This window comes from Malania oleifera, chromosome 1 (assembly GCF_029873635.1).
Source record: "Malania oleifera isolate guangnan ecotype guangnan chromosome 1, ASM2987363v1, whole genome shotgun sequence".
NCBI lineage: Eukaryota > Viridiplantae > Streptophyta > Magnoliopsida > Santalales > Ximeniaceae > Malania > Malania oleifera.
The window spans coordinates 7,152,615-7,224,703 of NC_080417.1; the positions used below are offsets into that span (position 1 = coordinate 7,152,615).

Sequence of the window (72,089 nt, forward strand, 5' to 3'; positions counted from 1 at the left end):
TTGGCTTGGTCTAGGCTAGCACTTGCACGGTATCGTTGCTATGTGCCCATGGTCATCATGATCATGATATATGTGTTAACGCCGCTGTACGGAGTGGTATGAGATTGGATGGTCGATGTGGTTTTTAAGAAGTGTGTGAGCGCCCCTGGTGTATGGACCAGGTCTGACAGACCCATCAGACTTACAGACTGTACTTTTGACTTGGCAGTGGTCAGCCAACCATTGTCAGGTCCCCCCTTCGGGTCACACAATCCAATCATGTAGAGATAATACATAACAACAGCCAGCTAACCTACAAGGAATATTTTTTGTATTATTATTTATATGAGATGAATTATACTATGGAAACCATTATGTTCTGCCATGATTGATTATACATGTTTTCCCAGAAATGATGTATATATAGTTTTACTGGTTACGTTTATGATTATATGTATATCACAGAAATGTTCATGTTGTCACACACTAGTGTTAGTTTATTTCCCTTAATGAGAGGTGTCTCGCCCCAAAATTTTATAAACATTTCAGGAGCCCCTAATAGGAGAGCGAGTAAAGCCCCACTGATCTAGTACTATCGATCTGCCCTTCCAGAAGGGTAAGTGTTTTGATAGGGTCGGATGTATTTTATGGGATGACCCTAAGATATCTTTTGGGTTGTTGTACTGTGTGTATATAAATACAGTTGAAGTAGTAACTCTAGTATTATGATGGATGATTTTGTATTTACGTATATGATTTTATGTTTTCCTGCTGCTTAGGCTTCCGCATTGTGTTTCTCGAAGTGGATTTATCGTTGGAAGGTCGTAGGCACCACTCGAGGGCTAAGGTAAGGGGAATAGATTGTGTTAGTTATTTTCAGAAAAATTAACCGATTAAATTGTAATATTTGATTATTAAATAGTAGTATTTGATTATTAAATTGTAGTATTTAATTAAATTATTTTTTTGGGAATATTTTGGAATTAAGTTAAACTGTAGGAATTTAATTAAATTAAATTTTTGGAGAATATTTTGGAATTAAATGAAACTACAGGGATTTGACTTTATCATATTATCAGGAACAATATATACATTTTTATGAATATTCAAGCTTATGGAAATGGAAATTTTGAAATATAATTATTAGTATGTTTTTGGGAAATCGGGTATTTTGAGTTAAGAAAATCCTAGAAGATGTTGATATGTTTAATTCTCAACAAAATAAATATTTTTCAGATAGTATTATATTATAAACTATCACTCAAATTGTGTGGCATGAGTATGATTAATTTTACTGTATAAATAAGCTTGTGAGAATATTTAAAGTGAGAATATACACAACAAAGTATGATTTTATAATGATTCTAGGAAATGTTATGATTGTGTGGAAATATGATATGTTATAAAAGTTTTATACAAGGATATGATATGATATGATAGGATTTATATGGAATTATAAATATGATAGGTTTTGTTCTTGTTTGTGAAAATGATTATTAATAATTTTGTGTTGAGGAAAATGAAGTCCTACTGATGTCGATGGGGAGGTATGCTTAGTATGGAAGTTTGTGTTATAAAGTCCTACTGATACTAATAGGAATGTATGCTCAGTATGGAAATTGTGTTATGAAATCCTATTGATGCTGATGGGGAGGTATGCTCAGTATGAAAATTTTTGTTATGAAGTCCTACTGATGCCGATGGGGAGGTATGCTTAGTATGGAAATTGTGTTATGAAATCCTACTAATGCCGATGGGGAGGTATGCTCAGTATGGAAATTTTTGTTATGAAGTCCTACTAATATCGATGGGGAGGTATGCTCAGTATGGAAATTATGTTATGAAATTTATACTGATGCCGATGGGGAGGTATGCTTAGTATGAAATTTTTTTTGTGAAGTATGTGTTGAGATCATGGTATCTATAGTAATCTGGAGAATACGTAAATATAGATTTATATAGTTAAAGAAATTTATTGAGTCAAAGAATATGTGAAGAAAATATGTGTTTTCTAATATATATATATATATATATATATATATATATATATATATATATAAGGGTGAGAACAGTTTTGCATGGTTTCTCAGACAAAGTTAATAAATTAATCGATGTTATATGATTATCCATTCAGGAAAGTTCTTTTATACATATATGTGTATTTATGTATATAGAGAAATTTATATGCCAGAGTATGTTTTTGGAAAAAAAAAAGTAAGTATTTTTAAATATATAGGTGTGAGTACAGTTTTACATGATTTCTCAAGTTAAAGTTAATTATTTAATGGATGTGTTTTTGATACACTAAAACTCATGTTGCCACACACTGATAATAATTTATTCCGTCTTACTGAGAAGTGTCTCACCCCATCATTATCTAATATTTTTTTCAGATGTCATAAGGAGCAAAACAGTAATCAGAGTAGCGCAGTGGAAGTGTGGGTAGGATAGGAGGTTTTATTTAGAATAGATCTTTTATTAAATTATTTTTTTGATGTATTTAGAATTTTAGGGCTGTTAATTGTGGTATTGGAAACGATGTTGTTATATTGGGATAATTAGTACTCTGGTAATGTGTACTGGAGGTCTTCCGCTGTATGAAATATTCAGGTCACTACAGGTAATATCAGAGAAAGGTGGTATCAAAGAAATTGAACGAAATTTTTAGGATCATCACAGTTGGTATCAGATCTTAGGATATAGATTCTGTAGACTTTAGGGATGATTATTACCAAATGATAGGTATGAAGTTGGATAAAGATAGGAATGGGTAAGTTAGGTATGGTAAGAACGATTGGATAGAGGATGCTTAGCAGAGTAAAATATAACAAGTAAATTGGAATTTTAGAGTTTTGTCTCGTAGCTGAATGCAGAAATTCATCGAGAGTTTTCTAAGATTTTTCTGGAACCATTGGAAGTTCCGAGAAAGTCATGATGAACCATTGTCATTTTTCTCTTGGAATGCTACATTATGATCTTGTCTTGTGTAAGTAGTCACTACAAGAAATGAGCTACCATTTGCAATAATGGAATATTTGAAATAGAATTTTATGCATTTTTGGAATGAGCGCACCTTTGCACATTAGAGTATACTCCTAACTCTCTATGGTTCCTTTATGATTTAGTGTGCGTGGATCTGAGAACAACTGAAAGAATATTAGTGGTGATCCTCGGAGTTAGATGCTTAGAAATCCCAGGGGTTCTTTAATGGTGAAGTCCTTGGGGATACTAATTATTATAAGGTTTTATGAAAAGTTATAGTTCTTTGGTGTATGTTAATCTCTTTCGTATTTCTTGTGCTTAAAGAAGATATTCAATCTTTCCATAAGTCAGCCATGGGTCATTAGATCACTTTCTAAGGAGAGTAGAGGGTCAAATTCAATTCTGAACTACCATAAAAATGTCACAGAAGTAAATGTAGACTTTTTCGAGCAAAAGAGGAATAGAAGATATTCTTTTATAGCTCATGAGTCAAGTATCCAATGAATTAAGAATTTCAAAGAGTGAGGATCTTTTTAAATTGGTTAAAGAAAACGAGGCAATAATAATAGGATGAATTTAAATTAAATGGGGCCACACACACAAAGGATATGGAAATAATTAATTCAGGTAAGTGTGAGAAGATCGTGCAATAAGAAATCATATTACTAACCGATAGAAATGTACGCAACACCTAAGGGAATATCAACATGTAAAAGAGACTGTGATGCATAAGGTGTTTTAAGACTCATCCCATGATTAGTTGGGCCTGTCATGTCAGATTTGAAAGTTATAATTTTTGCATTTGTTTAGTAAGACAATCTAGTATATTAAGTTGATGAGCTAAGGAAAATTTTAGTTGGAAACCATTAAAGTTCTTTAAAGTATGGAATTAGAATTCAAATAAAAGAGTGCACATATATAGTATGGCAGCGAAACTTCCACAGAATAGTGTCAGATTGAAAGAGAGCCCTTCAATTTGCAAGTAGAAAAGTTTGGATAGGGTGTTTTGTTTTCTTGGAGGAGAAAACCCAGATTTGCAGCTAATGGAGTTAGATTCCCTTATTTTGTGGTTAGATGGATTTGGGAATGTTTGCCTTCGCTTTTGAAAATTGAAGAAAAGTACTCATTACAAAAAGTTAGCGAGATAAAGACTTGGATGGGGACAAAAGAAAATTAGAATGGTAAGCTTGTAGAATTGGGTTGATAAATGAATAGCAAAGGTTCTTGCAAGAGTTGCTGGCGATTGTGGATTTGGAGAAGACGAGCGTAGTTGTGGTCCAATTTGTAAACGGTCGTCTCGAGGATGGAAGGAGGTCATATTCGATTGTTCAGATTTGCGTGAACAGTGGGGGGTAATGTGGAAATTTTGGTGGTTCTGAATGGGTATCGTTATTTGTGTCGGTGCAATGTTAATTAGAAGAGAAGTCTTTGTTGGCCTAACATGGCTTTTCAATCTTGTTTTGATGATAACAAATGAAGGATAATTTAATATGTGTTGGTTAAGTGGTGATGCTTCAAGAATGCCAAAGTTCAAAAGAAAAGCAAATGGAAAGCTCAAGGATTCATAAAGTCTTATCCATATGTAGAGAGATTCAAGAGATAGCTCAAAGCAACTCCAACATGAGTAAAATATGCGGACATTTAAAGCTAACTCAAAGCTCAAGTCAAAAGGAACATAAAGCAAAATTTCATGGAAGGCTTCAAAAATAGAGTTTTAAGATTTAGCACCATGTTGTAAGTACTTCATGTTTGAATATCTCTTGAAATATTTTTGAAACTCTTCTAAAGTAAATTATGGACTTAGAGATCTTATTTTAAACTCCAGAAAAAGTTTTATAAGAAATAGAAATAAGATAGCAAAAAAAATTTTTGAAACCTAAAATGAAAATTCTAAAGTTGGTCTACCCAGATGACTGAGGTGTATCCTCAGAAGTCTGAAGATGTACCTCAGATGACTGAAGTTTTACTTCAAATGTTTGAAGAATTTCTTCAGAAGATTGAAGAAATAGTTCAGTCTACTTTAAATTTATTTGTTGAAACACAGAACAGGCAGAACACCCTCAGAAGACTAAACCCTCAGTTTAGTCGTTTGAACTATGACTTTAGAAGAATGAACCCTCAGTTTAGTCATTTGACCCTGTGTCCAATTCAAATTTTTCAAAGTATTAAGGAACATCAGAAGAATGAACTCGATAGTTTAGTCGTCTGAACACTATTAACAGTAAAAAAAAAAAATTAAATGTTTTAAAATTCAAATAATGGTTTCTTGTGCCTCAAATTTTCTAAAAACTTGGAAAACACTCCAAGTAACCTTGGGCAACACGAAATTACTTTCAGTAGCTTATAAATAAATGGTTTTACAAATCAAATCATACCCAATAATTAAAAAATCCGCAGAAAGCTATCTTGCAATCAAAGCTCTCTCTTGCTCTACTGCTTACTTAACTGAATTGCTGATATTCTGAATTGTTAATCACCACTCTCTGAGTTCCTATTGCTGATTTCTCATCTGGAGAAGGAAGTTGGTGAATTCTAACTTGAGCTTCAATTGTATTTCAATTTGATATTTGAATATTGAAGTATCTAATGTTTTGAATTGTACTAATCTGCTATTTGTGAGAGCATTCTTGTACGCAAAAATTACTTCTTGTTTCTTGTAGTTTCTTGGATGATTCCAGGTTGTTAGATCGTTGACCGAGTATGGGGAATCACTTGGAGAGGCATTGCTCTAGCCGAATAAAGGAGTGGCTGAGTGTGGTAATCGATTGTAACGGTTTACTCCACTTGGAAAGGAGTACGATAGTGGAATCCTTTGGTGATGTTGACCAAAGGCAAGGACATAGGCTGGGGATAAGCCAAACCTTGTAAAAATCTTGGTGTTGTTTCTCTACCCTTTCCCTTTATTTTTTAGCAAACATATATATTGTGGTGTATACAAAATTGTAGGTTGCTAAAAGTACAAAACCAAGATTAAAAGAAGACTCTTAATCAAAGAAAGTATATTTTGATTAAACGTTTGTGGAAACCTAAAAAGGGAGTGCGTTGTTTAATCATTTGTGGAAATATTTATTAAGAGATTGCAAAGATATTTCATTCAAATACAAGGTTTACACTTATTCATAGGGCTACAATCCAAAAGCTGAAATCATCAAAGGGCTACAAACTTCATATTGGTTTGGTTTCTTTAGTTGTTTACTTCAAAGGTGTTTGATTGGTTATTTTATTGATCAAGTTTTGATTGCTTGTGTTGTGTTTTGTGTTGTGGATTGATTAAGTGAATAAACTTTTGTTGTATGTTTAAGTAAGATAACAAGACGTTAAAATTATTGAAAAGAATTCATTAAAATTTTAATAACCTAATTCACCCCCTCTCTTGGGCTAATTCCTTAACTTTCAGCCTTCCTTTTGGGTTCATTCAAAAAAGGTCAACTAGTGAGAAAAGGTAGTTGAGGAAGTTGCTACTGAAATTGTTGAGCCACTTCATTTGGGGTTCAACCCACAATATGTTGAGTTCGTTAAAGAAGAGAAATAGTTGTGGTCTTTGTTATTCATCTTTTGCTTTTTTACAATTTGAGGTTGAATTCTTGCTAATAGTTACCAAGAAATTATTATTAACTTCCTAATGTCAATGGTATATTCGGTTATTTATTTATGGTGATTACATTGGGGGCAAATCTTTAGAAGTCTAAAATACTATTGGTTAGGAAGCAAGATTTTAGGTTATTTAGGAAATTCATATTATTGTTTCATTGAGTTTCTTAATTTAGTTTCCTCATCTTCTAAGTATAGGTCTATGAACGTACGCATACATTAGTTTGGAGGGATTGCAATTGAGAATCAAAGTTGTTGGATATTGATCCTGTATCATTGCATGTAGGTATATTTCTTTGTTTTACAATTATGTTTTCGTACCATGGATTTCCAAAATCTTTAGTGAGATGATGAATCTCTATATATTTTTCCAAATAGTTTATCGGGGTTTATCGGGGCTGCCTCCAAAAGGAGATTGAATTTAATATTGATTTGGTGCTAAGAACAGATCCTATATTGACTACTTTATGTAGAATGACATTAACTGAACTAAGGCAACCTAAGGTGCAACTAGAAGATTTCCTTGACAAGGAATTTATTCAATCTAGTGTATCACCATGGGTTGCACCCATGTTACTTGCTAAGAAATATAAGGGGTCCTTGAAACTATGCATTGATTATTAAAAGTTGAATCAGGTTACATTAAGAATTGATATTGACTTCTAGGATTTGGTGGATTATTTGATCAATTGGAAAAATGCCAAAATTTTGTAAGATTGATATGCAATCAAGTTACCACCAATTGAGATTTCGGAATTAAACATCCCAAAGATGAGCATTAGTACACAGTATGATCACTATAAGTTTCTTGTGTTACCATTTGAGGTTATATTCAAAAATTTGCAACGACAAAATTTTTATAAGGAGGGGAGAATGTAATGCCCCAAAAAATAATATGCATATAAGTATATATAAACATAATTAGTATACGTGAATGCCGAAAATTAACTAGACAATGTTTAAAAATTAATTTCTTTTAATGGAGAAGCATTATTGTATATTGCAGGAAAGGAAGACGGTAAGATGTAGTGATTCTAAAAAAATAAAATAAAATAAATAAACAAATAAATAATTCTAAAATAAAATATAATTTATTAATTAAATTATTATTATTAATTAAATAATATAATATAATAATATATTAGTATAATATGATATAATAAAATAATATTATAATCTTATATATATGTAAACTCTCCTGAAGCTTTAGAAGCTTCACGAGAAATCAATTGATTTCAATTGCACAAAGTGTCCCCCTCACGGCTCTCTCTCTCCTCAAACTCTCTCTCTCTCTCTTCAATTTCTCCCCGTCTCTCCTCCGAATCAAAAAACAAACACCATATTCGGGTCCTAACTCCGCTCTTCGTCGTTGAGACATCGTAAACACAACTCTAAGGCTAAGGTAAGGGAAATAAATTATATGAGTTATTTTCAAAAAAACTAACCGATTAAATTGTAATATTTAATTATTAAATTCTAATATTTTATTAAAATAGATTTTTTGGAATATTTTGGAATTAAGTTAAACTGTAAGGATTTGATTAAATTATATTTTTGGAGAATATTTTGGAATTAAATAAAACTGCAGGGATTTGATTTTATCAGATTATCAGGAATAATATATATATATATATATATATATATATATATATATGTGTGTGTGTGTGTGTGTGTGTGTGTGTGTTTTTCTGAATATTTAGACTTATGGAAATGGAAATTTTGAAATATTATTATTAGTATGTTTTTGGGAAACCAGGTATTTTGAGTTAAGAAAATCCTAGAAGATGTTGATATGTTTAAGTCTTAGCAAAATTAATATTTTCTAGGCAGTATTATATTATGAACTATCACTCAATATTTTGTGGCATGAGTATGATTAATTTTACTGTATAAATAAGCTTGTGAGAATATTTAAAGTGAGAATATTTAACGATGATACACAACAAAGTATGATTTTATAATGATTCCAAGAAATGTTATGATCATGTGGAAATATGATATGTTATAACAGTTTTATACGAGGATATGATATGATATGATAGGATTTATATGGAATTATAAATATGACAGGTTTTGTTCTTCTTTGTGAAAATGATTATTAAAATTCTGTGTTAAGGAAAATGAAGTCCTACTAATGTCAATGGGGAGATATGCTCAGTATCAAAATTTGTGTTATAAAGTCTTACTGATGCCGATGGGGAGGTATGCTCAGTATAGAAATTATGTTATGAAGTCCTACTGATTCCGATGGGGAGGTAAGCTCAGTATGAAAATTGTGTTATGAAGTCCTATTGATGCCGATGGGGAGGTATGCTCAATATGAAAATTTGTGTTATGAAGTCCTACTGATGCCGATAAGGAGGTATGCTCAGTATGAAAATTTTGTCGTAAGTATGTGTTGAGATCATGGTATCTATAGGTAATATGGAGAATACGCAAATATAGATTTATGTAATTAGAGAAATTTATTGAGTCAAAGCATATGTGGAGAAGAAAATATGTGTTTATATATATAAGGGTGAGAACAGTTTTGCTTGGTTTCTCAGACAAAGTTAATAAATTAATTGATGTTATATGATTATCCATTCAGGGAAGTTCTTTTATACATATATGTGTATTTACGTGTACAGAGAAATTTATATGCCAGAATATGTTTTGGGAAGAAAGTAAGTACATATATGTGTATTTACGTGTACAGAGAAATTTATATGCCAGAATATGTTTTGGGAAGAAAGTAAGTATTTTTAAATATATAGGCGTAAGTACAGTTTTACATGATTTCTCAAGTTAAAGTTAATTATTTAATGAATGTGTTTTTGATATACTAAAACTCATGTTGCCACACACTGATAATAATTTATTCTGTCTCACTGAGAGGTGTCTTACCCCATCATTATCTAATATTATTTTCAAATGCCATGAGGAGCAACACAGTAATCAGAGTAGTGCAGTGGAAGCGTGGGTGGGATAGAAGGTTTTATTTAGAATAGATCTTTATTAAATTATATTTTTAATGTATTTAGAATTTTAGGAGTGTTCATTGTGATATTGGAAACGATGTTGTAATGTGTACTAGAGGTCTTCCGCTGTATGAAATATTCAGGTCACTACAAGTGGTATCAGAGAAATTGAACGAAACTTTTCAGGTCGTCACAAAAAATATGTGATGAAGAAGAAGGACTTGTGGTGAAAGGTAATAATGAGTGTGGCATAAGAAAGTTTAAAAGTGGGTCAAGTCAGAAATCTTGTAATCTATCTAAGAAGAAAAAGGAAATTCGATGTTATAAATACGGTAAAAAGGGGCATGTTAAACCGGAGTGTCTGGATTGGAAGAAGGGAAATGTTGAAAAGCATAAAGGGATTTCGAAGTCAGCGAATGTGTTCAAGAAGGAGGTTCAGTTTGCAGCAATGGTGATGTTCTTTTAGTTTCATCGGGGTCTGATAATTTTACGGACTCTTGGATACTTGATTCGGCATGTTCTTACCACATGACTCCAAACAAGGAGTTGTTCAGCACTTACAGGTTAGTAAATTCAGGTTCAGTTCTTATGGGTAATGATGTTTCTTGCAAGATCATTGGCATATGAAGTTTTAGGATAAAAATATTTGATGGTGCTATGAGAACCTTGAGCATTATAAGACATATACCGGAGTTGAGGAAGAGTTTGATATCACTTGGTACTTTAGACTGTAATGGTTTCAATTACAATTCCAAAGGTGGATTTATGAAAGCATGGAAAGGAGATCTAATGGTGATGAAAGGGCAAAAGTTAGATGAGAATATCTACACATTGCAGAGAACTACTATTGTAGGTGAAGCTGCAGCCGTAGATGCTGAATCTGATAAGACCGTCTAGTGGCATATGCATCTTGAGCACATGGGGGAATATGGTATGAAAGAATTACACAAGAGGAAACTCTTGAAGGTTTGAAATCATCTCAGCTAGACTTTTGCATGATTTTTGTTCTTGGAAAACAAAACAGGGCAAAATTCAAGTCATTTGTTCACAAGATGAAAGGTATTCTTGATTATGTGCATTCCAATGTTTGGGGTCCGGTTAGAGTTGCATCAAAGGGTGAACATGTGTATTATGTATGTTTTATTGATGATTACTCATAGAAAGTCTGGGTATACTTCATGCGACATAAGTCTAATACATTTGCCAGGTTCAAGATTTGGAATGCTGAAGTGGAAAACCAAACAGGGAGGAGAATCAAATGCTTGAAGTCAAATAATGGAACCGAGTACGCTGATTCTCGATTTGTGGAGTTTTATGAGCATCAGGGCACTAGGAGACACTTTTCCGTTGGTCGAACACCTAAACAAAATGGTGTGGCAGAAAGGATGAGCCAGACTCTAGCTGAGAGAGCTCGGTGTCTCGGGCTTAATGCAGGGCTACCTAAGAACTTCTGGGCCGAGGCAGTTAGTATGGTTTGTTTTCTGATAAACTGATCACCAAGGGCATCACTAGAGGGTAAAGTGGTAGAAGATGTATGAATGGGAAATGCACTAGACCACTCCGGATTGAAAGTATTTGGGTGTCCAGCCTATGTTCACGTGTCTAATGAGGAGAGGTCTAAGCTTGACCCGAAGTCACGTCGTTGCATTTTTTTAGGATATGCTAAAGGTATAAAGGGGTACAAGCTGTGGGACCTAGTGGCAAACAAGGTGATAATCAATAGGGATGTAGTCTTTGATGAGAAGGCTATGGTGAAGTGTACTCAATATAGTGATGAACAGAAATAGGAGCTAGAAAACTGGGGCAGTGATAAACATGTTGTGTAGGTGGAGTTGGAAGCTCAAGGCAACTAAAATTATCATGGTCCTATGGTTGCAGGGAGCTCTAGCTCAGGAAACCAGCAAATTGACGATCTTCCTATATGGAGATCCAGATGCACTATCAGGTCTCCGCCAAGGTATGAGTTTGAAGAGTTAGTGTCTTATACTTTTGTTACCAGTTGCAATGATCCAGCTACATTTCAAGAGGTAGTGCCTGGCCAGGAGAAAGGTAGGTGGATGGGAGCAATGATTGAGGAGATGGAATCACTACATCAAAATCAAACTTGGGATTTGGTCGAGTTTCTTGATGGGAGGAGACCGATAGGTTGCAAATGGTTATATAGGAAGAAGGAGACAATTTTAGAAAAGGAAAGAGAAAAATTCAAGCCAAGATTGGTGGCAAAAGGATGCTCACAGAATAAGAGAATACATTATGATGAGATTTTTTCACTTGTGGTCTGACATACTTCTATCAGGATTGTGTTGGGGCTGGTAACCCATTATGATCTTTATTTGTAACAAATGGATGTGAAAACAGTGTTTCTTCACGGTGACTTGGAGGAACAAATTTACATGGTAAAACCGAAGGGATTCAATGAACCAAGGAAAGAAAACTTAGTTTGTAAGTTGAAGAAATCTCTCTAAGGGTTGAAACAGTCTCCAAGGCGATGGTATAAAAAATTTTATTCTTACATGATCAAGATTTGATACAAAAGGTGTGAGTATGACTGTTGCGAATATGTGAACAAACTAGATGATGGTTCTCTTATTTTCTTGTTATTGTACGTCGATGACATGTTAATAGCTGCAAAAGATTTAACTAAGGTGAATCAGTTAAAGGAACTGTTGCATAAGGAGTTTGACATAAAGGATCTTGGTTCAGCCAAGAAAGTACTTTGGATGGAGATTCATCAGGACAGAACTACAGGGAGGTTATGATTATCTTATAGCAGTTATGTATAGAAGGTGTTGGAGAGGTTTAACATTACTGATGCAAAACCAGTGTGTACACCTCTAGCGATTCATTTTAAGTTGTCTACTGTAGATTGCCCAAGTTCAAATGAGGAATTCCGGTACATGTCAAAGATCCCCTACGCTAGTGCGGTAAGGAGTTTAATGTATGTCATGGTGTGTACGAGGCCAAATTTGGCATATGCTGTGAGCGTGGTGAGTAAGTTTCTCTCTAATCCAGGAAGACAACATTTGGAAGCCGTCAAATGGATATTCAGATACTTACAGGGTAGGTCGGGATATGGCACTATGTTTGGCAAGCAACAGGGTTGTCCTTTAGTTATGGGGTTTGTTAATGTTGACTATGCAAAAGATATGGATGATAGAAGGTCTACAATGGGTTATGTCTTTACCCTTGTAGAAGTACTTATATGTTGAAGATCCATGGTTCAATCTTTGGTGGTGTTATCCACGACTAAGGCGGAATATATAGCAGTTGCTAAAACTGCAAAGGAAGTTTTATAGCTTACCGGTTTGGTCAAAGAGTTAGGATTACAACAAGATGAAGTGGTGCTACATTGTGACAAACAAAATGTCATTTTCTTGGTGAAGAATCAGGTATACCATGCTAGAACTAAACATATTGATGTGAGGTTCCACAGGGTTCGAGAGTTGATTACTTCAAGTGAACTTATATTGGAGAAGATTCGTACTTGTGAAAATGCAGCGAATATGTTGACGAAATTGGTTACTTCTGAGAAGTTCAAGCATTGCTTGGACTTACTCCATGCCTCAAAGTGATAGAAAGGAGACATACCCAACCAAGCATTTTTCACATTCAAGGTGAAGCAGTTAAACGTGTTTTTCTGGATTCTCTTAAGGGGCGTATAATCGCCAAGGTGGAGGTTGTTGTTTAAGGTGTGACTCTTATACTTGGAGTTTCTGTTAGCTTTACCGTGATCCCAAGAGGGGGGGTGAATTGATATTTTTAAATTTTACCTTCTGAGTATTCCTCCTAGCAGCAGTATGTTCACAAGCCTAAGGTCAATCTAGTGCAAATGATGTAAATGTGCCAGAGATCAGATGAAGCAGTTTAAACAATTACACAAGTATCAGAAAGCAGTAAAGAGAAGATGACACGCGGATATGTTATCGAGGTTCGACCAACCGCCTACGTCCCCGCCTTGGCTAACCAGCACAAGGATTATCACAATACCTTGCTCACTTAAACGGGTGGAGCGTCACCTATACAAATCAGGTCAAATTACCACAGGGCTGACCTCAACCTTAACCAGGTCAATTAGCGGGGCTGACCTCAACCTTTACACCAATCCTTACCGGGCTGGATTACCGCCCCCTCAGGCCACGCCTGGAATCTCTCAGATATACAATCAAAGGTACAATACAATTGTGCTTTCAAGTAAAGCAGATATGTACCACAAATGCGCACAAACACAAACACCACAAGTGATTTAAAATGTAAGCTCTGTGTGGTCTAAATATGTCAACCTCTCAACTATGTTTTCTATCAGTGTAACACGTACATGAGAGTGTCAATAATAATCTGTGCACTTCAAAATATTTAGTCAAGAGTGTTCACACAGAATACCAAGCAAGCCTCAATATTATCAATCAATAGAATGCGTATGTGCTTGTATTGCAAAGTAGATAATCTTTGTTTTCGGTAAATGATATATATTTATAAAATTTGTACAAACAATACCACAAAGATTTATATATCACACACACACGAATATCCTTTCCCAAATATATCAATATGAACACCACAAGATATTCAAATATGTTTGAAAGTATTTTTGCAATCTCCAAACAAAAATGGACTTCCTAAGATATTGCAACTGGAGTGCAATACTTGGGATGTCACAGAGAGTCTTTCTTAGGGCAGGCTTATTGGCAAAGCCTCCTAAGAAAACTTAGGTTATGCTCTCAAAAATCGATTCAAATACACAGCAATATGAAGAGCTAACCAAAAATAAGAGACTCAATACACTTACAAATGATTTGGATAGATGAAGAGTGTAAGCTTGAGTAGGTTTTTCAAAGTAATGTAAGTAGTAGGAGGCAAATATGAGTATTCGGCTTGAGAGAAAATTTTTCTTAATTTATTTGCTAATCCGTGCTTAATCCACCAAATGAAGGAGTATATATAGACATACCAAGAATTTTGACCGTTGGGGACTTATTAGGAATTTTCAGAAAAGATTAATGACACTTAAGAGAATTTAACCCTGTTTAAAAAAAATTTTATCGCGGTAAAAAAATAGGCAACCCGAGAGGTCCGGTCGACCAAAAGTAGCTCGGTCGACCGGGACTCAAGTGGCTCGGTCGACCGAGGGCATTTTGAACTAAGGGGTCGGTCGACCGGGATAAGGCGATTTTGAAATCTCCGAGTTTCGGTCGACCGAGGCCTTTTTGAACTGCACGGCTCAGTCGACCGAGTTGTTGGGAATTCTCCCGATGCGCTTCGGTCGACCGAGTTGTTGGAGTACAAAAAGTGGTCGGTCGACCGGGACCGGGTCAAATAGTTGACCCGGACCGGTTTCGGTCGACCGGGACAATTTGAACTGTTTGTCTCGGTCGACCGAAAGTGCACCAAGTGTGCATTTCGGTCCCGAATTGACCCAACTCAATCAATTTTAAGTGCCTAATAAACATATGTGCATATGTGTGTGTCCTAAGGCCACTTGGGGTCCAATTTTGAAGACACCGAAAAAGTCCGGTGTCGGTCGACCTTCGGTCGCCCGAAGGTACACTCTAAGGTCTTTCTATGGTTCGGTTTGAGCTTACAAAGTAAATCATTCATGTGATGTGTGTGAGCTTATTACAAACCAGTACCCGAATTACTATTACAGACAGCCTAATTACTATTACAGACAAAATTCACTTAGAGATATTACAATTGGGAATATGAAATTGTCTTCAAGCTTTCACGTGCCCTTGAATGTATGTTAGTATAAACCTGCACATGAACTGGATATTTATTAAATACAATCGAGTTTGTCATTATCAAAACCAGGGTGTGACCTATAAGGTCAACAGTTTCATAAGCAAAGGAAGGAAAGGGGGTTGCACAGCAGAGACTTGTCGACGAGTGCCCTATCATCGTCGACGTGTAGATCCCGAGAGCAAGAAAAACTCAAAGTTTCTGAGATACCAAGAGCATATTTAAAGGATCATCGACGAGTAGTTAGACTAGTCGACTAGTGTCCTTCTTTGTCACGTCAACGAATCCCCTGTTCTCCTCGACAAGTGTTTCTGGGCTGCGAGCAATTTTTTGAATTTTGAATTTGAATGTTGGGGTGGTGGACTGTTATATATGTAATGCCCCGACCCACCACATGGGGCCCGGGATGCTACTTTAGTAATATCTGTATTTCTGATACCATAATCATCATATAAAAGTAGCGGAAATAATTTAAACATCCTCAAATACATTACTAGAGTTCTAACCTACCATCATACATAGAGGTATCCAAATACCCATATTACAAACTAGAAAATGAAAGAAAACTATCTCAATCCTTAAACCACTTACTACTACTAGTAGATAATTTAAACTCAGCCCTCTTAGCTTGCTAAGCACGATCCCTGGAACCTCCTGAAAAGTCAAATGATCATTGGAGTGAGACACCTCTTAGTAAGATGGATTAAGTTAATATCATGGTGTGGCCAACATGAGTTTTAGTAGAATCAGAAAATATTCATTTCTCCATTTAATCAAAAATAGCATCTGGAGAATTGTACTCACACCTCTACAGTTGGAAATACACATTCATTCCAGCCGTATAAACCAGTTTGATTAGTAGATAACATTATTTACATAAATTCACATATATGTGTAGAAGACACCCCCTGGGACAAACGACATGATTAACCACCATGACGGGTTGTGCGGCCCGAAGACTGGACTTAGCCTGAGTGATTAACCCAAACAAAGTCAAAGTAATCATCTACAAGTATGTCTGCAGGCATCTGCAAGCCCAAATGCAGGTTCGATTGCCTTACCACTTCCTGGTCCGGACACCAGGGAAGGTGCTACAACACTTCGCAGGCTAGCTGGCTGAAACACCCTACATTTCCACTACAATGTGGTTGCACCTAGCCAAACAGCTCACTAGCAATGATATCGTGCTCTCTATACAACTGGTTTTCAGGGTTCTTAAACCATATCATGTAATTTAAGTAATAAAAATTGTAATTTAAGTCTCATTTTTATCACTCAGTACAAAATTTGTCACATCACAACTCAGCATACTGCCATCATATAAAAACTCGACATACCGCCATCATATCAAAACCCCGGCCTACAGCCGTCATATCACACTTCCAATACTTTTCATAACTAGTATAGATCCCAATTTTGTTGTAATAGCATACCAATACTCAGGTTCTATTACACAGTACAACAATGTAGATCATTCTCATGCCACACGATTTTAGTATTAAAACATAATCAGATACACAACCAGGAAATACCTTATAAATCGTATGACGAAAACCAGGGTATGGTCACCTCCCTATTCTAGTTATTCAAAACATGCTTATATACATATAGATTTTTTCATGAAAATATGAAGATGATCACCCCTCACCCTTTGATTCTTTCCCAAAACACGGATATGACCATAAAACCAAACTTTCCACCATTCATCTCATTCAGAATACCGTATGATATACCCATATTTATAAAGTTCATTTTTGAACGGTTAGCTTTCGAAATAACCATTGATACCATGAAAATACATACCTACAAATAGTTTAATCTGTTCAATCGTGATAAAAGACCTAACATAACTTAATCTCCTTACCTGTTCCTAAAAATAAGTCGATTACGTTCGGAAAACGGGAAATCCTAACTTTCGAACCCGCCGTCAGAAGTGAGCCGGCAAGCCGAGAGAGGAGAGAAAAATGATCGGGGACCGATGACAAACTCCGAGTGATCTTAGAGAGAGATAGCCACGTGAAAGAGTGAGAGTAAAGAGAGAGAGTCCAAAAACCTAATTTAGAGAGAGAGAGAGAGAGAGAGGGGAATGAAAATTATGAAATAAACATACATTGCTTACTACTTAAGTAAGCTTGCCCAGAGGAAAACCGTCAATGGTTTTCTTGGGCAGTTCACTGCTCTCGATTGTTTATAGTCGTCGATGGTTTTTCTTAAGCTTAGTGAAACTGTCAACGGTTTGGGGTCCTGCCAAACTAATTTTCCTCTTTTTCATTTCTTTTTCCTTATTTCTCTTTTCTTTTATTTATTATTTTTTTTTTTTTGGGTTTGGGTCCCTACAATATATGTCATTCCAGGCGTGTATTGACAATGAGTGTGATCATTTGTGAAGTGCATTGTATACTTTGTTATTTCCTTAGTGAAATTCTTGTGTCATTACTTCCGTGGATGTAGGTTTTGTCGAACCACGTAAATTTCATTGTTGTGCTTGTTGTTTCTTATTTTCTGGTTGAGTTTAATTTGCTTGTTGCGTTTTTATTCCTCTATGCACTCTATATCTGATCCTTATTTACATTAGACTCTGAACTACCCCTCAAGTCTAACCAACAAATTCTAATTTCTAGGTGTGTCTAGATTTCCTTGCCTTCAATTTCTCTCATTTCACGCATTCCAATAGTTAAAATTTTAACGTTTTGACCATTTATGTTATATCTTTCAAGTTTAAATTTTAGAACAAGTGGAATAGAGTATATAAGATGAGAAATGTCCGTCACCAATTGACCAAACCTAGGCCCAATTTTGGTCTCCCATCAAATGGGAAAAAAAAAAATGTTAGTCTTATTCTACGATGCTTAGTCTTATTCTATGATGTTGTTCAAGATCTTACTAACGTTATAATATTCCTTCTGTCACTCTACAATTATTAAAGGTTCATTTGAATAAAAAATTTTACTTAAAAAAGGAAATAGAAGGAAAACGAGGAGAAAACTCATTTTTATTGCACTTTTTTTCTATGTTAAAAATTCTCTTAAAATTAAAAGTTTGTTTTATATAGTATGATTAAAAATTAAGAACAATCAAATATAATGATGTATAAAATTGAAACTTCATTCATGAATTCGATTTTTTTTTAAAATTTCTTTCTCGCCTTTTTTGTTAACTAAACATGAAAATATAGATTTCTTCTTTCTCTTTTTTTTTTCTCTTTTTTTAATATTTTTAAATTTTGAAATCGGGCCCAAGAGTCTACCTTGCAAGAACTCATGTGTGAATCATTTGCTAGGTAAGTACTTACTCGTACTGTTTAGTATTAATTTTCTTCCTCTTTTTCTTGTCATATGAATTTATGCTATTCAGTATTTTCCTATAAATGAACTATTTACCAAAGTAAACATACACAATTTTATATATATATATATATATATTATTCTTCTTTACAAAATATCAAAAAAATTTCCCAATTAAGAAGTCGTAAATCTCAAACCTTCTCGTTTAGAGACTAAGGATATAAGTGAGTCAAGTTTACTCGCAAGCTACTCGAATTCGATGAATCACCTAACTCAACTCTACTCAACTCGATTCTACTCGAATTCGAGTTACTTGAGTATTTTAAAGAGTCGAGCTCGAGATTAGTAATACTACTCAAGTTGAGTTTTGAGCTTACTCTAGTTCAAGTTACTTGAATATTTTAAATAGTCAACCTTAAGATTAGTAATAATACTCGAGTCGAGTTTTGAGCTTAATCAAGTTTTCAAATTTTATTATTTTATATTATATATGTTACATAATACAAATTTTATAAATATATTTAACATTATTTATGTATTATATATATTCACATATGTATTTAATATTAATTTATAATAAAGTCAAGTTTAATCTAATCTAGTTCGAATTTTATGAATTTGTAGCCTAGTTGAATTCAAGTTTAATAATCATAAAATTAATTGAGATCCAGTCGAATTTTAAAGTTAACATCTTTTAGTCAAGTCAAATTCCAACATTTTATTATATCGACTCAATTGGAATACACCCCAACTAGAGTTACCAAACTTGAACAAGAGCTAGTAGTTTTCTCTTTTTGAGTTTTTAGGTTTTCGTTGGTGATCTTAGCATGGGCTAAACCCCTCAGTTAAGCACCTCTGGTCTCACTGGGCCGGGCCGGTTCTGGGCCGACCTGGTAACTTTTCAATGGACGCTGGATAGGGCTCCGTCCGGCCGGCCCCGCGAGCCCACTAAGAGCAAAGAACATTAACATCATTTCTTCAGCTCCGTCGTTACCTTCGCTTTAGGGTTTCCGGGTTCGCGCATCTCTAAAATTGGGAGCACTCTGGCGGCGTACGTTTTCATACTCCTTCCTCTTAAGCCATCGTCGATCTGTTTTCTTGCAGTGTTGTTTTTTTAATTCTTTTTTTGTCTTTGAATGTTTGATTTTATCATTTACGAATAAGTATTGAGTTTTTTTTTTTATACATTACGAGGCTGTGATGAGCAAAATCATTTCTCTATTCTGATTTATGTTTTCTTATTCAAGACCATACGCTAATTTTGCGTTTATTGCGTCGTGATGACGGCATTTGTGCGTGTCTGAGCCTTGATTCTTGAACAAGCTTCATCCTTTTTTTCCCTTTTCTTCATGAAATTGAATCATTTCATTTTCATCGTGAATTGCAAAATTCTGAGAATTTGGAAAGTTGAGAAGGTGGGGGATGTTGGCGATGATTAGAATCTGAGCTCCTCCCACCTCCTGCACTTTTATTTTTCATTTTTTTTCTTTTAATTTTAAGGATTTTAAATTTCCTGTTCTTGACCTCTGTTCTGTTGCTGCGGAGGCACTGTGTAGTCTTGTTTTGGTTCCTATTATTCATCTGTGCTTTATTTTTTTCTTCCTTCTCTTTTCTGCTTGGCAGCCCAGAAAATCAGTCCTGAAGTCTGGGTTTTTTTTTTGGTTTTTTAAATCATTTATTTTTGTTGAAATTGTTTTTGACCTCTGTTTATTTCTTTTTTAAATTCTTTGAAATATATTTCTTTTTTGTCGTTATTGCACACTATATTTTTTCTGCAACAGAGTGTTTTGTTTTTTTTCTTATATGTTTTTTTGAATGGAAAGATCTTTAAATATTTTTTTTTTTAAATTACGACTGAGAAAATTAGTTTTCATTCGTTTTTTAATTTTAAAACATTAGAATTAACATGTTGAAATAGCTGAGAAATCAAAAATTTTGGAAATAATATTGTCTTAATTATGCATTCTATAATTTGTTTGGTATGTAAAAGGACAATGAATGAAGTAAAATCGATCTCTATAATATTGTATTGTTATATAATTTTTTAGTACATCTAATTCCATTCTACTAGAGAATTTATAATCACTATAGGTGTAAATCATGGATTTTCTTTGAGTCTTTATCTTTTTATTTTAGCGATGAATTAATTGATTAAGAGTATTCAAAAGGAGGTTTTATGGTGCATGTTGTTTGCAAATGTTATTGTATTAATTGATTAAACTAGGCACGGAGTAGAAACTAAGTTAGAATTATGGAGAGAAGCTTTGAAATCTATAGGCTTTAGGATAAGTAGAAATATGATAGAATTTAAGAAATGTAATTTTAGTAATGAGAGGAGGAATATTGGAAACAAAGTTAAACTTGATGATGAAGAAATAAATATCACTTGTAGATTTCGATACCTTAGATTTATTATGGAAGCTGAAGAAGAAATTGAAGACAATGTAATGCATAGAGTTAAAGTAGATGGGGTAAAATAAAAAAGTGTTTCAAGGGTGCTCTGTGATCGTAGAATACAATCAAAATTGAAAGGGAAGTTTTATACGACAGTTATAAGACTGACTATGCTATATGATCAAAATCTTGGGCGACAAAGAAACATACTATCAAAAAAATAAAAATTGTCGAGATGAGAATGTTTAGATGGATGAGTGGTATAATATTGAAAGATAAATTAAAGAATAAACATATTTGCGATAAGGCAAGTGTAACTCCTATAAAGGATAAAATAAAGGAGGGATGACTCAGATGATATGGACACTTGCAATGTAAGTCACATAGTACACTAGTGATGAATAGTGAGTTAGTTATTGTGGGGGGACAGTAGAAGGAGTAGGGGCAGATCTAAAATAACTTGGAAGACGATAATGAGTAAGGATTTAATATTCCTGAATCTGTCAAAAGAAATGGTCCATAATCGCATAAATTGGCAGAAAATGATTCATATAACCGACTTCACCTAGTGGGACTTAAGGCTTGGTTTTGTTGTTGTATCTTGTTCCATTCTACTACATTGCACTGAAGTAGTTTATGCATTTCAAGTCTTTGTTTTAGAAAGAAATAAAATTAAAACGAGAATTTTTTTTTATTTTTTTAAATTTAGATATTATTAAAATTAGATTTCATTTTAAAACATAAATATTAGTGAGTTGTAAAGTTAAATTTTATTTATTAAATTTTAATGTATTTACATTTTTTTTAATTTTTAAATGTGGAGAGATTGAAAAAAAAAAAGATGATATTGTTGGAATATTTTAACAAATTTTAAAGAACAAAATTATTTTTCTCCATTAAATGAGTTCTAAGCCTTTGTTGGCAAATTGAATATTAATAGAATTTTATATGATGTAGATGAAGGGGAAAAAAGTTGTGTCTGAAATGATAACTGATAAATAAGCACTCTTTAATTTTTATTATGTAGTTTGTTATAATTTATTTTATAAATTACTAAAAACTATTCTTAATAGGTTTTTTATTTGATTATATAATTAGGTTTGTGTAAAAGTATCAACAATCTAAAAAACTATTATTTGTTTATAATAATAGACATGATGGTTGTTGGGTGGTCAATAATTTGTTCGGTATGCATGTTATAGAGTAGAATTGGTCTTTTTTATTTTATATTTTTATTAGATAATTTTTATTATATTGTGCTCATAGTTCATTTTCTTTTAGTGTACGACATATTAGGTTAGGTTTTCACTGGTTTAGCATAAATTTGTTAGTCCTAATTTCAAAAGAGATGAACCCAAAACTTATTAGCTAGTTCTATTCAATTAATCTCTACAATGTGGTTTATAAGAGTTGGTCAAGTATATAAGTTCTCTACAAGATAACATTATTGGCCCTCTTTAGGCTATTTTCATCTTGGGCCTTCATGCTTCAAATAGTTTCATATTACAGAAAAGCTATTGCACTTCATAAAGATAAAGTTTATGGTAAAATTCATCTCTTTAATAGGATTTGCAAGGTCATTCTAGTATAAGTCAAAGTCACTATTAGTGACAATTGTTTCCTACTTATGATTTAACAAAGACATAATCAACTAAGCAACGTCTTCTAGGATATACACAACTTAAGAAGGTTTTTGTTTTGTTTATGACCATTTTGACGTCAACAATCAGGATTTTCATGAACCTAGTTTTGGAAACTAGATACCTTTCAAATTGAAATTCTTTATTTTGGTTCATGCTTAAGCAAAGGTTGCTCACTATTAAAGTTAGAGCAAAACATAACCTTATAATGTCTAGAGTTTGTTTTCATTGTGGTCTTGTCATGGAAACATGTATCCATGCTATTTTGAAGGCCAAATGAGTGCAGAACAAGTTCCTTTGATAAGGATTTAGTTAGATTGTTTAAGATAATCTCAAGTAATTAACAAATTTTGAAATGGCATCAAGTATTTATATTCATTTGCTATACTATTTGGACATCTTAAAACAAAGGATCATTGAAGAGAATTGTGTCAACATCAACCACCAAATCCATTTCCTTTTCAAACTACAAAAGGAAGACTTTTATTGTTTTGGATGTTAATATGGTTGTAAGTAGTTCACCTATTCTAGTTAGTCGTTATAGTCTAAATGAAGGATTTGTTGAAGTTAACACTAAATGGGTAAGTGGCTCTTCAATTATTTTTATTTATGTTGGGATTGCTATTGATTGTGTTGAGCATAGGGCATGTTTGTATTAGGCTAGATCTTACTTGTGGTTTTTGCAAACTTACACCAAAATTTGATTCCCAAAAAACATCTTAATTTATCCAAAAAGTGGATAAAATTCGTCATTCTTACTCGATCTCAGTTTCAATTTCAAAAATCTTTTATTCAACGAGAATGAAAGTAACATCTTGACCATATTTATGAAAAGGGTAATAACTGTACATGAAAGTCTTCTCTCTCAAGCCTTAGCAATCTAATTTGGGTGAATGTGCATGCTGATACCACTTGTTAGAAATAATTTTAATTCATTAGACCTAATAACTCAAGATCATCATACTATTCAATTAAGAAAACTAAATGCAGAATAAATACCTGGATCTATAAATATGTCTGATTTGATTGTCCAACAACCTTTAGTGTAGAGTTTTGATCTTCTACGGTCAAATTCTTAAAGGTCTCAAGAAAGAACGTGAAACTGTGTCTAATTTTACTTAGAGAACATAACCCTAGTAGGTTTTTCTTATATACTAGGTTATTTTAGAAGTCCAACAGTCCTAAATTAACTTAGTATTGGGTTTCTAAACATTGCAAAGTCCATACCCAATAGATGTTAAAATAACTCAAATAACATAATTGCATTTAAATATGTGAGCCCATAATAGAAAATTAAAATTTTCTAACAATCTCTCACTTGGCGATACATAAATATTGAAAATAATTACATTACCCAAATCTTAAGTGTGCACAATATAACTATTATTCTTATAACATTTCCTTAATTCAATCTTGTTTATCTCATATACTAGCATAAGATCAAAGCGGCATTCGTTACACTCATATTCGTAACTAAACTCATCAATGGTCACCACACTAATACACTCAATGGCATAGATCGAGTATGGATGTGTAGCATGGTAATATGCATGCTCCTCAACCTTAATATGCATATCCTAATTGGTTCTACCTTATTCCTTATGAGATCAACCTTAGTTCCTTAGTCCTTAGCTCTTCCAAAAGGAAAATAACATTTAGAGTCACAAATATATAAAAATGCATTCATTTATTACTTTATTTTTGCAGAAAATAAAATCAAACACAAACTCCCACTAAACCGCAACGTCGCCAAACAAGACGACACTCATACGAATAGTGTGCTCATGAAACACCTTGGGCGGTAAACCCTTGGTGAGTGGATTTGCAAATATGGAGGTTGTCCCAATATGTTCAATTAACACTTGAGGACTCTGAGCCCTTTCCTTAACCACCAAAAACTTGTTGTCAATATGCTTTGACTTGGTGGAACTTCTGTTGTTGTTTGAATACAACACCACACACTTATTGTCACAAATAGATCTTGAGCGTTTTTTCAACCCCATCCAAGATATGCAGTCTCGTGACAAAATTTCGCAGCTAAATTCCTTGATTAGATGCCTCGTAGCATGCTATAAATTCAGCTGCAATAGTTGAAGGAGCTATGAGAGTCTACTTAACACTCTTTTAGGAAATAGCCAGCAGATGGATATAACCCGAAGTGGATCTCTTGCTATCTTGGCATCTAGGGAAATTAGAATTAGAATACCCAATGATCTTAAGTTGATTTGATTTCCTATAGGTGAGCATGTAGTTTTTTGTTCTTTGAAGATACCACATAACCCTCTTGGCTATCTTCAAATGATCCAATCCTGGGTTACTCAAATATATACCTAAAATTCCAACTATGTACACCAAATCCGAACGTGTACATACCTGAGGATACATAAGACTCCCTACAGCTGACGCGTGAGGAATCGTCTGCATTTCCTTCTTTTCAACCTCGGTCTTGGGGCATTGACTTACATTGAACCTTTCTCCTTTAACTGTGGGTGTATCTCTTGGGTGACAGTCTTTCGTGTCAAATCTAGCAAGTACGCTTTTGATATAGTTTTTTTGTGATAACCCAAGTATACCTCAAGAGCAATATCAATGTATCTAAATTCCTAATACAAAAGAGGCGTCCCCAAGATCTTTCATCTCAAAATTTTTGGTCAAAAATATCTTGGTTTCGTGCAATAAGCCTATATCACTACTCCCTAGCAATATGTCATTGACATACAAAATCAAGAATATAACCTTACTCTCACTAACCTTATGGTATATACAATCATCAATCGAATTTACCTTAAAATCATACGAGATGATTACTTGATGAAACTTGCGATACCATTGACGGGAAGCTTGCTTGAGCCCCATAGATGGATTTCTTTGAGACGCGAAACGCCAGGTTTCTTGAGAAGTTAAGTTTGTGGGGGGAGATAAGGTTAGGGATATTGTCTTTGAGGAGGAATTTATTTCTCTTCCTAGTTTTGTTGTTGAACCTGTTCAAGAAACAATACAAGACAATATCATTGTACTCCTTACACAAAATGAGGATATTGCTCTAGAAGAGCAAACTCAACAACCTCAAGAAGTGATATCATTAAGGAGCCACTAAAGAAAGGAGAAGTGTGATTTCGGATGATTATATTGTCTTTCTCCAAAAACATGAGTTTGACATAGGTGTGGTGGAAGATGATCCAATTAACTTTCATCAAGTCAAACAAAGTTCTTATTCTCAAAAATGGATTGATGTCATGAATGATGAGATTAATTCCATGAAAGCAAATGACGTTTGGGATCTCGTCAAATTAGCCAAAGGTGTGAAGCTCATTGGTTGCAAATGGATATTTAAGACCAAGAGGGATTCAAGGGGTAATATTGAGAGATATAAGGCACGCCCAGTTGCTAACGGATTCACTCAGAAGGAAGACATTGATTATAAAGAGACGTTCTCTACGGTTTCATCGAAAAACTCTTTCAGGATTATAATGGCATTAGTGGGTCATTTAGACTTAGAGTTTCATCAGATGGATGTAAAAACAATGTTTCTTAATGGTGACATTGATTAAACGATTTATATGGTGCAGCCTAAAAATTTTATTTCTGGAAATCCAAAAAATATAGTCTGCAAATTAAAGGAATCTATTTATAGGCTCAAGCAAGCTTCCCGCCAATGGTATCACAAGTTTCATCAAGTAATCATCTCGTATTATTTTAAGGTAAATTCAGTTGATGATTGTGTATACCATAAGGTCAATTAGAATAAGGTTATATTCCTAGTTTTGTATGTCGATGACATATTGTTTGCGAGTAGTGATATAGGCTTATTGCATGAAACCAAGAGATTTCTGAGCACAAATTTTGAGATGAAAAATCTTGGGGAGGCCTCTTTTGTATTAGGAATTCAGATACATCGAAATCGCTCTCGAGGTATACTTAGGTTATCACATAAGAGCTATATCGAAAGGGTACTTGTTAGATTTGTCATGAAAGATTATCACCCATGAGATGCACCCATAGCTAAGGGAGAAAGGTTCACTCTCAGTCAATGCCCTAAGACTGAGGTTGAAAGTAAGGAAATGCAGAAGATTCCTTATTCGTCAGCTATAGGGAGTCTTATGTATGCTTAGGTATGTACGCATCCAAATTTAGTGTACATAGTTGGAATTTTTGGCAGATATTTGAGTAACCCGAGATTGGATTATTGGAAGGCAATCAAGAGAGTTATGAGGTATCTTCAGAGAACAATACACTACATGCTCACCTACAGGAAATCAGATCAACTTGAGATCATTGGGTATTTTGATTTTGATTTCACTAGATGTCACGACAGTAAGAGATCCACTTCGAGCTATATCTATCTGCTGGTTGGAGGTATTATTTCCTGGAAGAGTGTTAAGCAGACTCTCATAGCTCCTTCAACCATGGTAGCAGAATTTATAGCATGCTACGAGGCATATAATCAAGGAAGCCACTAGTGGCTTGGAAGGAGGTATGCTTATCGAAAGATGAAGGTGGCTTAGGGTTCTTTGATCTAAAAACATGGAACATGACACTTCTTACAAAAGCCTTGAGGTATGTTCAAGCGAAAAAGGACTCCCTATGGTCTTGATGGGTTCATCATGTGTATTTGAGAGGTGCTAATTTGTGGGAATCTACTGCTAAGCATGAAGATTTTCCACTGTTTAAGAAAACGATAATTATCAAGAACCAGATTTTGATGAGAAGTGGCAATCAACCTATTACAGGTGAAAGGCTGGTAGAAGAGTAGGAACTTGAGCACAAAAGCTCTGCGCAATGCTATAGATTCTGGAGACACAAAAAATAAGGTGCCTTGGTACAATGTGGTTTGGAAGAGTGGGAGTACACCCAAACATGCCTTCACCTTGTGGCGCGGGATTAAATGCAAGCTCCCTACACATGATAACTTAGTTTGGTTTGAGGGTGACTTAAAATGTGTTTTTTGCAAGGAGATGAATGAGGAAATTGATCATATATTTTTCAAATGTAAATACTCCTCTCGGGTATAGGATTATATCAAGAGCTAGCTAGGATTATCAAGGACTATGTCTTCCTTAAAAGCAATTGTAAAGTGGCTACATAAGGAGGCAAAGGGCAATGGAATTAAGTCAATTGGGAGAAGGATTGGATTGGCTATAAATGTTTACTTCCTTTGGCACTTCAAAAATAGAAAGAGGTTTGAAGACAAATCTATTACTACAAAGGAGCTAATTGGAGTAATACAGAGACATACCTACAGAGTGATGAATGATAGATTTGGAATGTATTATATGTAACCTTCTATGTAGTAGGTTATTTTGAATTGATGTTTTTATAGTATTAGACTATGGAGTTTTGCTATGATGTAATTTCTTTCTTGAGGTAATGCCATGCATTTGGGATGGGGTTTAATTGGCCCCTCTATCTGGGTATGCCTAGTGTAGTAAATGTACACTTTGATCTATACATTTACCTTTACGATAAAAAAAAAAAAAAAAAGAATTTAGTCTCGTAATTTTTTCACGGGGCTGCATACCTTGGACGGGGTTGAAAACCCGTTCAAGATCTATTATGACAATAAGTCCGCGGTGTTGTATTCAAACAACAACAGAAGCTTCACCAAGTCAAAGCATATTGATATCAAGTTTCTGGTGGTTAAGGAAAGGGTTTAGAGTTGTCAAGTGTCGATAGAACATATTGGGACAAATTCTATGGTTGAAGACCCATTCATCAGGGTTTAGCGCCCAAGGTCTTTCATGAGCACACTGCTCCTTTGGGTGTTGTCTTGTTTGACAATGTTGCAGTTTAGTGTGAGTTTGTATTTGATTTTATTTTCTGCAGAAATAAAGTAATAAAGAAATGCATTTTTATGTTTTTATGACTCTGAATATTATCTTCTTTTTGGAAGAGGTAAGGGCTAAGGAACTAAGGTTGATCTCATAAGAAATAAGTTAAGATCAGTTGGGATATGCATGTTATGGTTAAGGAGCATGCATATTACCATGCTACACATCCATACTTGATCTATGTCATTGAATGTATTAGTGTGGTGACCATTGATGAGTTTAGTTACAAATATGAGTGTAACGAATGCCGCTTTAATCTCATGTTATAAGGATAATAGTCATATTGTATGCACTTAAGGTTTTGGTAATATATTTGTTTCCAATATATATGTATCGCCCAAGTGGGAAATTGTTAGTAAATTTTAATTTCCTATTGTAGGCTCACATATTTTTTTAAAAAAAAAATTGTTACTAGACTATTTTAACATCTATTGGGTATAAGCTTTGCAATATGTAGAAACTCAATACTAAGTTAATTTAGGACTAATGGATTTTTAAAATTACCTAATATATAAGAAAAACCTAACAGAGCTATGGTCTCCAAGTAAAATTAGAAACAATTTCACGTTCTTTCTTTTCCTCATTAAAGAGAAGAACATAAGGCAACTTAAATATTTGACTGTGAATATCAAAACTCCCCGCTAAAAGTTGTTGAACAATCAAATCAGCACATTTATGAATCTAGATATTTATTTCGCATTTAGTTTTCTTAATTGAATAACATAATGATCTTGGATTATTATGTTTTATGGATTAAAGTTATTTCTAACAGCTAATTTGTGAATTCTTAATTTCTTTTTCTTTTCTCATTTGTACCTGAATTTTTTATTGAAAAAAAAAAAAAAAAAGCCAATTCAAGGGAATCTTGACTTAAGAATATTATGTTGTAAACTCATTCAGCAGTCGGTCCAAAACTATTTGGAAATTATTGCGAACAACTGTTTGGCCCATCTAGTTAATATACCTGCACTAGGTTTTGGTGGCTGAAACTGCCCTTTAAAAACAATTTGGTTCATTTTTTTACCACCATATGATGATTTTTAGGGATGAAAAAACGGGTTAGCAGGTTGGTTTTGGACGGGTTGTAAAAGGGAAGGGATTAAATGAGTTTGGGTTCGAGTTGACCCATTTATTAACGGGTGACTAACGTATAAATTTAAATCCGTCCATTTAATAAAAGGGTATCCATTAAGAATCTATTTAAAAATATTATTTATTTATTTAAAAAAATTTTAAAAATATTTCATATAAAGTGATATATTTTCTAAAAAAAATGGCACTCTTTTATTTTATTTATTAATCTTAACAAAAGAAACATAAAATGTAGAAATTAGTACATCTCTTTACTTAATATTTTTAAAATGCAATATATATATATAAAATTAAACTGGTCATTCGATGGGTACCTAATCTAAACCCTCCTAATCCATTTATTAAACGAGTTAGGTTTAGGTTGATCTATTTATAAATGGGTCACCTTTTAGTAAATTTGAATCTAATTTAAACGGACGGATCATAGGTCACTCATTGGGTTTCGACCTATTTTACTACACCTAATGATTACACTTTACATCAAAAAAATAAAAAAGTAAAAATTAAAAAAGAAAGAATAAAGAAGAAGAAAAGGATTTTGATTGAGAAAATGTTAGATATCAAGCAGGTACCACATCCACGTCTTGGTTGGTACCTAATAAAGCAGTGACTATGAGACATCTATATATTGCACACTTCTTTCCTTCCTAAAATTTTGAAAGTTGTTTCTTTCCTTTATAAATTGTTAGTGATGTGTAAAGTCAATTCTTGTTTATTAATATGGTGCATATTTTTTTTTATTTTCTTTTTTATTTTGCTAGATAACAAAGCATAGAAAAAATAATTATTTTGAAATTTATTTTCCTTCTCCTAATATTTTCTAAGTTGCAATTGGGGTCTTAGTGCTTGGGTTTTTGAGGTTTCACAAGTTTATTAAAGCTTGAGAATTTATAAAATATTTGAATTGTAAAATTAATAAGATTTTTTAAGATACTCAACTGAGTTGGCTTAAGAGGTAAGGACGACTTGTGACTTTGGTAACTCTAAGGTCATGAGTTGGATTCTCCCTTAAAAGTTTATCCTAATGAATTACAAGGGGTACGTATAGAATTTTCATTTTTAACTCTATTTGGTATAGAAAGAAAATATAGTGAAAAATAAGTTTTCTTCTTATTTTCTTTATCTTTTCTTTTTCTAACTAAAAATTCTTGATCAAATGGAAGTCAAGAAAGAAAATCTTTTGCCTTTTTTTATTCCTTTTCTTCTCCCCTCTTTTTCACACCAATTGAAAAAGTAATGAACATCAAACCACCCCTCAAGTCTAGCCAGCAAATTCTAATTTCTAGGTGTATTTGGATTTCCTTGCCTTCAGTTTCTCTCATTTCAGACATTCCAAAAGTTAAAATTTTAAAGTTAGTATTGTTTATGTTATATATTTCAAGTTTAAATTTTAGAACAAGCAGAAATAGAGAATATAAGATGAGAAATGTCCATCACCGATCGACTAAACCTAGGCCCAATTTTGGTCTTCCATCAAATGAAAAAAAAAAATCAATCTTATTCTACGACGATGTTCAGATTCTTACTATGGTAATAGTATTTATTCTGTCACTCTATAATCATTAAGGGTTCATGTGAAGCAAAACTTTTACTTAAAAAAAGAAATAGAAGGAAAATGAGGAACTCATTTCTATTGCACTATTTGTCTATGTTAAAAATTCTCCTGAAAATAAAAGTTTGATTTAGTATGATTAAAAATTAAGAACAACCAAATATAATGATGTATAAAATTGAAGTTTTATTCATGAATTTGATTTTTTTTTTTTTTCCTTTCTCACATTCTTTGATAACTAAGCATGAAAATATATAATTTTTTAATTTTTTAATTTTTTACCTTTTTTTAAAAATATTTTAAAATTTAAAATCGTGTCCAAGAGTCTACCTTGCAAGAACCCATGTGTGAATCATTTGCTAGGTAACTTACTCGTACTGATTAGTATTAATTTTTTTCCTCTTTTCTTGTCATATGAATTTGTGCTATTAAGTATTTTCCTATAAATGAACTATTTACCAAAGTAAACAGACTCAATTCTATATTCTTCTCTAAAAAATATCAAAATTTTTTCCCAATGAAGAAGTCGTAAATCTCAGACCTTCTCGTTCAGAGACTAAGGATATAAGTGAGTCAAACTTACTTGCAAGTTACTCGAACTTGATACATCCCCTAACTGGATTATACTCAACTCGATTCTATTTGAGTTCAAGTTACTTAGTATTTTAAACAGTCGAGCTCAAAATTAGTAATAGTACTCAAGTCGAATTTTGAGTTTAATAAAGTTTTTTTAATTTTATTATTTGTATATTATAAATGTTATATAATATATATTTTATAAATTGTTATAAAATAATACATGAATAAATAAACGTGGATAATCATAAAGTAATGAACACAAGCAAAATAAATAATAAATAAAAGTGAGACTAGATTTACATGGTTTGGTTTATACCTACTCCACAAACGGATGGGATCTGAAATCCACCATTTTAAGAGGAATTACATAATATACCTGACTTTTGTACAAATATCTCACCTTCTTACCTTACAAAATATCTCACTCTCTCTTTTCTTTCCTTCTTCTTTCTTCTCTATTTTTTGCACGCTCAATATTCTGTACTCTATATTTTGCACTCTGCACTCTTCGTTTTTTCTCACATTATCTCAATCAGGTGATTCCCTTTATATAGTCATGGGAGGAGCAAGTGGGTTTGTCTGATAATAATAATAATAGATTCACATGCATGGGAAACATAAGGGAGGTGGGGTAAGTATGATGAAGACATGGATGGTGACATCCACCATTCATTTCACAACACTCCCCCTTGGATGTCACCCATATATTAACTTATCTAACTAAGATCTTTAAGATGTTTCATTCCAATAAGATGAACCAGTCTCTTAAATGTTGTAGTTGGCAAAGCCTTGGTGAATAAATTTGCTAGATTATCACTTGATTGGATCTGTTGTACATCTATATCACCATTCTTCTGGAGGTTATGCGTATAAAAAAATTTTGGAGAGATATGCTTTGTCCTATCACCCTTTATGTATTCTTCTCTCAGTTGAGCTATACATACGGTGTTATCTTCATACAAAACTATTGGAATATCCTTGATTGATTGAAGGCTATAATTTTCTTGGATATGAGAAATCATTGATCTAAGATTGGAGGATGTTGTGGTAATCATCTGCTTCACTGATTTCCAAGATATAGTAGTTTTTTCATAAAGAAACACATATCCGGTTTGAGATTTAGCATTGTGAGGATCGAATAGATATCCAGCATTTGCATATCCTACTAGTTGAGATTTGGAATTAAACGAGTAAAATAGACCCAAATCAAATGTACCTCTCAAATAATATAGAATGTATTTAATTTCATTCCAGTGTCGCCGAGTAGGAGTAAAGCTATATCTTGCTAATAGATTCACAGTAAATGCAATGTTAGGTCTGGTACAATTTGTTAGATACATCAAAGAATCGATAGCACTTAAATATGGTATTTTTAGGATCAAGTATTTCCTCCCCCTCATCACGAAGTCAAAATGGATCTTTCTTAACATCAAGTGATTGCACCATCATTGGAGATCCCAGAGGATGAACTTTATCCATATAGAATTGTTTCAATACCTTTTCAGTATATTTAGATTGATGAATAAAAATTCCTCCATTTAAATGTTCAATCTGTAGGCCAAGATAATATTTTGTCTTTCTTAAATCTTTCATCTCAAATTCTGTCATTAAATAATTAGCAGCTTTAGTGAGCTCTTCAGGAATCCCAACTAAATTCAAATGATCAACATAAACAACAATTATAGCAAATCCGGATTTTAATCTTTTCATAAAAATGCATGGACAAATTGGATTGTTTATGAATCCTTCTTTTACTAGGTACTCACTTAATCAATTGTACCATATGCGCCCAGATTGCTTTAATCCATATAAAGAACGTTGGAGTTTGACTGAATATAAATTACTAGGTTTTGCTTCAGGAAACTCAAAACTTTCAGGGATTTTCATATAAATTTCTATCCAACGATCTATATAGGTATGTTGTTACTACGTCCATAAGACGTATGCTCAGTCGTTTAGCGACTACTAGCCCAATTTGGAATCTAAAAGTGATTGCATCCATTACAAAATAATGTCTCTTTATAATCAATTTCGGGTTTCTGCAAGAAACCTTGTGCCACAAGCCTTACTTTATATCGAGTAATTTCATTATTTTCATTTCGCTTGCGCACAAATACCCATTTGTATCCAACGGGTTGGACATCTTCTAGTGTCTAGACTACATGTCCAAAAACTTTTCCTTTTAAAAGAGAGTTTATTTTTTATGTGATAGTCTCTTTCCATTTTGGTCAATCACTTCTATATCGACATTCATCCATAAATTTTGGTTCAGGATCCACATTACTTCTGGTAATGTCAGTAGCCACTGCATATACAAATGTATTATTGACAACAACTTTATTTCTATCCCAAATTTATCATGTGTAATGTATTGAGATCTCATTATTATTTCTAGGTACCTGTCCCTTTTCAAGAGATGTCTCTTTAGGAGTTTTCTCTTCAGGAGATTCCTCTTCAAGAGGAGATTTCTCTTCAAGAATTTCTATAATAGGGATTTCGTTTTTAGGAGAAATAGGTTTGTGAATGTCGATTGGATTACTTACCTCTGTAACCTCTTCTCGAGCATTTACAGATTTCAATTTTCTCCTTCTAGGAGTTTCATCTTTTGCACCAACAGGTCTTTCATGTTTAACTTACGGCTTAGATTTATTAGCTGGCTCTTATCCTTGAGGGACATCAATACGTGCTGGAGTATTTGCAGTAGGTATATGAGATTTTAGTACTGCCTTGATATATGCAAAAGAATTAGGTAACTAATTTGCAATCCCTTGCAAATGTATAATCTTTTGAACTTCAAGTTCACATTGATTTATATGAGAATCTAAATGAGATAAACTCATTGCATTTCATGTGATTTCATGTTGTGCTTTAGGCACTAATTTTGCTCCCCATAATGCAGGGAATACCGTTTCATCAAAATGACAATCTTGAAACCGTGCTTTAAACAAATCACCCATTAAAGGTTCAAGATATCTAATAATAGAAGAAGAATCAAAACCAACATAGATACCAAGTTTACATTGAGGACTTTAGTTCTTTGAGAAAGGGCAATAGGAACATATACTGTACAACTAAAAGTTCTTAAATAAGAAATATCAGGTTGTTGCCCAGAGACTAATTGTATGGGTGAAAGATTATTATAAGCAGTTGGTCTTATACGAAACTAAACATACAGCATGAAGAATAGCATGTCCCCAAACATATATGGGCAATTTGATTCTCATAATCATAAGCTTAGCAATAAGTTGAACCCTCTTAATAAAAGATTCGGTTAAACCATTTTGTGTATGGGTATGAGCAACAAGATGTTCAATATCTATTCCAAGTAACATGCAATAGTTATCAAAAGTTTGGGATGTAAACTCACCAGCATTATCCATACAAATTGGTTTAATTGGATAATCGGGAAAATGAACTCGTAATCTAATCATTTGAGAAAGAAGTCTAACAAAGGCAACATTTTGAGTAGAAAGCAGAGAAACATGTGACCATCTAGTAGATGCATCAATTAAAACCATAAAGTATCTAAATGGTCCAGATGGTGGATGTATTAGTCTGCATATATCACCATGAATTCTTTGTAAGAAACTGGGTGACTCAAAATTTACTTTCGAAACAGATGGTTTGATAATGAATTCCCCTTAAGAGCAAGCAATACACATGAAATCTCTAGACAAAAGAATCTTCTAGTTCTTTAGTGGATGACCATATGAGTTTTCAATGATTCTTCGCATCATTACAGCTCCAAGATTTCCAAGACGATTATGCCAAAGTGTAAATAACTTTAGGTCATTGCACTTCTGGTGCAAGACATTATATGATTCAACTGTTTTAATTTTTGTATAATATAGTCCAGAAGATAAGGTTGGCAACTTTTCTAAAATTTGTTTTTTCCCAGAAATAATGGAAATAATGTAAAGAAATTCTTTAGTGCCTTCATTTGTGATTTCAATATAATACCCATTGAGTCTTAAATCTTTAAAACTTAACAGATTTCTTTTAGATCTGCTAGAGTATAAAGCTTCATCGATTTGTAATAAAGTACCATTAGGTAACTTTATATTAACTTTTCCGGATCCTTCAATCAAATTTGTAGACTTGGATATTGTATTAACATTTGTTGATGATATTTTCAAATAATAAAAATATTTTCTATTTCGAAAACTGTGTGTGTTGTAGCGCTGTCAGCTAAACAAACTTCTTCCATAGATATCTTAGACTCGTTCAAAGCTTTAAGATAATTTTCACTACAGCAAATATTTTAAAAACTCATTACTATAATAATAGCAACAATTTATCAAAATACAGTATCACTTACTATATATATGTCCTAAAATATTACATTATTATTTTCATCTGAATTTACAAGGAAATCAACAACATCAAGATACACAGAGTTAGACTATTTAGTATCAAGGTCCATTGGAACAATATTATTGGAAAAATTTATTTCAATTTCTTTACTCTTTTCCAGACTAAAAATATAAGATTTATTCGCAAAATTAAAGTTAACAAAGTTAAGTTTGCACTAAAAAATATGAAAAATGGGAAAGCTATGGATAACATCCAAATTGAAGTTTGGAAATGTTTGGGTGATAATGGAATTATATGGTTAACTAATTTATTTAATACAATTGTAAAAACTAAGAAAATACTAGATGAATGGAGGAAAAACACTTTAATACCTATATACAAAAATAAATGAGATATTCAAAATTGTAATAACTATCGTGGAATTCAACTTATGAGTTATACGATGAAACTATGAGAAAGGGTAGTTGAACAAAGATTAAGGTTAGAAACGAAGATCTTAGAAAATCAATTTGTTTTTATGCTTGGGAGATCTACCATAGAAGCTATTTCTTTTTTAAAAAGATTAATGGAAATTTTTAGGAAAAAGAAGAGGGACTTGCATATGATATTTATTGACCTTGAAAAAGCATATGATAGGATACTTAGGAAAGTTCTATGGTGGGTTTTAGAAAAAAGGGTGTATGTTGTAGGTATACCGATGTCATTAAGGATATGTACAATGGAGTAATGACTAGTGTAAGGACTATAGATGGAGAAACTAGAGAATTTTCAATTACCATAGGTGTACATTAAGGATCTGCTTTGAGTCCTTATCTTTTTGCTTTAGTGATGGATCAATTGACTAAGAGTATTCAAAAGGAGGTTTCATGGTGTATGTTGTTTACAGATGATATTGTATTAATTGACGAAACTAGGGACGGAGTAGAGACTGAGTTAGAATTATGGAGAGAAACTTTATAATCTAAAGGCTTTAGGATAAATAGAAATAAAACATAATATATGAAATGTAATTTTAATAATAATAGGAGGAATATTGGAAACAAAGTTAAAATTGATGATGAAGAAATAAATAGCACTTGTAGATTTCGATACCTTGGATCTATTATGCAAACTAAAGAAGAAATTGAAGATGATGTAATGCATAGAGTTAAAACAGGTTAGGTAAAATGGAGAAGTGCTTCAAGTGTGTTATGTGATCATAAAATACCCTTAAAATTGAAAGGGAAGTTTTATAGGACAACTATAAGACCAGCTATGCTATATGGATCGGAATGTTGGGCGACGAAGAAACATAATATCCAAAAAGTAAAAGTTGCCGAGATGAGAATGCTTAGATGGATGAGTGGTATAACATTGAAAGATAAATTAAGGAATAAACATATTCGTGGTAAGTTAGGTGTAGCTCCTATAGAAGATAAGATAAGGGAGGGACGACTCAAATGGTATGGACACTTGCAATGTAGACCTTATAGTGCACCTGTGAGGAAGAGTGACTTAGTTACGATGGGGGGTAGTAGAAGGAGTAGGGTTAGACCTAAAATAACTTGGGAGGAGATAGTGAGTAAGGATTTAATATCCTTGAATCTATCAAAAGAAATGGTTCATGATCGCATAAATTGGCGGAAAAGGATTCATATAGTCGACTCCACTTAGTGGGACTAAGGCTTGGTTTTGTTGTTGTTGTTGTTGTTGTTGTTGTTGTTGTTGTTGTTTTTTTACTCTTTTCCTTTTCTTTTATGGATGCTTGGTATAAATCTACCAAGTGTCTGGGTGTACGATAGGTTTGCGATCAAAGACCTTTTTCTCCGCATTTGTGACATTTAGTTTCATAGTGTTTGGGTTGCTGATTTTGATTATTTGCCCTCTCTGGGGCTCATCCCTCTTCTGGGGGTTTGTTACCTCACGTCAATGCTAGTAATTATTTTGACCACGGTCGCGACCATACCCACGACCATTCCTGCGGCGTTGCCTCGACCACGAGATGTGTTTACATTCACTTCAGGGAATGGGGTCGAACCAGTTGGATAAGTTTGGTGATTTCTCATCAAAAGCTCGTTATTTTGTTCAGCAACAAGAAGCCATGATATAAGTTCGAAAAATTTAGTAAATTTCCTTTCCCTATATTGTTGTCGCAGAAGCACATTAGTGGGATGGGAAGTAGTTAAAAAAATTTCTAACATGTCTTCATCAGTAATATTTTCTCCGCATAACTTCAGCTTCGAGCTAATTTTATGTAGAGCTGAGTTATATTCACTGACAATTTTAAAATCTTGCAACCTTAGGTGCAACCATTCATATCGAGCTTTTGATAAAATCACTGTTTTTTGATGGTCAAACCTATCCTTTAAATTTCTCCATAGGACAAGTGGGTCTTTAACAGTGAGGTATTCCGTTTTTAATTCTTCTTCTAAATGATGTCAGATAAAGATCATGACTTTAGCGCGATCTTGCTGGGATGCGATATTTCCATCTAATATTGTATTTCCTAAGTTCATTGCATTCAAATGGATTTCCATATCAAGAATCCATGAGAGATAGTTATTGCCTTTGATGTTAAGGGGAACAAACTCAACTTTGCTTAAGCTCGACATCTGAATAAATTAACAATAATAAAGCGATTTAGAAAAGTGAAACATACTAACTGAAATAATACAAAAATAGTAATATAATATTTTTTTCGGGAGATTAAAAATATATCCTCTTTAAGAGGTAAACAATTATTATCTCTTCTGGAGATTAAACATATTATCTCTTCAGGAGACTTATCCCTTCGGGAGATTAAATATATAGCCTCTTCAAGAGGACTATTTTACCATCTCTTCTGAAGATTGGTAATATATAGGCAGTATAGAAATAAAACCAGTCATTGAGGCGGTATTAATAAACAAAAATAAAACTGTCCATTAAGACGGTATATATATAAATATATCATTTCCGTAGAGTATCGTGCTGATAACGTGTTATAAAATAATACAGGAATAAATAAACGTGGATAATTAGAAAGTAATGAAAACCAGTAAAATAAAAATAATAATAAATAATAAATAAAAGTGAGACCGGATTTTTGTGATTCGGTTTATACCTACTCCATGGACGAATGAGATCTGAAATCCACTATTTTAAAAGAAATTACAAAATATACCTGACATTTATACAAATATCTCATTTTCTTACCTTACAAAATATCTCACTTTCTCTTTTCTCTCCTGCTTCTTTCTTCTCTATTTTCTACACACTCAATATTCTGCACTTTGTATTTTGCACTCTGCATTCTTTGTTTTTTCTCACATTATCTCAATCAGGTGATTCCCTTTATATAGTCGTGAGAAGAGCAAGTGAGTTTGTCTGATAATAATAATGGATTCACATGCATGGGAAACATTAGGGAGATGAGGCAGGTATGATGAAAACATGGATGGTGATATCCGCAATTCATTTCACAACATAAATATATTTAATATTATATGTATATTATATATATTTATATATGTATTTAATATTAATTTATAATAAAGTCAAGTTTAATCAAATCAAGTTCGATTTTTATGAACTTGTAACCTAGTCAAATTCAAGTTTAATAATTATAAAGTCAATCTAGTTGAATTTTGAAGTTAATATTTTTTAGTCAAGTAAAATTCGAATATTTTATTATCCCAACTTGAATACAACCCTACTATTTATTAAGCTTGAACAAGTCAAAGTAATTTTTATCTTTTTGAGTTTGTTGGTTTTCGTTGATCTTAGCATGGGCTAAACCCCTCAGTTATTAAGCACCCCTGGTCAGACTGGGCCGGGCCGGGCGGGGCCGGTTCTGGGCCGACCTGGTAACTTTTCATTGGACGCTGGATAGGGCTCCGTCCAGCCGGCCCCGCAAGCCCACTTTTAAGAGAAAAGAACGTTAACATCATTTGTTCAGCTCCGTCCTCACCTTCGCTTTAGGGTTTCCGGGTTCGCGCATATCTAAAATTGGGAGCATTCTAGCAGCGTACGTTTTCATACTCCTTCCTCTTAAGCCACCGTCGATCTGTTTTCTTGCAGTGTTTTTTTTTTTTTCTTTTTTTTTTCTTTTTTTTTTCTTTGAATGTTTGATTTTATCATTTACGAACTCATTACTGAGTTTTTTTTTTTTTTTTGATACATTACGAGGCTGTGATGAGAAAATTCGTTTCTCGATTCTGATTTATTCAAGACCATACGCTAGTTTTGCGTTTATTGCGTCGTGATGACGGCATTTGTGCGTGTCTGAGCCTTGATTCTTGAACAAGCTTCATCCTTTTTGCCCTTTTCTTCATGAAATTGAATCATTTCATTTTCATCATGAATTGCAAAATTCCGAGAATTTGGAAAGTTGAGAAGGTGGGGGATGTTGGCGATGATTAGAATCTGAGCTCCTCCCACCTCCTGCACTTCTATTTTTCATTTTTTTTTTCATTTTAAGGATTTTTAATTTCCTGTTCTTGACCTCTGTTCTGTTGCTGCGGAGGCACTATGTAGTCTTGTTTTGGTTCCTATTATTCATCTGTTATTTAATTTTTTTCAACCCTCTCTTTTCTGCTTGGCAACCCAGAAAATCAGACTTGAAGTCTGCGTTTCTCTTTTTTTTTGTTGAAATTGTTTTTGACCTCTGTTTATTTCTTTTTTAAACTCTTTGAAATATATTTCTTTTTTTTTTTTTCATTATTGCACACTAGTTTTTCTGCAACTTAGTGTTTTTTTTTTTTCTTTTAATGGAAAGAAGAAGAGAAAAAGAAGAAGAGATTTACCCACTCTTTAAATATATCTTTTAAAAAAAATTTACGACTCTGAAAATTAGTTTTCATTCGTTCTATAATTTTAAAACATTATAATTAACGTGCTGAAATAGCTGAGAAATAAAAAATTTTGGAAATAATATTATGTCTCACTTATGCATTCTATAATTTTTCAGTGCATCTTATTCCATTCTACTACATTGCACCGAAGGAGTTTATGCATTTCAGGTATCTGTTATAGTAAGAAATAAAATTAAAACGAGGAATTTAAATATTAGTGAGCTGTGAAGTTAAATTTTATTTATTAATTTTTTACATATTTACATATTTTTAATTTTTAAATGTTGAGAGATTGAAAACAAAATAGATGATACGGTTGGAATTTTTTTAACAAATTTTAAAGAACAAAATTAATTTTCTCCATTAAATGAGCTCCAAGCCTTTGTTGGCGAATTGAATATTAATAGAATTTTACATAATGTAGATGAAGGGGAAAGAAGTTGTGACAGAAATGATAAGTTATAAGCACTCTTTAATTTTTATTATGTAGTTTATTAAAATATATTTTATAAATTACTAAAAAACTATTCTTCATAAGTTCCTACAAATTAAAATTCTTTATTTTGGTTCATGCTTAAGCAAAGGTTGCTCACTAATGAAGTTAGAACAAAACATAACCTTATAATGTCTGGAGTTTGTTTTCATTATGGTCTTGTCATGGAAACAGGTATTCATGGTATTTGGGATTGTTTGAAGGCCAAATGAGTGCAAAACAAGTTCCTTTGATAAGGATTTAGTTGGATTGCTTTAGATAATCTCAAGCAATTAACAAATTTTGAAATGGCATCAAGTATTTATATTCATTTGTTGTACTATTTGGACGTCTTAAAACAAGAGATCATTGAAGAGAATTGTGTCAACATCAACCACCAAATCCATTTCCTTTTCAAACTACAATAAAATTGGCACAAGACTTTTATTGTTTTTATGTTAATATGCTTGTAAGTAGTTCACCTATTATGGTTAGTCAGGATGGTCCAAGTGAAGGTTTTGTTGAAGTCAACATTAAATGGGTAAGTGGCTCTTCAATTTTTATTTTTTTTTTAAATTTATGTTGGGATTTCTATTGATAGTGTTGAGCATAGGGAGCGCTTGTATTAGGCTAGATCTTACTTGTGGTTTTCGCAAACTTCACCAAAATTTGATTCCCAAAAAACATCTTTAACTTATCCAAAAAGTGGATAAAATTTGAAAAATCTTTTATTCAACTAGAATGAAGTACCATCTTGACCATATTTATGAAAAGGATAACAATTGTACATGAAAGCCTTCTCTCTCAAGCCTTCGCAATCTAATATGGGTGAATGTTTTTGTTGATACCACTTGTTAGAAATAACTTTATTCCATAAAATCTAATAACCCAAGATCATCATGTTATTCAATTAAGAAAGCTAAATGCATAATAAATACCTAGATTCATAGATGTGTCTGATTTGATTGTTCAACAACCTTAAGTAGCAAAGAGTTTTGATCTTTCACAGTTAAATCCTTAAGCGTCTCACTTGTATTCTTTTCTTTAGATGGAGAAAAGAATGTGAAATTATTTCTGATTTGACTTGAGAACCACAACCATATTAGGTTGTCCTTATATACTAGGATATTTTAGAAGTCTATCAGTCCTAAATTAACTTAGTATTAAGTTTCTACACATTGTGAAGCTCATACCCAATAGATGTTAAAATAGACCATTAACATAATTGCTTTTAAATATGTGAATCAACAATATGAAATTAATATTTCCTAACAATCTCTCACTTAGGCGATACATAAACATCGAAAACAATTATATTACCCAAACCTTAAGTGTACACAATATAACTATTATCTTTATAACATCTCCTTAATTTAATTTTGTTCATCTCGTATACTAGTATGAGATCAAAGCGGTATTCGTTACACTCATATTCATAACTAAACTTATCAATGGTCACCACACTAATACACTCAATGGCATAGATCAAGTATGAATGTGTAGCATGGTAATATGCATGCTCCTTAATCTTAACATGCATATTCCAATTGGTTCTACCTTATTCCTTATGAGATCAACCTTAATTCCTTAGTCCTTAGCTCTTCCAAAAGGAATATGACAACATTCAGTGTCTACTTTATTTTTGCAGAAAATAAAACCAAATACAAACTCCAACTAAACGGCAACATCATCAAACAAGACGACACCTATATAAGCAGTGTGCTTATGAAACACCTTGGGCGGTTATCCCTTGGTGAGTGGATCTACAATCATGGAGTTTGTCCTAATATGTTCTATCGACACTCGATGACTTTGAACCCTTTCCTTAACCACTAGAAACTTGATGTCAATATGCTTTGACTTGGTGGAGCTTTCGTTGTTTTTGGAATAGCAGACTTATTGTCACAATAGATCTTGAGCGTTTTTCAACCCCGTCCAAGATATGCAGCCCCATGACAAAATTTCGCAACCAAATTACTTAATTAGATGTCTCGTAGCATGATATAAATTCTACTACCATGGTCAAAGGAGTTATGAGAGTCTGGTTAACACTCTTCCAGGAAATAGCACCTCCAGTTAGTAGATAGATATAGCCCGAAGTGGATCTTTTGCTGTCTTGACATCCAGCGAAAATAGAATTAGAATACCCAATGATCTCAAGTTGATCAGATTTCCTGTAGGTGAGCAAGTAGTATTTTGTTCTCTAAACATACCTCATAACCGTCTTGGCTGCCTTCCAATGATCAAATCCTGGGTTACTCAAATTCTGCATAAAATTCTAACTATGTATGCTAAATCTGGACACATACATACCTGAGCATATATAAGACTCCCTACAACTGACGCATAAGGAATATTATGCATTTCCTTCTTTTCAACCTCAGTCTTGGGCCATTGATTGAGACTGAACCTTTCTCCCTTAGTTGTGGGTGTATCTCTTGGGTGATAATCTTTCATGCCAAATCTAACAAGTACCCTTTTGATATAGCTCTTTTGTGATAACCCTAGTATGTCTCAAGAGCGATCTCAATGTATCTGAATTCCGAATACAAAAGATGCGTCCCTAAGATCTTTCATCTCAAAATTTTTGGTCAAAAATCTCTTGGTTTCATGCAATAAGCCTATATCACTACTCACTAGCAATATGTCATTGACATACAAAACCAAGAATATAACCTAGCTTCCACTGACCTTATGGTATACACAATCATCAATTGAATTTACCTTAAAATCATACGAGATGATTACTTGATAAAACTTGTGATACCATTGACGGGAAGCTTGCTTGAGCTGATAGATGAATTTCTTTAATTTGCAGACTATATTTTTCGAATTTTCAAAAAAAATTTTCGAGCTGCACCATATAAATCGTTTCATCAATTTCACCATTGAGAAATGCTGTCTTTACATCCATCTAATAAAGCTCCAAGTCCAAATGAGCCACCAATGTCATTATAATGTTGAAAGTGTCTTTCAATGAAACTAGAGAGAAAGTCTCTTTATAATCAATGTCTTCCTTCTAAGTGAATCCCTTAGCAACTAGACGTGCCTTATATCTCTCAATATTACCCCTTGAATCCCTCTTGGTCTTAAATATCCATTTTCAACCAATGGGCTTCACACCTTCGGGTAATTTGACGAGATCTCAAACGTCATTTGCTTTCATAGAATTCATCTCATCATTCATGGCATCAATCCACTTCTAAAAATGAGAACTTTGTTTGACTTGATGGAAGTTGATTGGATCATATTCCACCACACCTATGTCAAACTCATGTTCTTAGAGAAAGATAATATAATAATCCAAAATCGCACTTATCCTTTCTTTAGTGGATCTCCTTAATGACATCACTTCTTGAGGTTGTTGAGTTTGCTTTTCTATAGCAATATCCTCATTTTGTGTAGAGAGTACAATAATATTGTCTTGTATTGTTTCTTGAATAGGTTCAATAGCAATACTAGGAAGAGAACTTAACTCCTCCTCAAAGACAATATTCTTAACCTTATCTCCCCACCCCCACAAACTCAACTTCATAAAGAAACCTAGCGTTTGTCTCAAAGAAGGTCCTTGTCGAGGAATCATAAAACTTATAACCCTTTGACCTTTCAGTGTACCCAACAAAGTAGCAGCTAATTGTCTTTATTGTTAACCTTGCTTCGGATTGATCGATGCTCTTGGGTTGCCCTATTATTTTTACTGTGGTTAAAATATTTAAACTGGGTTAATTGTGTTAAAATTTTTTAAAATATTTATAATAATTCTTTATGTGTCCTGAATGATTATATTTTTGGGAAACTCTATATATACTCCCTCTTTGGAATGATTAGCATCGGATTAACAATCTTAATTAAGAAAAATCCTCTAAAATTCGAAAATCTCTCGTACTTATTTTTTAGCCTACTACACTCATTCTAACCAGATTTTTGTGTTTAAATCTCTTTGTAAGTGTGATTGAGTGTTGTTCTCATTAGGCTTAAGTTTTCTCTTATTCTTGTTGATTGAGATTATTTTATTAGAGAGTTAAGCTTGAAGTTTCCCTATGAGACTTAGCAATAAGTCTTCCCTAGGAATACTTCATTGAGTTTTTGAGTTTTGCATTGTCATTGCAATACTCAAGGAGTTCACTTTGGATTTTGATTGCTAAAATATTTTACAAATCATTCTCAAAGTATCTCTTATGCTTATATTTGATAAATATATATTTTGAGATATTGCTAATATTTTCGAAGTTGCAATTGGGGTCTTAGTGCTTGCGTTCTTGAGGCTTCACAAGTTCAATAAAAGCTTTAAGAATTTATAAAATATTTGAATTGTAAAATTAATAAGATATCTAAAATTATCATGAATAAATTCTTCTCATTTTGATTTGTTTCATTTACTTAATAAGATTTTATTTCCATCATTAACTTATGAATATATCATATTTATTGCTACATGTTTTTTTATTTAAAAATATATTTAAATTTAGTATAGATTTTTCACACCAACCTATACTATATTGCAAGACATCCAATATATTTTTCATGTCATCCATTCCCTTACTATATTTTTGAGACATACAAGTAAACTAGCAAACCTTATTCAGACTTACTTATTTACTCTCTCCTCTCATTCCTTTATCACAATATATATATATATATATATATATATATATATATATATATATATATATATATATTTTTAAATAAAGTTTGTAACCTAAAATTCATCAACATGCTTATCATCAAAGTTATCTTTCTTCGACAATTAAAAAAAAATTCAATAACAGACTAATTTCATAATTTGAAATATAATCTAGTCTGCATTTTGCATTAATTGATCTAATGACATAATATAGTTGAGATTCAAATCTCTCCAATAACAATTTTTTAGTTAAAATTAAACTTTTATCATAAATTATTAATAAAGTTGAATGGTGGAGAGTAATGGACTAGTTATCTAAATGACGTAGTTGAGTACTTGAAAAATAACAATTATTAATAATTGCCTTTCAAACAAGTAATGTAATTTTTATTAATAAAAAATATATCATACACAATATACCATAATATATAATATTTTAAAATATATATTATAATATAATTATTTAAATATTGTGCATTGGATATATACTTGGCAAAATAGATCAGGTCTAGACCTAACAAAATGGATAAAAATCCGTTAATCCAAACTGAGTCGGTTGGTAGATTTAAGATTTTATTTGATGAATATCTACTTATCCACTAACAACTAATGTTTAAATTCATCGATAATTCGATATGTTCATGCTTATTAGGCATAAAATCAATTAACATAAGTTCTATTGGCCAATGCCTAGTCCCATATTCTTAAGTCGTACACAGCAATATGTGTCTCTAAGTCTACCCTATGCACACATTCAAACTTAAACTCAAATACTCAATTTATTTTTTTATCAAAATAAAAGTCTCTAAAAAATTTAAAAAAAATTAACAAAAAAAAAATCAATCTTATTCTATGATGGTGTTCAGAATCATACTAAGGTGATGGTATTTATTTTATCACTCTAAAATCATTAACAATTCATCTGAATCAAGAATTTTACTTAAGAAACGAAATGGAAGGACAACGAGGAGAAAACTCTTTTCTATTACACTTTTTTCTAAGTTAAAAATTCTCTTATAAATAAAAGTTTGCTTTAGTAGGATTAAAATTGAAGAACAACCAAATATAATGATGTATAAAATTTAAATTTTATTCATAAATTTGTTTTTTTTTTTTTTTTACTACTACCTATGATTTAACAATGACAGAATCAATTGAACAATTCTTCTAGGGTATACACAACTTAAGAAGGCTTTGGTTTTATTTATGACCATTTTGATGTCGATAATCAGGGTTTTCATGAACCTAGTTTTAGAAACTAGATTATTTACAAATTGAAATTCTTTATTTTGGTTCATGCTTAAGCAAAGGTTGTTCATTAAGGAAGTTAGAGCAAAACATAACTTTTTTATGTCTGGAATTTGTTTTCATTGTGTGGTCTTGTCATGGAAATAGTCATCCATGCTATTTTGGATTGTTTGAAGGCCAAATGAGTAGAGAACAAGTTGCTTTGATAAGGATATAGTTGGACGTGCCTAAAATAATCTCAAGTAATTGCCAAATTTTGAAATGACGTCAAGTATTTATTTTCATTTGCTGTACTATTTGGACATCTTAAAACAAGCGACCATTGAAGAGAATTGTGTCAACATCGACCACCAAATCCATTTCCTTTTCAAACTACAAAAAGATTGGCGGAAGACTTCTATTGTTTTGGATGTTAATATAGTTGTAAGTAGTTCACCTATTTGAGTTTCAACTTTTTTATTTATGTTGGGATTGCTTTTGATAGTATTGAGCATAGGGAATGTTTGTATTCGGCTAGATCTTGCTTGTGGTTTTCGCAACTTACACCAAAATTTGATTCCCAAAAAACTTCTTTAACTTATTCGAAAATTCGATAAAATTCATCATTCTTACTCAGTCTCAGTTTCAATTTCAAAAATATTTTATTCAATGAGAATGAAAATACCATCTTAACCATATTTATAGAAAGGATACCAATTGTACATTAAAGCCTTCTCTCTCAAGCTTTTGACAATTGAATGCTTCCCTGGTGGGCTCCTTGAGGCTTAAGGTAGTCGGTCCAAACCTATTTGGAAATTATTGCCAGTACCGTTACGCCCATTTAGTTAATATACCTGCACTAGGTTTTGGTGGCTAAAACAGCCCCTTAAAACAATTTGGTTCATTCTCATACCTCCATATGATTATTACTAGGGGTGCCAAAATGGGTTCCCAGGTCGGATTTGGACGGATTGTAAATGAATAAGAATTAAACAAGTTTGAGTTTGGATTCGAGTTGATTCATTTATTAATAGGTGGCTAACATATAAATTCAAAAATGTACGTTTAATAAACGGGTACTTGTTAAGAATCCATTTAAAAATATAATTTATTTATTTTTAATTTTTTTTTAAATATTTTGTACAAAGTGACATATTCTTTAAAAAAAAAAACAGCACTCTTTTATTTTATTTATTAATGTCTTAACAAAAAAAATATAAAATATAGAAAATAGTATATCCATTTAATTAATATTTTTTTAATGCAATACACACACACAATATATATATATATATATTAAATTAAATGGGTCACCCGGTGGGTACCTAACCCACACCTGCTTAATATGTTTTATTAAACGGGTCGGGTTCAGGTTGATCAGTTTATAAATGAATCACCTTCTATTAAACTCGAACCTTATTTAAACGAGCAGGTCACAAATCACTCGTCGGGTTCCGACTTGTTTTACCACATCTAATGACTATGCTTACACTAAAAAATAAAAAAATAAAAATTTAAAAAGAAAGAAAGAAGAAGAAGAAGGATAAGAAGAAGAATTAGATTGAGAAAATATTGGGTATCAAGCAAATACCACATCAGCTTCTTAGTAGGTACCTAATAAAGCAATGACTATGAGATATATATATATATATATATATATATATCAAGCTTTAAGAAATTATAAAATATTTGAATTATAAAATTAATAAGATTTTCTAAGATTATCATGAATAAATTCTTCTCATTTTGTATTATTTCATTTATTTACGTCATTAACTTACAAATATGTCATATTTATTGCTACATGTTTTTATATTTAAAAATATATTTAAATTTAGTAGATATTTTTCACACCAATGCTATATTGCAAGACATCCACTATATTTTTCATGTCCTCCATTCCCTTACTATATTTTTGAGAAATACAAACTTTATTCTAACTTACTTTATTCTCTTCTCTAATTCCTTTATCCCAATATTTTTTTAAAAAAAAAATTAAAGATTGCAACCTAAAATTCATCAACAATATATATATTTTTTTTTACTTAAAAGACGGTGGCACCTCCATTTATTTATTAATATATCTTTACTTTTGTCGGAAGAATAGCATGGTTACAAGATAAAATAAAAGGGAGAGTACAGAAAAATTCTCTCAAAACTAGCAACCAACCAAATTAGGACAACAAAACTAAACAACATGCTTCTCATCAAAGTTATCTTTCTTCAACATTTAAAAAAAAGAAATTCAATAACAAGCTAATTTCATAATTTGAAACATGATCTAGTCTACATTTGCGTTAATTGATCTAATGACAAAAATTAGTTGGATTCAAGTCTCTCCACTAACAAATTTTTAGTTAAAATTAAACTTTGATAATAAATTATTAATTAAGTTGAATGATGGTGAGTAATGGACTAGTTATCTAAATGACGCAATTGAGTACCCGAAAGACCTTGAACACTAATATATTATATTTAAAAAATAAATATAATATAATGATAATTACCTTTCAAATAAATAATTTAATTATTATTAATTAACAATATATGATACACAATGTACGATAGTATATAATATTTTAAAATATATATTATAATATAATTATTTAAATATTGTGCATTGGATATAGGCTTAGCAAAATAAATCGGGTCAAATAATTCGTGGTGGATTAGGCGGGTTATCAGGTAAGGAAATTGTAATACATATCCAACTCAATTAAGAGTCAGATTTATGACGGTTCGGATCAGATAATCCATGGTGGATGACAGATAATTTGTCATTCTCTTCCCAAATATAATTTTTTTACCATCCGAACAATTTATTTCATAAAATAATAACTAACATTATTTTTAAAATTATAATTTGGTAAATTGTTAAACATTTAATAACCAATCATTAAATTATAATTTTTATTTTTTAAGATCATGAATTTTAGGATTTTATTTTGATAATGAGAATTAGATATTTAGGCTTGAGTTTAGGTGGGGACATTGGATAGACTTAGAAGCACATATAATAGCGTTAGTGGGAGAGTTAAAAGTATAGAATTGGGTCTTGGCCAATTGAGCTTATATTGACTTGGTTAATGCATATTAAATTATCTATGACTTTATACATTAATTATTAATGGATTAAACGATATCTATCCATCGAATAAAACTTGCAATCTATCAATCAACTCGTTTAAGGGCAGATAAAAAAATTTTAAAATCATATCCAACTCATTTAATGAATGGATCAATTATGGGTTAGTTTAAGTAGGTCAAATTCAATTTAAATGTAACAATGTAATAGTATACTATAGTTAGCTGAGTAATCATTTAAAGTATATATATAAATATATATATATAAGAGATAACTTTCAAAATTTTACGGAGAAAAGAAGTACAAAATATATATGTCACATAATTATGAATTTATTAAATACTATCGTATTAACTAGAATGCTGATATGATATCTGCTCGACACATAATAAACACAAGAATGAAATTGATGCAGGAATTAAAATTTAGATGGGTAGGTAGTTGATTAATAATGTGAATATGTTGTTGCATTTCAATGTGCTTGAGAAGTGGCTGCCAAAATGGAATGGAAATAAATGATATTATAGGAATATCCAAGAATTTAAAACTTAACTTTTACATTTTCTTATTTTTGCATTTCCAAATTGTTATCATATAAATACCAGTTATTGTCATATTTTAAATTTCAACCCACCTTTGGTATCATTATCAAAAATTATTAGGACAAAAATTAGAAATAAAAGCTAAAAATTAAAAATTAAAATTAAAAAACTAGAAACCAAAAATTCGTTTGGTTAACATTTATATAATTAGTATAGCTTTAAATCAAATAATACTATAAAAATATGATTAAAAATAATAATATTACAAATAACATACATTAAAAAATACCATAATAAAAATGAAAATTATTTTAATTATTCTACTTAATTATTATAGTTTTAAATTTTACTTTACAATAAATATATTGTTGAATATGACAACTGAAAAAATAATAAAAATATTTTGTAATTGGCTTTATTACTATTTTTTAAAATTCATGCATATTTTTATTTTAATTATATTTAAATTCATATTATTATTTTATTTTAATCTTTATTTAGAATAGTATAAAATGAATGATTTAATCCAAAAAAAAATATTTCTAGATATTAAAATTTCTCACAACAATGTCAAAACAATCAAAAATAATAAAATCTTATTTTCAATTTTTTTCACAAACAGTTAAAAAATCAAAAAAAAAATAAATTAAAAACTAACAAAATAAATAAACACATTTTTATAATATTTTTTTTTTCAATATACAGAAATAAAAACAGGAAATAGAAAACAACAATGATACCAAACAAGCCTTTAATAAACTTACCAAATTGCTTCACCTATCAAATGATATACAAATAAACTTTTTGTTTAAAACATATTAGATTCTAAGTAATCATTAATTTATGGTTTTCATTAAAAAAAAGAAAATAAACATTTGTAAAAGCATATCAACTTATAAAGTTAGGATGGTCTAACCCGATTAATTTAGAGCAGAATTTTACCATAAATACAAACTCTTAAACCCAAAACCACAACTTGACTGTTCAGTTCAATTTGCATTTTAAAACTACGAGTATCTTTAATATAATTTTTCAAAAGTTATTTTAAGAAAAACATTTAGAGGACTTATTCGCACATAGTCCTTTTTCATCATATCCATCTCATTTTATTTTGTCGATAAATAAAAGGAAATGTAATAAAAATAAATTTTATTATAATTTTTTCTCACTTTTCTCATATTAAATCACCCAAGCCACATGATAAAAATAAAAGCTACTAGCCTTTTGAAAAGTGAGAAGGCATTTTTTCAAATGCTTCACATGACTTTTCATTTAAAAAGGCATGCCATAAGCTTGTTGAAAGTGAGATGCATGTCACAGCTAGTCTATGGGCTGGAGCCCACCCAGGCACACCCCGATCTCATTTGAAGACATTAAATAACTAACTTTCGTCTAAAAAAGGAAAACTGCTCCAAACATAAAAACCACCTCCTAAAAGGCCGTCTGTTTACGACAGAGGAAAAATGGAAACCAGCAGTTCTAAGAGGATAAGGAAAGAACATAACATATACTCTTCGCTTCACAAGACTTCAGTCTCCCGCGAATCACAAATATAAAAACCAGAAACAGTCAATGCCCTCGCCGGAGTCTGCGAGTCCCTAAACCATACACATTTTCAAACCATGTCATAAAAGAAACATAAGACAAACTAATAAGAAAACCCAGTTACTCTAGACCACCCTCTCACTCAATATCGACCCATCTTCCTTTCTTCAGACATTCTTTCTGCTATCTCAATCTTTTCCCATCCAGTCATGGGACCTTCATAAGGATGGTACAGAGCAGGAACTTGCAAGAGTTGAACCAAACACATCATCACAAAGGCTAGCCCCCTCATGGGTCATTTTGTTCTCAGCTATTGGGCTGCTTCCTGAGCTGCTGTTCGAAAGTGATACGAAAGTCGTCTTCTGCAAGACTCCTGTCGGAGAAGATCCCAGCTGGGGGCTACCATCCCAAGCTTCGGACATGAGGTTAAGACCAGATGAATTCCTGCAGCCCATGGCAGTGGCAGTGTTCTTCAAGACCTCACCCAAAGGACCACCCATTGAACTTCCCCAGGAGATTGGTATCCAGTTCGCTTGCTTTTGCATTGTCGGTTCAATGAAGTCATTGTTCACCCCCAAGCCCACTTGGGCAGGGTCAAACTCCCGAGACAGCCTCAATGGTGAGACAGCAAGTCTCTCCCGTGTTGGCGAGGAAGAGGATGATGAGAAGTCCGATGAGCCCACAGGGATCGACATTGAGAGCTGGGTCCAGTCTGATTTCAGTTCTCCGGGCCAGGGGATTACTGAGCGATTAGCGGACTGGTCCTTGGGCCAGTCATCAATGAATTGGCGAACTGGGTGTTGATCTTGGGTCTCTTGGCCATTGAAGTGCATGAAAAAACTACCATTTCTATCGTTCATGTAGGTGCCTTTTTGTGAAGGATTGGGGATCGAGACCAAGCCAAAGTCTGACTGGGAAGATTCTTCAAAAGGGTTCCTTTGTTTGGGAATGGAGAGAGAGGACTCTCGAGGATTTAGGCCGATGGAGGGAGATACCATGGAGAGGGCCTGTGGATCTGGCATTCTGTCGCACACATTGTTTTTCAGAAAGAAGCCTAAATAGTAATCTAAACACTAAAAGGACAAAAACCACAAACTATTACGACCAAAAAAATATATATATATCCTTACTATCCATGATTCTTGATAAAAACATAAGTAGAAAAACCAGGAACGATTAAAAAATTTCAAAATCTATATGACAAGTAGCTTAATAGGGTCCACTCATGATTGTCTCACCACTATACATATAGGTAGGAAAAGGGCTCAATGGACTAGGGTCCCGCCAGTTTCATTTTCATTCATGCACTTTCACTTTCTAGCCATTGATTTCAGTGGCCTTAAGTAAACTATTGAAATCCAAGGATGAAAGAACTCCTCGCCATGAAATTACATGAGAATTAGGGAGATCCTAATCCAATGGGTCCCCTCTCAATCTGTGCATCATGCGGCGAGATATCATGTGACGGACCCACCAAGCAATTCAAGCAAATGATCATCCAAAAATTTTCATGAAAACTTAAAGTAGCATTTTTCTTTTCAAAAGGATGTTAGGCCTCAATTTGGGAAAATTAGAAATGAAACAAACATAATGAAATCCTCCTACACAAGGAATCTCAAGTCTAAGCCAGTATGAAATATCACTATCATCAAAGGAAAGATTAAATAATGAGGTCAACTTAAAAGTAAAGGAAAAGGAAGAGAACCAACAGCACGCATATACTATTCCAGTAAAACATTAAACTGTATAATACTCAAAAAAGGGTCAATGAGAAATAATCAATCAGAAAAATGAAGGTCAAACCCATGAAGTAAGGGATACTTCACCTATTCGCAAAGGCTTCCATAGAAGGATTGGCTGCAGCAGGCTGCAAACCTTTGAGCTTGTGCTGCACTGTATTAGCAAGGCTGTTGGATGTGCCACCGCTGGACAATATCGATGCTGAGACAGAGGAAGTCACCGGCACCACCTTTGAATTCGAGGAATTCATGGATCCGGAGAGAGCATGGCCAGTCTGGCCTTCCACAGGCTTTCTTGAACGATGGCGGCCCCTGTTTATGTGCCTTTCACAGTACTTCTGGTCGGCAACAGCATCTCTAGAGCACCGCCATTTCTTCCCATCTGTTCGACGACACCTCCCAGGCTCAGGATCAGTGTTGCTGGAGAAACCCAGACGGAAAGAACCCCATCCCACTAAACCATTGGAAAAAGAAACAGTTTTAAGGGGCAGAAAGCCATAGATAGAAAGATTTAGCCGGAGCAACAAAAAATGGTATCAATCAAATCAAGTTAATTAATGAGTCTGCTCATCCTGGACTAATATAAATCTAAAACTTTCTAAAAAAAAATACGCACAGAAGTCCTTGGTTAGCACCAGATGCAGTAAGACATACATAACAGCACAAAATTGGACATACCGTGGAATTAGACGTGAAAAAACACCCTATGAACATAAAGGGTAACATGATATATGCTTCTCTCATCAAATATTCCAGAATTTCAATTGACATGTGTGTGTGTGCGTGCTAAGGTGGGCAAGGTGTTAGATACATCTCTTTAAGGTAAACCAGATGCTATTAGAGAATAGAACAGGATTACATGAATTAGGAGGCAAGGATGCGGCAGATGTTCCGGACAGCCCAAATGGACTGATGGATTTTTTGAGGGCAAGGAGCAAATTGGATGGTACAGGCACATTTGCTGTGAGGTACTTGTAGATCAAGGCCTGGTGTTCCAACTCAATCCACTGCGAAGGAGTAAATGGTCCTCTGACCGCCGCAAAGGCCCCATGCATACTCGCGTTCAAGCTTCCAGAACCATAACCTGAAGCACATACACTAAGAAGATAACTCGTCCACAATCATATAAAGAAGACAACTCATTGCAATTAAAATTTTCTACTCCAGCAGGAAAAAAAAAAAAAAAAGTTATGGAAACAAAGCATGAGTTGCTACTTGCTTCCGCTATCCCTTTCCCTCACTTTCTTTCCCTATCAATCTGGATTGACCTACTTTCACCAAAAATCAAAGCACAAGAGAGGGAAAAAAATTCACCTTTTCCTTGACAAGACTCAAAAATGAAATTTTTTTACATGAAAAGACCCTCCACAAGGCCATCAAGCTAAAAACATCAGCAGCTACACCCATCTCGCAAAATCAAGAATCAAACAAAACCCACATTCCAATTTGGCCAAAACAAATAGGAAAATAGCAGTCTTCCCCGGTTGATGGATTCACATTTTTAGCCCAAACCCATCCCACAGAAAACAAATAAAAACATACAAAGAGTTGGTTTACCTGCATTTCTAGAGTGAGCAGGGGTTGGGTGCAGAAGGTAGTTAGGAAAGGCACTGCTCTGTGAGCTCCTATCAACTAATCCCCCATCTTTACCGACAAAGGAAACATCTGGTTTGGCCGAAGAGAAGCTCAGCATGTGGTGCTGCTGCTGCTGCTGCTGGCGAGCATCATCAGAGACCCCATGAGACAAATTAGATCTCAACAAAGGAATGCCCTGAGGAAGCAACATTGTCTTCGAGAGTCCAAAATCATCAGTAGTAGTCCTGGGCATTTTTGAGTTCATCATCCTCCAGAACTCATCTTCAGCGGACCCAGATCTCTGTTGCTTCACCAACCCAGATCCGCGCTCGTTCAGCTTGGGCTCAGGGTCCGGAATCCGACAAGGAGCTCCATCTTCTTGAGCACCCCTCAACCCCTCCAAGCTCACAGTACCCCTAAAATCCATGGATCCCTGAAAGAAGAGCTCATGGCATGGAAGATGGAAGGTCCATCGTTGGCAAAAGGCGCATCTCAAAGGAAGCGTCTGTTAGAGAAGATGAGCTTGTAAGGAGTGACCTATAAGTAGGAAACCAGAAAAAGATTTTTAGAGAGAGAGAGTTGAAACTGATGGGCAGACACCAATGTAAAAACGCTCTCAGCATCTCGGACATGCTTATTTATTTATTTATTTATTGCCAAATTGTCGATATTCTTTACTACTTTTTGGGTTTTTTTTTTTTTGAAATAAAACTTACTACCTTATACTCATTATTTTAGTTCTATTTTATTGCACATTATAATAAATTATTTGTGTTTTGTATGTTAATAAAAATATCTTAAAAAAATTTCTTTCTAAAATTTCAAAAATCTCATAAATATTTGTTAAAATTTTAAAGTAATTACGAACTTCCTCTAATTTTTTATATACTTATGCCAACTCAAAAGCTTACTTTTTTGTAAAATATAAGAAAATATTTGTCTATTTTGAATAAGTTTTAAGTAGGTCAATAAAATTTCTAAAATTTTAATAAAAATCATTATTATTTTACCATCCATCATAAAAAAAATCATATGTTTTGTCATATCTTACTTAAAATGATTTTACAGCATTTGATTCATATTAATTGATAAATATTTAAGCATAAAACTATTAGTACCCGCTCCTAACCAATAACAAAAAAATCCGAATAATATTTTTTTATTTCTCTTCCAAATATCTAATATAAAAACATCAAACTTTAATCATCATCATATCTCTTTATATATGAATTTCAGATTTTCTTGGTATGAAACTCATTATCCTTAATTAGGTTAAACACAAATTTTAGTTTTTATAAATTTAAATAAATATAATATGAAATTATATTAAATTTAAAATGATGAATTGAATATTTTATTTTAAATTTATTAGTTTATGGGGATGGGGGATGGGGGATGGGAGAGGGGGAGCAGAGTTGCAGTGGGGGTAGATTATCAAACTCTCCACCTAACACTAGAGAATGGAGAGGGGACAGAGGTGGGGGGGCGGGGGGGATAGGAGCTTTCAGACCATTAAATTTTATCGAAAATGTTGAGAATATTTAATTGTAAAATCATGGGCTTTTTCTTTCCTGGGGGTGCATTCTGGTTAGTTGGGAGACATTCAAATCTCACTTGTTGTCTTGGATTTTTGTCAAGAAATTGCAACCACCTCCTAGGTTGACAAAATGGAACGTGTTCGGACGGATCATAAATGAGTTGGATTAAGCAAGTTCAGATTAAACTCACCCATTTATTAACGGATAAATATTATGTAAATTTAAATCCGTTCGTTTGATAAAAATGTCATAAAAGAGTCATTCATTTAAAAAATATAATTTATTTATTTTAAAAAATTTTAAACATTTCATACAAAATGATATATTTAAAAAATATATTTTATTTTATTTTTAAATAGATCATAAATGTAGGAATATGGGGTTTTAGGCGAATGATTTTTATTTTTATTTAAAATTAATTTTTTTAAATACATCAAGTAATTTTAGTTGTACTGCATGTGCACTCCATCCACCAAACATGTGAATTCCATGAAACTAATAGAGATGGAGAATGGTGAATACATGCATGTGGATGAGGTAACGAGTTGAGAAATAAACAGTTAAGTTAAATCTCAGGGACTAGAGAGAGAGAGGTCATGCGCGGGTCTATAATCTATATATACATATAGGCGCATAGGTTTTATTGTATGGAGAGGTACTAAGTATTGACACAATAACTAGTAGTTATAAATAATGTTAACATTATTATATTAAAAAAAAATTTATGGCCCCAAAATTTTTGGAGACCTAAGCAAGCACCTCAATGGCCTTAATGAAGAGTCGGCCCTGCATAAACGGGTCACCCGTCGGGTGGATTGACCCGAACTCATCTAACTCGTTTAATAAACAAGTCAAGCTCAGGTTGACCCATTTAAATATGGGTCAACTTGTATTAAACTCAAATTCGATTTAAATGGGTGGGTCACAGATCACCCATCGGGTTTCGACCCATTTTACCACCCCTATCCCTTACCATATTTACACATTATTATTATTATTATTATTGATATTTAAATAAACAAATCTCGATCTAAGTTTAAGAATTAATGACAATAATTATGCAATCGTTATGACATTTTTCACTTTTTATTTTATTATTTTTTCCGTTTATATTTATTATAAAGGTGCATGTAAGTAGTTATTTTATGGACAACAAATTATAAAGTTATCTAGTTGTGAGACAGTTAATTCTATATCTTGTTGTTAAATTCTCAATAAATGATCTATTATTTTGTTATTGGTTTCGTCAAATTGTAATAATATGCTAACCAAATCCAACAAAATGTAAACTAAAACTTAAATTATTGTGTTTAATAAATGCAAAAAAATTCCATAAAAAATATACTAGTTTAACATTAATGAGATGGTAGAAGGTAGGAAAATATATAAAGTAATTTTTATGGAGGATTTTTAGATATAATTAAGAGGTAATTCCTTAAAATGTAGTATTTTTTTTTTTTCATAAAAAAATCTAACAGATCTAACCTAGCTAACGAGAATAGTCCATCTCTCATTGTACACCCTTTTCACATCTCTAAAAATTAAAACTTGAAAAGTTAAAAAAAAAAAATCAACATAAAAAGTTTTAAAAATTGATTATCGTGCTACCTCGTTTGGGACAAGTTAAATTAATTTAACATTAATGAAAAATTTGGCAATTATTCAAGATTTTTTCTATTTCTATAATAACTTAACAATTATTTGCAATCTAGGCTTTATGCTTGTTCCGATTTTAGAAATAATAATAACAATAATAATGCAATCAACAATCAGTTTAAGAAAATATATACATTTTGAAGAGTCCAAACAAATGGTGATGAGTTAAACGAATAACGATGTAAATTTACTTTTTGTTAAGCTATACTTTGATTTTAGATTCTGACTTTACTCCTTTTATAAAAATAAAGGATGCATTATTTACCTTTAATTAACTAATAAAAACTTTTATTTGTCATTTTGAACTTCATTAATTCATGAATGGTTTTTTACTTATAATTACCCTTTTTTGTAAATAAAAATAAAATTTGTTGAATAAGAGCACAATTAAATATGAGAGAAGAAAAAAATCATTCTAACACAAATGAAAGAAGTTCAAAAGAGTAAATATGTATATATGAGAGTATGTTAGCTAGTAAATTGAGAGATTAAAGATAGAATGTTAGCTAGTAAATTGAGAGATTAAAGATAGAATTAAATCGTAATTAGATTTTTGGAAAAAAATTATAAGTATGCTTTTATAATCTAGTTCAAAAGTACTTATGTCACTCCCGATCAATCAAAATTAGGGTTTGCTTTAGAGTTGGTATTTTTTCACATATATTTTATGTTTTTATAGGATATTTCATTGTAAATTGTCAATGTCTTCAAATTAAAAACTCATTTTAAAAATAGGTCAATAATATAACATCTCAAGCATGACAAAAGAAAGTGACGCTAAAGTAAGAATTTAAAAGTATGAATAAATTTTCTTTTACTATTTTGAACATATTTTTTGTTATTTTTCCACTTCCTTTAATACTTGAATGCTACATTTTGGAGTAAAAATATGTTCATAATAATATATAAATATGTTTTCCATATTCCCTAAGACATGCAATTAAAAAGCACATGCATTCACATTTAAAAGTAATAATAATTGTTTCAAATAATATTTAAAAGTCTTGATCTTTCACGTATATTGTCTTTCAATGGTGATGAACGAGCATTTTAGTGGGGGGCATTCCCTAAATTTACCAAAAACTCCTCTTTTCAAAATTTTAAATGAATACACTTATATGCACTCTATTAAAACTTGATATACATTGTTGGTCCACAACCTAACAGTTTAAATTTTTAGGTAAAGTAGTAATCTAACATGGTGTCAGAGCTGGCTACTATGAGGTCCTAAGTTATAATCTCGTTGTTCGCATTTAATATGTGACATTATTGTATATTTATCTCTTCACGTACTGTCGAATTGCACGTGCGGGGAGTGTTAAAACTTGATATATATTGTTAGTTCATAATCTAACAACTTAAGTTTTTAAGTAAAGTAATAATCTAACACACTCGAATATACATTGTTTGCTATTGCAATGGAAAGAAACTCATATTTCATCATAAATGTTAACAAAAGATTTCTCATGACTTGAACCTAACACTTCCAACATGAAAGTCCCATCTTTTCAAAAAATCAAACTTTATACATCTAACATATAAAAATTTACATGAAGAAACTAAATTAGGGTTTTATTCAGTATTTCTTTAAAAAAAATTAGAAGAGGAAAAAATACTAAAAGAAAAAAAAATGGGGTGAGAGAAATATGAATTCCCTAGTCATAAAAGGCAAGTAACTTAAATTAGGGTTTTATTTAATAAAATTTAAAAGTAAGATTAAAAATAAAAACATTGATTACGAAAGATTACAATTGAATGATTTAAATAATTTTTTGTTTCCTCCATCCATCCAAATCCCCTTAATATTTTACGTTGTTTTGGAAGTATCTGTGCATGCGTTACGAAGCACTTAGGACAGAAATTAAATTATAGTAACGGAAGCCACTCTTGATTCTTCTGTGGGACGAGTCTTGCCCTTGTCGCTTTGAAACTAGTTACGTGTGTGCAGGTGATTGGACGGAGTGTGTGACATGAGAAAGAGGCGGATTTTCGGTTTTTTGTGCCAGCTCAAAGTTGACCTGTTCATCATTTCGTAGAAAGCCACATAATGCCGTGCCATTTTGAATGGCCTAAAAATAACGCTTACGTGCCTATGCGGTGTACAGGTGGCATCCATGCAGGCAGCGTGCTGCAAGCTGGGTTTCATTTTATGGGCCCCACTTGAGATGTTACTTGAAACTGAAAGTTGTCGTCTAAGATGGCTCAATAATGCTAAGAGTTGTGGTGAAAATTATTTTTTTTATATTTTAAAATTTTATTAAATATTTTTTTTTTTTGTTTTTAATTTTTAATGTATGTATAAAAATTGGGAAGAATTTTTCTATTAGTTTTAACTTGTTCATACAAATATTTAAAAATTAAAAAAAAAACAATAAAATTATTATTATTATTATTATTATTATTATTATTATTATTATTATTTTTGGATATCGCCAGGTGTCCACGTCCGTTTTACGGACCGTGACTAATCCAATGCCCCGTGATACTTGCCCCACAGCACCACGAGGATGTAAATTCAGAAGCCTAAAGGAAGACTCAAACCCGTAAGGCGCAAAGACTGACCTCGTGAGAGGCGTTCCCAGAGGACGAGCTTACCACCTGAATCACGCCCTGGGGGCAATAAAATTATTTTTGTTTACAATTAAGAAGGCTTTTATTATTTTTATTTTTTATAATTTTAAAAATTATAGCGTCACATATGTCACATTTTCATGTTCAATCAATATTAAAATCTCTCGTGAAACAAAAATTTTACAATTATTTTGAAAGGTGATATTTATTTATTTATTTGGAGAATCTTATTTTTATTTCTATTTTTGTATGTTTCCACAATTTCAATTTTACTTTTCTATAAGAAAATTAACTTGATATTTAATTTGCAAGATTTAAGATGTCTTCTTACATTATAATTCTTGAAAATCATGATATATTCGTTGAGTTTGACTCTTGAGTGTTAGTGACATAATAAGAGTCTCATGTATAGTGCAACATCATATATATTGTTGATGTATAGATTTGTGCATGTTGATGCTAAAAATTGAATCCTGCTCTCCATGTTCACAAATCGTGATTTTTTTTTCGTTCTAGGTATTTTTCATAGTTATCCACTTATGCCCTGACGACAGTGGAGATATGCTCATCAAGAACTCCTATACCTTATGTCTTTTAAACTGAAATAACCTTCTTTTTCATAGACGTTTCTTAGGGTTACCACCTCCTATCTTAATGGTGGTAATGACCTACTCATTAAGGCTTTTTGCCCAAGTTACCACCTCATGATCTCTAACTTTAGCAATCTTATCTTTCATAGGTATGTCTCAAGGGTACCACCTCTAGAGATAAACTCCACTTCAAAAATTTTTGCAAGGTTAATTTTGGTCTTTGATACTTGGACCATTTTCTCAAATGGGTCTATTTGATTTTTGTGTTTGATCTTTCTATCGAAAGAACCTATTTGCCCCTTCTTCCAAGTTGGCTTAATTGGCCTATTGAACTTTATCATTTTACCAAGCGGACCAATTTAGTATATTAGGCTTGACCATTTTGCAAATTTTCTTTAGTTGGGCCTATTTGGCCTTCCGCACTTGGCTATTCTACTAGTTTTATTTAGTCGGCATAGTAGCCTATTAGGATATTCTTTTCCCCTTGGTATTTTTTTTTAAAAAAAAATATTTTCTTGGATATAGCTCACTAAAAATAAATACTTTCTCACATTACTAGCATATTTTTTTTGTGTTCTTATAAACAGTTGTTCATTTGTCTTTCCTATTTTGCAATATGTAATTTTTATGACTATTTGTCCTTGTGTCATGGACATAGAGTTCTTAAAGGCCAAAAAAGAATCACTCTTTCCAAAATATGTTGAAAGTTTCAAGGAGTCATACAAGTACGGCAATAAGACTACACTAAGTTCAGCCCAACTATACTCATCTTCATCCAAGGAAATGCTCAAGTGTTTAATTCAGTGATCAAGTTTCTTGGCACAAAGCCCTTGAACCAACTAAAGTCATCATTGAGGAACTCAAACTTAAATGATAAAGGAGATAAACTCACATTCCATTAGTGTTGAGGGCAATTCTCATCCCCATAGTACAATCAAGGTCTAGGATGACACCACCCAATTGTATAACCAATGACCAAGAAGAATGAGCACCCAAATTAACTTCCGAGCTGAGAGTACCATGTGTTTCATTCTCAAATGGATCTTCCATGTGGTTCCCAATAAGCCTAGGACACCCCTCGAGGATGTCAAGAGCCCGCCCCTGAGCACTCCTCAAACTGCTCACGTGGTACCCAAAAGGATACTGGGGGAGGCAAGCAATGGTAGATCCAAAATATTTTTTCAGTGGGGGCATACAATATATAAATAAATAAATAAATAGGTAATTTTTTCCCTATATTTCTTGCACATTTAAAAAATGTATACATTCACATTTAACACTAGTAATAATTGTTTCAAATAAAATTATTTATCAAAAAATTTAGGTCTTTCGTGTTTCTTGTCTTTCAAATTGGGGCAAATGAGTAACTTTAGTGGGAACATCTCCTTAATTAACCCAAAAAAAATTATTTATTTTATAATTTTTCATGGGGCACCTCCTCCCACTCATATGTATGTACGTTTTCAACTAAAGGCAGGCCGCTCACCTGGTGTTTTCCAAAACGTCATGTCTCCAAAATATTCCCTTTTATGTACAAGTAACGACCAAGGATCTAATGACTACGTACACATCTTAGGTTCGAAAACACTACCATCAATACAATCTAGATCAATCACACATCACAAAGACAATACCAAAATCATTCCCATGATAACTACATGGTAGAATCCAAGTTAACTAACCTTCCCTCCAAGTCAGAATTATACATCAAAACCATGTGTCGGGGTTGCAATACTCCAAAACCTTGACATTTCGCCCATTCCATCTTATCATTGTCCTCGTTGATGAACATGCATGATCCAACTTCTAGTTGACTCTTAGAACCACAAAGTAGGGGGTTTTATCACCATCCACAATCCAAATTTCTTCATAGGAGCCAAACTTGTCTCTAATCACACAGTAGACTTGGTCCCAAACTAACTTGAAGATGTTCGTGCAACACATCTTTGAACCTAAGGTCTTCAACCCTTACTTAATTTCCAAACCCAAAAGCAACTTTCTTTGAGTACCATACTCAAATCTATGATCCAACCTAATACTTCCCACATACAGTTTCATAACCAAACCATAAGCTGACTGCCAACCAACATACCAACAATTCAGAAGATGGCAACACCCCACTTAGAAGACAAACTCACAAATCCTAGATATAGATCCATATTACAACCTTTTTTCTCTTAAAACTCAAATTAGTTCCTCTCGGGGAGAAAGATAAAATTTTTTTTTTTTTTTAAATCTTGTATTGATCACAATTCCCCTCATAACCCAATTTTGATACTTTGTATTATACCATCTTCTAATGAACAATACAACTCCTTTCTCATAGTAGGAGGATCATGTTCTAAACCCTAATTAACCACAAATCAAACTGAAGGCTTCTTTATTTCTCAAAACTTATAAAGATTTTAGCATCCCAATACCACCTCAATGTCCCATACCAACCTTATCCTTCCAAGGATAGATCCTATCTCGGAGGTTCGCCAAGTCTGACCATCAAGCCTCTTCGTAGTTAACCAATAAAGTAAACCTCAAAACTCAAAACCAACATATCAATTCCAAGATGGGTTCTCACCCAAGAGTCTAAGAAATAACTCCAAATATGATTCCACACTCTAGAGTCTTTTCCATACAATCAATTTTAAAACTATAGGGTTACCATGTATAGTGAAACTTCCGAGCATGGTACAGACATATCATTCCTCAAGTCCTCAAGGTTCAATTTCAAGTCACACCTCCAATTAAAATCTTTAGTATCATTGCCAAACTTTTATGTCCTTGGACATACGAAGCTCAAATATAACAAAAGCTCCAAATTCCCAATCACTTGTCCTTTGACAAACCAGTCTCAACCACAATTTGTCTTGGTTAACACTATGATATCTTTGCTTCGTAGCTCATACTCAAACTTACATCTAAAAGGCGGCCTTCTCACTCGATCGTGTCGTATGAACCTACACAATAACAACAAATAGAAAAGCCATCTAGCCAATACAACTTATGTACTTATTGGGAACATGGCTCAAATGCCCTTTAGCATAGGTCATTGATAAGGCTAAAAAGAAAATAATTGAGAAATGCTCCTATCAATTCCAAGATCTTGGTCTCCGACCACGTTCGCACTTGGAACTCAAGTCATAAAAGAACCTTTGGGTTCCAACAATGTCTAATAAGCAACGTTCACAGTTTCCTTCAAGTCTATACCCCGACTAAGTAAATGTCACCACTATAACCAACACAAAGTTGCACTTGTGGCTTGAGGACTATCTTCCTAGGATGGTAACAACTTATTCTTCCTCATAGATCCTAAAATTTTACCTCTCATTGTGGGTATGAACTTTATGAGTTTTATGAAAGAAACCCTTGGCCAAACTCCTACAAACGTCCACTTCCACTAGATCTAAGAGTATCACCTAGGCTTGTGGAATAAGGATACCACAAAGTTTCAACGAATAACCCTACAAGTTCTAATTCTAATCACAATAGGATGACTCCCAAAATATGGCTACAATACCCTCCTCAAGGGCACAAGGTACACTTGTCGTTCCCCTCCATCAACCCTCATCTCTTCTCAAGGGTACAAGGCACCATCAAGTGTCCTAATATTCATAAAATACACATTAAAGACCAACATTAACTTCATTTGCCGCAAACAAGTCACATAAAAAGAGGGGAGTGCAAGACAAAAACCTACCCAAAGATAGCTTGCTCCTTCCCCCACTCAATATGTAACGCCCCGAAACATACACACCTCTGATACCACATCTGTAACGTATCTCTAATACCACAATTGTAACTACCCAAAACCCAGTGGGGTCCAAAGTACACCTTTCCATATCAAAATTTAAAACAAACAGTAGAAACACAATAAACCTCAAATACCATACCAGATTACTAAAACCATCACCATTATTACATAGGTATCTCCCCAAAAACAATATTACATCCCAAGGTACACAAAAATATCTAGCTCAGTTTCATACAAACACTTACCCTAACTATACTATCTACACCCCACTCTGAAGCTCCTAAGCCTGATTCCCTATTTGCCCTAAAATATGAAGATAGTTAATGGGGTGAGACACCTCTCAGTAAGATGGAATAGATTATTATCAGTGTGTGGCTAACATGAGTTTTAGTGTACACAAACATATCCATTTATTTAATTTTAACTAAAAATAACATTTATAAACTGTACTCACACCAGTATAGTTGAAAACATATATTTCCCTTCAGTTATTATCTTCGACTCAAAAATAGCCCCAAATATATAAATCTACAATTATGTCTAAAAGAACCTCCGTAATTGGACCATCATCATGTATAACCCCTATGATCGGGTTGTGCAGTCCGAAGACTAGACTTAGCCTTGGCTAGCCTACCACCAAGCTAAGTCAAAGTATCTCATCTGTAAGTCTGATTTGCCTACCACAACCTGATCCGGACTCTAGAAGGGTACAAAAATTCTTCGCGGCCAAATCGACTATCCCATGGCCTACACTTCCACAACAGTGTAGCTGCACTAACTTTCTCACTAGCTATGGTATCGAACTTTGCACCGGTCCATCAAGGTTCTTAGAACATAAAATGCAATAAACATAAATAAAATAGATAACATGATCATAATTATGAACACATGATTTGCAATAATCCCTCCCCATCATTCTCAACACATAAATTTCTCAACACTTACGTGATTAGTATATCACCGTGAAATTCACAATCTTTGCATAATTCTCAGCATTTCAAGAACTTGGTATAAAACCAAAACTCAGTATAAAACCACATTTCAATATAAAACCATAGTTTTCGCCATGTAATACCATAACAATTCCCACAGGTTTAATTATGTAGTAAAATAAGTCATTCTCATGCCACACTTATTTGAGTGTTAAATCAAAATATGACCGGTATAGATTGCTGAAAATAGAGGTATAATCACCTCCACAATTTAATATAATTCCAAAAATATGTTTTACGAGAAAAAGGAGATGATCACCCTACTCACTTTAACCTTTCCCAAATACTTGTATAATAACCAAAAAATCATCCACATATTCAAGTTTAATCAGTTCAATTTCTAAAATATACTGACATAATCTATTGCCCTTACCTAAAAACCAAAGATAGGCCTACCACAATCCTAAAATAGAGCCTACAACTTCCGAAAGACGAAACCCAAATTTCCTTAAAACTGGCTGAGGAGAGAGAAACAATCAGAGAGGAGAGAGAGAGAGAGGATCAGAGAGTGGGAGTGGAGACCTGGGAGAGCTTAGGAGAGAGAGAAACACAAGAGAGTGAGAGTGGAAAGAGAGAGAGAGAGAGAGAGAGAGAGAGAGAGAGAGAGAGAGGATTTAAAAAAAACATAAGATCCTCCCCACTTAAAGGCCCTTGGCAACCTAAAACCGTCGATGGTTTTCCTGAAACCGTCGACGGTTTGGTCTTATACCAAACCACTTTTTCCATGTTCTTACATAAATATTCTCGGTTGTTTGAAACCGTTGACGAATTCCCTGAGCTCCTTGAAACCATCGATGGTTTGGTCTTGTACCAAACCAAATTATTATTATTATTATTATTATTTGGGTCCTTACACAATATCATCAACTAAATTCCCACAATCATGTTGATGTTGATAGTGTTAATCTTATTTTCATTCAAAATCAAGAGATCCACTATGATACTAATTGTCATGGACGTGGAGATCTCAAAGGCCAAAAGAAATCACCCTCAAGGAATCATGCCCATGCAGTAGGTAAGACTACACCAAGTCCAACCCAATCATACCCATCATAATATGAGGAAACACTCAATGTCTAATCCAGTGATCAAGTCTCATGACATGATGGCCTATAAACCAACTAAGGTCATCATTGGAGAATTATACTTGAATGGGGAAGGAGATAAACTCACATTCCTCCAGTACTGAGGGTAACTCTTATCCAAACAATACAATCAGCGTTTAGGATGACACTGCCCAACTGTATAGCCAATGACCAAGAAGGACAAACAGCCAAATTAATCTTTGGGCTGAGAGCACCGTGCAATCTCATTCTCAAATCGATCGCTCGTGGGGCTCCTAATAAACCCAAGACACCCCTTGAGGATGTCAAAAGTCTGCCCTTAAAGACTTCTCAGGGTGCTTATGTACTACGCAATAGGGTATTAGCGAAGGTAGGTTGCTCACCTAGTGTTTCCCCAAAAGTCATGTATTCAAAATATTTTCGTTTATGTACGAGTAACTACCAAGGATCTAATGATCACACATATTAGGTTTGACAACACAACCATCAATACTATTTGGACCAACCACAATGTCACAAAGACATATCGAGACTATAGACACCCCATTTTGTCCAACATTATATAGCCAAACTTGAGGAATTTTTGTTCTTTAATTTGTTCTTTTTAGTCATAATTTTTAAGTGTCATCCAAGGTCTTCACATAGTGCGGGTCTCTCATTTTTTATTATCTTAATCTCATTAGGTGGAATTTAGTTTTCATTAATTGGATTTTTTGTACAAAATTTGTACATGCATTCATAAGCAATATATATACATCATACAAATTAAAAATTGAGTCTTCAAGTCTTGGGTTGATGTGTTATGCTTTCTTCATCACCTACACATGCAAGAAGGATTTTCAATGTTAGTTCACGATTAAGGCAGAGTGGGCCCATTTTTGGCCAATTTTATAATTCAAATTTAGCGTGGGCCATATCATGCCCATTTTTGAAAAGGTGGTATGGGGCTTGATTCTAACATATTTAAAAGGTCAATTTTAGGCTTAGTTTTTGAAAATTAAACTCATTTTGGGTTGGTGACAGATTTGAAACCCAACCCTAGGTGCCTTTTTCACAGCTATTTTCTAGGGGAGACAAGGCATACTTAGCCTTTCCCTTTCCCAGGCACCAATTCCTAAGGTGGTTGGTTCCTATGGCCAACCACCTTCATTCATTTCCTAGTGATTATTTTGCCTATAAGTAGGGCAGGTAGACAGTGAAAAGAGAGAGGAGGATTGAAATTGAAATTGGAGAGACAAAAATTGAAAAAGACTATAATTTGTAAAAAAAAAAAATGCTCAAAAATTTAAAAAGAAAATAAGGCCAAGAGAATGAAAGAAAGGGAGCGAGGAAAAAGGAAACTAGAAAAAAGGAATTCAAGTAGAGTAAGCGAAGCAGAGAAAAAATACAAAGAGCTTAAAGACCCAATTGACAAAAAGCCTAAAACGGTTAATACAACAACCCTAAACATCACTGTTAAAGTTTTGAATTTTCAGTTAAAAATCAAGTTCAAAACATTTTACAGAAGAAACCCCGAATGGAGCTATTAAATTCCCAAATAAAGCCCCAAAATTCCTCAAATCTCATCTAATCAGATTGCCAAAATTTTGAATATAGAATCCCAAAAATAAGATCAAATCTCCCTAAGGTAATCCCCCAAAAATTCTAGCTAAAATACCCAAACAAAAGCACCAAAATTTGACCAAAATCCCTATGCAATTCCTATAATAGATCCATGGTTTTGACTTGGATCCGAAAAAAAGGACTCAAAAACCCGGGTCAAAATACCCAAACCTGGGTTAAAGACCCAAATCTAAAACCAAAACCCAACTTAGGGACCCGTGTCCAAGTCATCTGACCTAATTACGCAAACCCAGGTCGACGTTGACCTAGGTTAATTGTCTTAGCCCCCGCCCATGAACCCAAAACCTTAAATTCCCAAATCCTCACGGGATCCAACCTAATGAACTTGACCTAATCCAAGTTAAGCCCCAACCTGATTAAACCCAAGCTAATATTGGCTTTTCTAGGTTTCATCCTGTTTTGATCATGACAAACCAAAGCATCTAATTGTGCTACTAAGTATGTTTACAAGTATCAAGGTATTAAGCACAATAACAGATGCAAATTAGAAAGTCATGAAGTGTACAAGACGATGATAATTGGCTACGAACATGGAGCATATTAAGACCAATATTGAAGACTATGAAGATATTTATAGAGCTCATAAAGTCCAAACTTGAAGAATTTAAAGAATTTATTTCATGTATTTTGCAAATAGGACCTATGTAAGTACACTTTCATTGATTAGGTGAATAAGCTCATAGGTGACCTTAGTTGGACCCTAGGCACTCTATATTCCATTGAAAAACATTTTTAAGATATGCAAAAAAATTGTTTCAAAGTGTTGAAAATCATTTTACAAATGTGCAAAAATTATTTCAAAGTGTTAAAATCATTTTTGGGAATGAAAACCCCAAAACAAGTTTTGCAAAATTCCCTTCATGTTTATGTTGCTGCACTAATGAACAATTTTATCAATCAATTAGTTCTCATTCTAAAAAATGTTCAACATGAAAGTTTTGGGATGTTCTCTTAGCTTTATTTTGATACCACGAAAGTCCCATTTGGAGTTTTCTAGAAAAAGTTATGCTCAAAATACTGAAAGGTGTCCATAGCGGAAAATCCAAAATCTAGGTGAATGAAAATCGCAGACCCAGCATCCAGGGGACCGGACCTACGCCTTGGGCGACCAGACCTCTCTGGAAAAGCAGTGTAACTGCCGAAAGATGTCTAGTTTTCAAAATAAACAATTATTTTCAACCCCAAACGGTCATAAAATGACTAGTAGGTCATTTTGGTTATAAATAAAAGATCTCTAACTTGTTTTAACAAGAAGAAAAAGAGAGATACACATCTATCATAAAAATCCAAGTTTTTGTTCCTTTGTTGTAAATCTTTCTCAAGCACTTTTCAATTTCTTTGTTTATCCTTCAAGTGTTCACCTTCTAGAGTCTCCTTTGAGCTTCATTCATATTCATTTTAGAGTGCATTAGATTTGTGTTTCAAGTGTACTCATTCGCTCAATCAATGAACATTCATTGTACAACTTCTATTTTTCTTTCTACAAACGATGGTTCGGGTGTGAATCATGCCAAGCAAGGAGATATTGCTTGGAGATGTATCTCTGCCTACAAAAAAGGATTGTAAAGGCATCTCCGCCTGTACGGAGGGATTGTAAAGGTGTCTCCGCCAAGTGAAGGAGGGAGGTGGCTCCGCCTATTGAAAGGAATGGATAGTGAAATTATCAAGTGGTTTTCTTAAGGCAAGGACATAGGGTAGTATAGCCGAACCTTGTAAAATTCAGGTTCTATTCTCTTTTCCTTAATCTCTTTAAATTGAGCATATTCATATTTGTTCATATTTGTTGTGGATATTGATTGCATGTGCATATTTAAATCACTTGCCCAAACCGTTGTTAAAATTGTTTAAGTATTTGCTTAAATTTTTTAAATACCCAATTCACCCCCCCCCCCTCTTGGGACTATACCATTTCTAACAATTGGTATCAGAGTCCGGTTACAATAAACTTAACCATATTAGTATAAAGATCTTATGGCTCATATTGGTGTATCTCTGTTTTGTAAAGGACAAACCTCAACCAGGCCTCCAATGTTTTGTGGTGTAAATTACACCACTTGGAAACAAAGAATGAGTATTTTTATCAAAACAATGGATTTGAGAGCTTAGAGAGTAATTGTTCAAGGGAACTATGTTCCAATGAAAATTGTTAATAATAAAGGATTTCCCAAACTAGAAAATGAATTGGATGATAATGACATTACATTAATTCAAATCAATTTTAGTGCTATGGACATATTTTATTGTGCTTTAGATACTAATGAATTTAATAGGATCATGACTTATCAAAGTGCTAAGGAAATTTGGGAAGAGTTAGAAATGACTTATGAAGGAACCAAAGAAAAGAAGGCTACCACTTGGGATGATTCAAGCTTAAATGATGAAGAAGAGGCAAATTGTTGCCTAATGGCATTAAACAATGAAGAGGTACACATGTCTCTATCTACCTCATTTAATTATTGTAACGAATCTTGTGGTGAATCATGTGATAATTCTTGTGATGAAAGCATGTCTTCTTACAAAGAACTACAAAAAAGAATTATTTAATATTTACGAGATTCTAGTTAAATTGTCTAAAAAGAACACAATTTTGAAAAACCAAAATAAAAGCTTGGAAAAGGAATTCAAAAGTTTAAAAGAATCTCATGTCACTTTTGAAGAGGAAAAGAGTGTGAAAATCACTAGCTTAGAAAGAAAGGTAGAAGATTATTCTAAAGTAATTTCCAAATTTACTAGTGAGAAGGATAACTCCAATAAATCCT

At 33.0% G+C, this 72,089-nt stretch overlaps 1 protein-coding gene, 1 long non-coding RNA gene and 2 other non-coding genes across 4 annotated transcripts; 3 read left to right on the forward strand and 1 right to left on the reverse strand.

Moving 5' to 3' along the window:
• Nucleotides 1-19,724: 19,724 nt before the first annotated feature.
• On the forward strand, nucleotides 19,725-19,841 carry LOC131147446 (small nucleolar RNA snoR126). Its single transcript, XR_009134825.1, has one exon. It is a non-coding gene; the product is annotated as a small nucleolar RNA snoR126 (small nucleolar RNA).
• Nucleotides 19,842-39,841: 20,000 nt separating this feature from the next.
• LOC131160110 (uncharacterized) lies at nucleotides 39,842-41,676 on the forward strand. The gene is made up of 3 exons (XR_009137932.1): nucleotides 39,842-39,916; nucleotides 40,859-40,910; nucleotides 41,410-41,676. It is a non-coding gene; the product is annotated as an uncharacterized LOC131160110 (long non-coding RNA).
• Nucleotides 40,076-40,182, forward strand: LOC131147445 (small nucleolar RNA snoR126). Its single transcript, XR_009134824.1, has one exon. It is a non-coding gene; the product is annotated as a small nucleolar RNA snoR126 (small nucleolar RNA).
• A 10,434-nt stretch (nucleotides 41,677-52,110) lies between the features above and the next one.
• On the reverse strand, nucleotides 52,111-56,173 carry LOC131161385 (growth-regulating factor 1). The gene is made up of 4 exons (XM_058117127.1): nucleotides 55,534-56,173; nucleotides 54,836-55,060; nucleotides 54,064-54,430; nucleotides 52,111-53,260 (listed from the first exon to the last, which is right to left on the reverse strand). Exons 1-4 carry the CDS (start codon nucleotides 55,976-55,978, stop codon nucleotides 52,456-52,458), a joined length of 1,842 nt encoding a protein of 613 aa, XP_057973110.1. The 5' UTR covers nucleotides 55,979-56,173; the 3' UTR covers nucleotides 52,111-52,455.
• Between the last annotated feature and the right edge of the window lie 15,916 nt (nucleotides 56,174-72,089).

Excerpts from the sequence above, each read along its gene's own strand:
- LOC131161385 (XM_058117127.1), bottom strand. The coding sequence starts at position 55,978 with ATGGATTTTAGGGGTACTGTGAGCTTGGAGGGGTTGAGGGGTGCTCAA. Across the intron at positions 55,061-55,533 it reads TGCTCACTCTAGAAATGCAG|GTTATGGTTCTGGAAGCTTG; the intron begins GTAAACCAACTC and ends TATGTGCTTCAG. Across the intron at positions 53,261-54,063 it reads ATGGAAGCCTTTGCGAATAG|AATGCCAGATCCACAGGCCC; the intron begins GTGAAGTATCCC and ends TGTGTGCGACAG.